General features: G+C 32.9%; 2 protein-coding genes and 1 long non-coding RNA gene across 10 annotated transcripts in view; 2 read left to right on the forward strand and 1 right to left on the reverse strand.

Annotated features, from left to right (window-relative positions):
* Window positions 1-2,973: 2,973 nt before the first annotated feature.
* Window positions 2,974-46,167, reverse strand: LOC105342097 (sex peptide receptor). 5 transcript variants are annotated; one of them, XM_034472836.2, is made up of 3 exons: window positions 45,664-46,167; window positions 7,453-7,508; window positions 2,974-6,587 (listed from the first exon to the last, which is right to left on the reverse strand). In XM_034472836.2, exon 3 carries the CDS (start codon window positions 6,464-6,466, stop codon window positions 5,261-5,263), a length of 1,206 nt encoding a protein of 401 aa, XP_034328727.2. In that variant the 5' UTR covers window positions 6,467-6,587; window positions 7,453-7,508; window positions 45,664-46,167; the 3' UTR covers window positions 2,974-5,260. The 5 variants fall into 5 exon arrangements, with proteins under 5 accessions (XP_034328727.2, XP_011447261.3, XP_065924795.1 ...); XM_011448959.4 differs by lacking the exon at window positions 45,664-46,167 and adding an exon at window positions 26,408-26,793; XM_066068723.1 differs by lacking the exon at window positions 45,664-46,167 and adding an exon at window positions 14,566-14,892.
* LOC105342096 (uncharacterized) lies at window positions 24,476-25,512 on the forward strand. The gene is made up of 3 exons (XR_902454.4): window positions 24,476-24,627; window positions 25,019-25,096; window positions 25,220-25,512. It is a non-coding gene; the product is annotated as an uncharacterized lncRNA (long non-coding RNA).
* A 16,136-nt stretch (window positions 46,168-62,303) lies between the features above and the next one.
* Window positions 62,304-72,089, forward strand: part of LOC105342116 (uncharacterized) — a 13,082-nt gene continuing 3,296 nt past the window's right edge. Inside the window, exons 1-6 of one of the 4 annotated variants that reach the window (XR_010708479.1) lie at window positions 62,304-62,483; window positions 62,879-62,991; window positions 67,805-68,108; window positions 68,691-69,296; window positions 69,863-69,934; window positions 71,472-71,634. Coding sequence is in view for 1 of the 4 variants with exons in the window: in XM_066068836.1 (XP_065924908.1) it covers window positions 62,893-62,991; window positions 67,805-68,108; window positions 68,691-69,076 (789 nt within the window). In the remaining 3 variants the exon portion in view is untranslated. Of the gene's footprint in view, window positions 62,484-62,878; window positions 62,992-67,804; window positions 68,109-68,690; window positions 69,379-69,862; window positions 69,935-71,471; window positions 71,635-72,089 lie in introns of those variants that run through there. The other 3 variants (XR_010708481.1, XR_010708480.1, XM_066068836.1) reach the window with 3 other exon arrangements.

Genomic DNA, 72,089 nt, shown 5'->3' on the forward strand with positions numbered 1-72,089 from the left:
GGCTCATAACACAGCTGGTTAATTAATTAATGATCTGCACTTTGAGACAGATCGCTTTCATCAGTGCTGCGTGCGTGGTATTTAGTTATTTCCGGACTTTGTCACGAGGGTGCAGGTACCCTTTGTTCGGGCACTTTCTTATTTAACATTTTTGATGGGATTAATGTCAAAATAATGAGCATGCACTCTGTCAATACCTCCTATCTTGCAGAGAGCTGCAGCTGCAAGAGATCTCTGGGTTAAGAGGCTGAATCTCAACACTTCGAAACATACACGAAGAATCTGGTTCAATATAAGTTCTATAATTATCCAATCGTCCCGCAGTTTGTGGATTTATGATAAATAAATATTGTATTTGAGTACGATCAACTACTTTTAAGAAATTTATACAGAAATATCGGTGTATGCAGTTACTGCGTACTCACTTCTTTTCTTGATCGGTCGGAACCATTCACACTCCCGGTGTGATGCAGCACATTACGAGCCCGATGCAATTATTCTATATTGGCTAACACATTCATGAAAATTTGCTAGAATTATATTTTTGGCATATATTCAACATGCCATGACATTACAATTTTCTTTATATGAGTTTATCAAAATCCCACGCAACTTTAGATTATTTAGATACATTCATGAGCGTATCTTGGAGAAGGGAATATATCTTTGCCACCCCCGCCCCCCCCCTTCTGTAAAAAATAAACAAACAACAACGATCTCAAAACAAAACACAAATGAGTGCGTGTGTGGAAAAATGGATGGAAATTGATAATTATGTCATGTTGTAAATTTTGAATTTACCGGGTGGAAGTAAATACAAAATTTACAACATGGAAAGCTATCACAGTTTTCGAACGTCATTGATGGTTGAATAACCCTAAAACCACGTTTGGATGGAAAACCCTATCCAGAGAACTATACGTTCAATTTAAACTCAGTGACGTTGATAGAATGAGGGCTTTAAAATCATTCAAGTTCCATTATCAAAGTCAGTAAAATAGCAATTCGTGTATTAGTTACAAGCCTTAGAGTGGGGCTCTGAATTGGATGGCTGCTCCTGATGTAAAGATTACCTCGATTATCAATCGTATTTCTTCTCATTTAAGTTGACATCGTGGGTGAAATGAGCAGAAATGGAAAATGTCAACACTGATTTGAACGTAAATGAAGACGAGAGTGACGATCACCACTTTACATGAACCAAATCTCGTTCAATGCGAGAATTCAATTAATTCCCTGCATATAAATGCTCAACTTCATTAACTTGATCAATTGTAAGGGGGTTTTCGGCAATGTAATTAACAATTGTACAGATCTTTATCTACGAAGATAAAAGATTTTTTTTTCGAAAAAGTACGTAAAGTATATTTACATGTACGACTGAAATCAACATAGAACAATTTTAACGAAATTTCTTTTATCACAGCTTAAATAGTATGACCAAAAAATCAAACCAGCAATCTAAAGTTCGTGTATGAATGAAGAAATATAAGTGTCCCATACACGTGGATGTTACTTTACTTGGATTATTGTAAAGCAGAGTAATACATATTGGTCATATTTTTAAACTGATTCCAAACATTATGATAAGATTTGATAAATGAAATAGAATGATGCTGTAGGAAAACGACGAAACATCGTTCCGAACAGGAAGTGAATGTGAAAATGAATTTCGTACACGTACACTGCAGTTCCTTCTCTCTTTCAGTCCTATGTATCTGGTCCCAAGCGGTGTAACTACCACCACTGCATTATTTTCTTGTACATGATCAACATATTTCTAATAATGTACATGTATATGGTTTCGTCACTCATAAGTTTTAACATTCATGTATATATTACAAAAGCATAATTTAAACATGTTGATATCAAACAAACTATATGTATATGATTTTACATCAAATTTACATTTTTTACAGAAACAATTTTACGCCATTATGGTTTTGTCATCATCGAGAAGTGATCATGCAAAGGGATAATATCGTCGTATAAAAATCAATCTGTACGAAGAATTTAGATTGACTCACCAACAGATATGTTTATATTTCGATATGTTTATCTATTAATCTACGTAAAAATAGCCTTTCTAATTAACCCCTGTAAGCAAAGCGTGCTTGAATGTTATCTTCATCTTCAAAAAAAAATTAATTATGAAAAAAACCACCAGTCTTAGATCTTAAATGTGGTGTACCTCGAAAAATAAATGCGATGGAACCACAGACCGCAAACGTCATTAGATAACTGACGTAATTAATTAGCAGTTAGGGTTCGTGGCAACTTGTGTTTGATGTTTTTTCATATTAACTTGTCGGGGGGAACATTTGTTAGACAACATTTGGTGCATACAATCTGTATAAAATGGCGTGAAATTTCAGGCCTTGGTTTTTTTTTTTATAAATACACATGGTGTTTATTTATATCCTCGCGTTTCTGATATCAATTCGCAGTGCAACATTGCCTGTCATGCACTTCTCACATCTTTGTCTGAAGAGCTTTCAAAGATGCATCTGTGAGGACCATAATTTGTGATTCATTCTCTTATATTTTTATTTTTTGGCAGGTTTCATGTACAACTGGAGCATTTATTTTGTTTATTTACACGATTGCAAGCAGATTGGTGTTAGCGGTGTATATCTGTTTATACTCCCAAACAATTGACTCGCACCTCTCGACTTTTAAGTTGTTGTTTTGTAAATATTTCATTGCATATGAGCGGTTTAAATAAAATTACAAAGTTCTTTAAAAATCCCTTGATAAAAAACAACATAATCAAAAGAGAAGAAGAAAATTAAAAAAGAGAAACATCGTGAAATATGAGATACATAATTTGCTATGACCACTAAGATTTTAGAAAAATACTGTAATATCAGTGAGAGTAGCCTATTCTTCTTGTGAAATTATAGTTATACATGTACGAGTAATGCGGGTATTAAGATATATAGTAAACACTATCAAGTATAATAGAAACAAATATTGACGACAATTTTTATTCACAACTCTGTCAATCAGTTATTGCATTCTTTCAATAATCTATAACATGTGTACATACATACAAGTTATAAGGCATTTTAAACACAAATGAACGAGAGTAACAACACGTATCATTCACATGGGGAAAAAAAGATTTAAAAAAGATTTTTAAAAATGTTATTTTTGACACATACGTTTGACCTTTGTCACTTCATTTCGAAACTGTATATCACAATAATCAATACGTTCATATGAAAAAGAATTGCGTAGAATAAATTTTAAAATGGGCTGATATACATACTGGACCAGTTACATCTAATTAATACATAGACATACAGTCAGATAGTCAAAAACTATATGACACATGCAAATACATCAACCTTTGAACTTCAATTTATCTCACTATTCCATATAGCATAATTTATGTTTCTGACAAACATGGACGGATTAACTACAAGTTTTGCAGATTTTAGTACAAATGAATAGATATTTCGACGGAAAATACAAAATTAGTAGAGAGTATTCAAATAAATACATCGCCTCTATTCCGGTATATATACTGCAAATTATAAACTTCAACTCTTATCTTTTGCCAAGGTGGGACCGAGTAGCTAGAAATATGTTTTGGCGGGATAATCTACCTGTAGGTATTGAACATGTGTGTTCATTTATTGTAAAATGTACTTCTTGTTTTTATCTTGGTTTCATGATCGACACCTGCTTCAATATTTTTTATCCAATTCAGCAACATGTTTTTCGTCATACCCTAATTGTCTTGTCTGGTGCTTGTGCTGTAAATGTATACGTACATGTATGATTTGGGTTTGATTTTTTGGCCAAGTCAAACGGACAGACAAGCAGTAGAAAAAAAAACATATTCAACACAGTCCCCTAATGGCATGTACACATTCGGTGTTTTAATAAAAATACATGAATAATACTTGTCACTAAGTCTTATAAATGAAGCATTTATTATACGTGTTTGTGATAGTGAGATTTGAACTCGATTTTGTTCTAACGCAATAGAAACGATTCCCTGATAACGTCACTAAATACAAATTTAACATTAGAATCAACAGTTTGCTCATCGCACCATCTAGCATCATTTCACATAAACTGTACATGTACATACACAAATTATTTACTACTTAAGTGCGGGGGATAACGGATCAATTTCATTATGTACATGTAAATTCATTCAATTAAATCATTAAATAATCTACATATAATCCAAACACAATAAAATACAACGTTATATAAGAAGACAATGTGTAATTATAACACTGAACTTCACACTCTGGCACTGATGATTTATGGCAATTCTGTTCATTTCGCACTGAAAGTGGCATCGGTTAAAATAAATAATTAGCACAACAACAAAAAATAATAAAAAATAATTCACATGAGAGTTTTTTATTGACACTTATGCATGACAATTATACGTTATGCCACATTTTATTTTTTACAATTAACCTAAAACTTTTGGAATTTTAAGAGAATGAACAGAAAACGAGTAATGCTTATTAACAATGTAACATTCTTATCAATTATTGTAAAAAAAAATATGAAAAAAGTTAAGTAACACGCGAATACATTTTGTTTACACAAACAGCTTCAGTCCAACTTTCACCGGATCATTAAAACAATGGGTTTGAAACGTTGAACAATCCATACGACTAGTGCGTTAACGACACATTTTGGCTGAAAGTGATCTTTTAAATGTAACAGATCAATATGGAAATATTTTATGCTTGTTACTCTCCGAAAAATTAACTTGTAGATCGATATTACTAATCAATGGATGTTGTATATAGCTTTAAATCTGAATGGGACACCTTGAAATATCAATATGAAATTATACTCCAAATACACCACCTTATAAAGAAAAAAAAGGGTAAATTCTTGGATTTTTAAGAATACAAAATTATTTTGAAAAGACAATAAAACTTAAATTTCACCCATTTTAACCATCTGATAAATATTTTTAAAAACTTGGAATCTTGCTACTATGATGTAATCTAATTAAATGTAGGATCTAATACATGTAGTATCAGTAACAATGAATTGCGCAGACTTAACTCAACCTGATTCGTCCCAAAACACGGGGAGTGATTGTTGGTCTCCAGATCTGCATCGCTTTTTCGATGTCCTTATTGTGTGCAATCCTGCGATCAATTTAGGTACACAGACCATGGAAATGGTGAAATTACATCGGCGTGATGCGATATGCACGTATCAATTTCTTCTTGTTTTACGTCTGCGTTTTATTTTCGTACATGGCGATCGTGACTCAAACATGTGTTGTAACTGTAGCAAATCCATTCTTCTCCGAACTTACGACGCCCATCTTTCTCCATCCAGGCCTGTTTTCCGGACAACACTTGCAGAATATACTGATAAAGGTGTGCCTGAACTGCCTGCTCATGGTGCAGTAGAGCACAAAGTTGATCGAGTTGTTCAAAAGCGCCATCATGTCCAGTAGGTTCCCCAAGTTCTCGTATATTTCCTGGTGATAAGCTTTATTCAAGCTGCTCATTAGCGTTAACACACCCTGCGGAAACTCTGTAATCAGGAACAAAACTACCACGGTAAACAACATCAGAGTTGTCCGGTTGTGTTCGTTATGTTTGTCCGACTCGTCCTTTTTGCCTTGGTTCTTCAGAGCCATCCTTTTCTTGTACGCTCTGTGCATCGCAACGATCAACAAAACGGTCAGAATCGTCAACATTATGCACGGAATGAGTTTCACAAATATCGCTTGAACCCAGTAGTTCACGTTCTCCAGAACCCTGAATTCTTTCCCAGAACGGTATTCGATTGTGTGAATGGTTTCGTACGTGTTCGTTTTCGGGTCGCAAATTTGCATAGTTCCATTCACATTAATTATGTAGTTGGGAACGAGGCATGCTATTGTTGATACGATGGTGACAGTAATAGCGAGTTTAGCTCGTGCTAGAGAACAATATGTCGCTCCCCTTGTCGGAAACCATATATAGAGAAATCGGAAAATGGCGAGGGCTATTGTTATCCAAATGGCCACGGTGTGGCAAACAATGCTGAAACTGGCGTGAAAAAGTAGGAAACAGATCCATCCAAAGTACCTCGTCGTAAAATAGAACAAATCCGGTTCTTTGAAGATGAAAAAATGCAATGCAAAGGGGAAATAACTTAGCATGGTGAAGAGATCAGCAACCGCTAACCATGTGAGGAGGACATTAGTTGACGAAAGCATGTTTTTACGGGTTAAAACGACTATGTTTACACTGTTTGCAACCATTCCAAAAAGGCACACCATAACACTGAGATAACCATGGACTCCGGCGTATGCTTCGTTGAATTTACCCAGGCCTGTCAGTTCCGTTGCATTCACAGCAATTGGTTCTGGACTGCACACTACAGAGTTGAAGGAGATTTCAGAATCATTGTTTAAAATGAAGTCGTATGCTGTCGTATTAAGCAGATCGCCGTAAATAGTGGTTGTATTGAGCGATTCCATGCTTTCGGTACGCAGTTAAAAATCTTCTGCAAGGAGTACACGAAGATGGCTAGCTTCCGATAGCCTTATCACTCTGCGTCTGCTCAGAAATCGCTTGTCATCATCTTAATGGATGTCGAACCTAAAATAATAGCATTCATTTGTTAAAACGTTATATCTATTGAATTACTTAGCAAATCCTACAACAGGTTTTTTTGAAGCCAGATAAGAAAATGCACTCGGTTGTCTAGGGGGCTAGGTTGAAAAAGCTCTTTATGAGTTAATAACAGAATCGGAGTCTAGAGATCTTGAGAAAAACGGTTCCCCAATCTTGAGAATCGGAATCCTCCCCCTTAACATGCAGTATAAAAATATCACCCCGTAAATTGCTTCACACTCGAAACATGCAAATATTTACTCTATTCTGTTATTAAGATTTCCTACGATGCCCTTTTGAACTTTAATCTGTAATCAAGTGTATCTATCTACCTAGTTCTGAAAAGGTTAATACCAAGGCTTTGTTCTTTCTCTTGAGGTGCGGCGTGCGGCGTATTTTAAGCTTAAAATTTAGAGAGAATTATTAATGAAATAAAGTCAAAAGAAGAAAATCATTCTATTGTTCATTTCATTTCACAAAGTGTCCTTTTATTTTCATTTACTATAAGGACTTACAAGTGGCTGTAATACGAAAATACATGTACAAGTAAACAGAACAGGTATTCAACGATCCAGATGTAAACAAAGTAGATAAATAATTGTTTCATATCCTTAAGTAAAATCATCCAAAAATAACGATTTTCAAATTTGACGGAAGATCAACATGTTTGATAGGAGTAAATCAAGCAACCCAAACACAACATGGATCTAATCATTATGTATTCATTAGAGGCTTTCAATGATTGAACGATCACAATGCTTTAGAACATACCCCACGTTTCCTTACGACTGAATAAACATATTTCATCTACTACACAAATTACCATGATATGTATATGTTTTTTACATACCTTTTCAAATGCATTTTTTGTGTTCCATATGGTGATGATATTTTCCGATAATGGTCCTGAAATAAAGGAACAGAATTCACAGAAAGTTATTCGGTAGATCAGGTTTCAAAGTGCAGCATGGCTTACGCTTGGTATCAGCTTGCACACAAATTTGAATATTACATTAATGGCAGTTTTCTGTATATATAAAGAACAACAGGAGCACGTGCTGATTATTACGCTGCTGTTAATACCTGTGCTCTTTCTTAAGATCACAAAAATGATTTGACAACAACGGAGGAAAAAAATGATTCAATGAGGCAAATTTTTATCGATTATGAATATTAAAAACGTAGATGAACTGACAATCTTAAAAAGTTCGTAAAAAGGCTCTCACGTATTGACTTAATGATCGATCCTTAGTATAAAATGTCATTAGTACATGTACATTTACCGTGGTCCACGTGGTCTCGGTTAACCAATGCAAAAACTATTCGTCATTTTACTTTTCCTTGAAGACATTGCATGTCTTTTGAAGTACGTATGAAGGTAGCCAGAATCTTGATATACCCTTAAAATAGCAAATATTGACACCCATTCTGTCACTATCTTGAAGCACATCTCCAACCAAACACAAAAAAGTAATAACCCTTCCGATGCTTACACACGAACTGTTATATAAAACCACGGACGAAAAAATATACAAAAAGGAAAGTCAAAACGTTTTAACCTCGATTCTCTGATAACACGGCAAGGTTCCATGCCCATGATAACACTTATGATACGGCCGTCTTTGAATCTAAAAGCTTGCTATCTCCAAAAAATATAAACATTTGTTGGAAGAATTCACTGCTGTATTTTTAAACCAGGCAGTTTTGACATGATATCAAGAGATTAGAATCTCATAGTGAATATATTCTCCTCTCGGTAAGAAATGCTGCGCGGACTGTAAAATTCTAATAAAGAGGTGCGAAATGAACGTAGGTGCTAATGCGGGGCGAAGATAACGCTAAGAGCTATGTGTAGTTCCAGTAAAACTTTGAAATCTTTCAAATCCATTAGTAAAAGACCATGTTATCTTTATTTTTGGCTAATTCTGTGTAGTTTTAACATATCAACGAATGTTACAGCTTCGACCCTCATCCTGACGTCCATGTACAGATTATGCCATTTCCTCCCTCAAACAACTGATCGTTGAAAATGTTTTCAAAGGAAACCAAAAACATTCTTGGATTTTTTCAATCCTGATATCGGAAAATACAAAAAAAAATTGAAGTTCCATTAGCAAGTTACCAGTTTTTAGACCACACATTATGGACCTTCTTCGGAACTCGATAAAAATAACCGATAATTTTGTCATTAGCATGTTTTATCAAGAGCGGATTTAAAATTTCGTGTTACGAAAACATTGTATAAGGCTGCTTAAGTTTTTGCAAACTCTATAATTACTTGAAACAAATTTTGAAGATGTATTTTTATCGATTTTTGGGTCCCCTATCGCTAGTTTCTTTTAATTCCTAAATGTCTATCAGCTTTGTTTTTGTTTTGCTTGAACCATTACAGTTTTCCCACCAGAGACCCTGGAACGAGATCATTCCTGCTATAGTAACTGTACATGCAGTTTCTTTGATAAAAACTCACAAGAAGTGATTTTTTAATCTACTATTTAAAGATTTTTAGAACTTTGTGGATTTTCGCGGTTAAATTATTTGTTTGATAACTATTATCAAACCCTATAAATGTTTTATTGTGTAAGTAATTATACATATTTTACAATATACGTCCCTGATACGTAAAAGTAAGACGACTAGTATCTGTAATCTTATATTCCATTTTTATTATCTATAAATGAGTAACGAAGTTGTATGCTAAATGTTCTTGGAAATTATTGAAAGCAAGGTAATATTTAATTACGCATTGCATAGGAATATCGATTGACAACCCGCCTGTTACAAGAAAACATGTTCTTATAATCCCATTAATTATTTTATGGTTACCGTAGCAACATATTGAATCGAACTTCACAAAACCTTTCTTTGTGTATGACCGCTCAGTTTCTTAATGATATACATATTATATTGAACACCAATAATATATTACCTCTTTTACGATAATAGCTGTCAACGATTGTAAGAGCAAACAAAGAATGTTTACCAACATTCATGCATTATTCTATTAGCAATCTGCCACTCAATGTACACTTGTCAATTTATCTTTTATTTATTGCAAACATAAAATAGGTTTAAAATTGCCATATCAGTAACATATGCTATCGGTATTTGAAAAAAAAAGTGTTGAAAGATACATGTACTTTATTTATTTTCGACGAAACATGATACACATAAGAATAAATTATACTTCATAGAATATGGCCAGTCTTTCAACGGGAAATGACATATACATGAAATTGGTTTAACATGAGCATGTGTTTGATTCTATGCGTTTGAAATGTTGTTTAATATCTTTTTGTTTGTTTATGTGTTTGTTTGTTTGGGTTTTTTTTAGTGTTTTTCTGGTAAGAGAAAGATTGTTCTACTTTTGTTGGTGTACAACTTGCATGCTATTCAGTTTAATGAAATGATAGCTGATAAAGAAATACATCATATGGTATTCAGCTAAACTTATTAATCATAGCCCGAAAATTCTACAAGGTTAATAAGAATCGATATTATACGACTCTTTTTTCCTACACCCTCCTTTTTTCCCTCTTGACCGATAAGTGAGAAAAAGTTGAGTCTCACGCTTGATTAGCATCCTGATTGATACATCGTATGAAACAGCGGATCAGGAACAGAGAGCACAAAATTCTGAACCCGCCAAAAAAAAGGCGATCCGGAATGATTGATGAATATGAAGATACAGTAGCCTTTACCGACACCATTATGTTGTTAAGTTGCCCGGTATTTTTTATATCAAGGCCTTTACACTGGGGAATTCAACAAGATGTCTGAACTTCTTAGGTCTGGCGAAGAGTTTGGAATCGGCATATTTTCCGTGGAATCTTTAATACAGTATATTTGTTAGAAGATTTATGGTAGATTAGATGCAACTGAAGGAAAGTTCTAAAGGCCAATTTGTTTTAAAATTTTACAAACAAAGCAAAGAAATGCGCACCCTTTTCAACATCAAAACAATGAATAGTACAGTTGAATAAAAATTCGATATTTTTTTCGATATTGAACAGATAAAACCTACATCCGACGACTAAATATTTTAACAACATTTCAAGAAATATAGATATTTACTATGGGCAAATTTGATCGGTATTAGAATGAGAACAATGGTTTGTAAACATGAACTAACACATAACCTTTATAAATGAAGCAATTTTGAGAGCGGTTAAGAAACGCTGGGAAGTCATCACTAGTGATTTTAAATGTAAAAAAAAAATGCTTGGAATTTTATACATATACATCTGATGATATAAGAAATGCTAATGTATGAAGATTTGACAGTGATAGCAGTTCTATGTAGACATTCTTATCCACATTTATCGCTGAAATGTGATACAGGAATGCCATTTGATACTTGATTATTTTTGAATTCTCACCAAAAGAAATAGAATAAGATAGAAATGTGATATCGTTTTTGATAAAATGCACTTTTGGGAGATGAAAAGAAAAATATCACAGTAACGTTGACGTTTTAAATCAAATGAGAAAGATCTGTGAATCCTATTGCGTTCATATCTACATAACTACAATTCTCAAAATACTTTGAAATATTTACCCAGCGTATTAAGCATATTATAGACAATTTTCTGTGTAATACATGTATTAATACTTGAAAAATTCAACCCGCAACATTTACAAAATGTGTTAAAAGATAAGAATCTCATCACATAATCTTGCATTCAAAAGTGATCGACACGCAAATGTAACAAAAGAAATCGTCTTTGTAAATTTTGTTTTTCAGATATTGAGGAAGAGTTCCACTTTGACGTGTAGGTCCACAGTGTAAAGAAACCCGAGTTAAATATAACAAGCATTCTGAGAGTATTGCATAAGCAATACACGTCCCCTACCAGTTTGTAGAAATTTGTGAAAACAATGCACTATTATGCAGAATATCATTTCTTACCGTCTTCTGTAACCCGATTGTAATTATACAAAAAACACTGTCGATTAAATTTACAACACAATGCTTGACACTATTTTACAGAACTTATTTGTTTGTTAGAAACAATAAAAGGAATGGTTCAAGTAATGCACGATATTATTACTGACTACATATTTTCGTCGTTTATTCAATACACACCGAACCCGATAATGAACCCGAACATTAAAAAATTGGAATATAAAAAATTAATTTTCTCAAAAATATGTCAACCAGACGCTACAAAAGTGTAAACTTGATCTGTAGTTTAACATTTTGAAGCTGTTCAGCAAATTTCATATTATTCCCGAAACGCATAAAATAAAAAAGTGTGGAAAACTGAAGTGGAACAGACAGACGGACGGACAGATGGACAGACAGACGGACGGACCGACGTACGGACGGACGAATTGACGGACGCAGAGGAAAGCTATAGTCCCCTCCGGTGAAAACCGGTAGGGGACTAATAAGAGGCATACAGCTGGAAGAAACCCTTTGTTTATATGAAGTGTTTAAACTTTTAAAGAATTGTGCAATCTGGGGAAATACCCTCAGTTAGTTTTAATTTTATGTTATACTTTTGTTTCTTTACATCCTATCTTGTACCAAACCATAGATATATCTACTTGTAAATATTATTTTTCAAAGCCAAAAGCCAATGTTGAGCAAAAAACAATTAAGACTTAATTCAAATTAGAAAGTATATGCCCAAAATTAACTGATTTACATGTGTATGCTAATGTTCTCCACTAGTGCACCAAGTAAACAGTTGCTTCAGTGTAAGAACAGAGTTTTTGTAGAACAACGAGACTTTGTGCCAGACTAAACCTTAAAAGTAACTTAGAATATGTAAATATTTTAAGTTATATCAATTTAAAAAAAAACAAAAAAACCCATCTTTTGTGAATAATTATACCCGGCATTCATGGCAATCACTAAAACCAGGTGCACCTCTTAATTAACAAAGAGAAACTGTGAATTTTACTCTAGACGGAAAAACGTTACTGTAGCGCTAGATATTACGCTACCACGGCGCGAGGCAAGGGTAACTGTGGTGTTTGTACATTGTAAGGCTTGATTTGAACCCGGTATATTAACAGTAAATTAGAGTGGTATATTGATTTTCAGTTAACTTTGTAAAAGGTTTGTATTATATAATATTGATCAACGAAACATTCCAGAAATCGATTTCTACATGTAGGTGTTCCCCACGTTTGATATCTGGCTCAGGATTTTGGGTTAGTTAATTCAATACTTCTGATCAATGGTATACACCATGAAATAAATTAAAAACACGTTACATAATTATGTCACCTATCTCAATGAGACATGACAACTAGATGCACCTGAATTTTACTTTTAAACTTTCTTTCTTACCCACACATTAGCATTGTTTTATCGGAGACTTTCCGTAAATAAAATAACTAATTTGACCCATGGGGTCTCTCAATTTAACCTCCATTTAGTCATATTTACAATCTTAGAGACAAGCAAGGGTCAATGCTTGGAACATAAAATCGATTTCGTCGCCAAGATAATGAGAGTATTAGCATTTCCAATCTCAAAAACAGGAAACATATACAAATCGTCTAATGATATACAAATTATTCAGGTTTGTTCCCAAAGACCTTATTTATGGCATTGGCAAAAACTTATGTAATGCCTTTCCTCGGCGTTCTCCACGACATATAATATGCCTCTCGCTGAAGAGTTATAATGACCTCAAGCTCACATCTTCTCATGTGGACAATTAACGATCGACAAGCCTCCAGAAGATAGAAAGGACGAGGTTGAAAGAAAAACAGCATCTTCAACAAGGTTTCGTTTTCTTTTTGAAATAAACAGAGTCTTTGTATGCAGTTCTTTTAACAAACTATTGAATGAGATTATTGCGGGCACCTCAGTATATGCCTTTTTATAAAACATAATGATAATTAAGGATGTGTTGCATTTTCTTTTTCAGAGTTATTATCCTGTTTTAAGCGATGTTGTTATGTTATTTATCAAAAGATCAAACTTCCTGTTCGTTGAGGTCTCGATTTATGAAGTACGTAAATGTTCAACCAAACATGTCGTGACAAATTACATTTATTTACATTAATCGTATTTTGTGCATTTTATTGAAAGATTTAAACATAAAAACGTGAGAAGAAAAATATTTATATAGATTAAAGAAACAACTTGCAAAACATATAAAGTTTTTTGTAAGATAGAGATTTTTTCGGCTTGCACACACGGTTTATGTATTCAAAAGAAAAAATTAAATGAAAACAGGGTATCTAATCTTGTAATCATAAGAAAAAATGCGTATTTTCTACTAAAACAATGTATTTTGCTAAGACGAACGTCATTTATTGGGTGATTAGATTTTAATGAATGACTTAAAAGTTTTTTTTTTAATTTCAATAGAAAATTCACGGAACAGTGAACCAATATTTTTGTTAACCTGAAATAATTTCTGCAAGTCAATTATAAAAACTCACAAGAGAGTCAATGCTTTTGTACAAATACATTACCATAAAAAAAAGTTCGACTAATTTATTCATAAGTCATAAAGTCGAAGCATCTCCAAGGATTTTACAGATATCTATATAACTAAAGGTCAACCACCAACTTTTTTGAACCAGAATATGCATCGCTTTCCTATCAAGATGTAACAGGTCACGTACTCTGTGAAATGAGCCTTTTTAGTCAGTTGATTTTCATCAGTTTAATGCATGTACCAGCTTCCTTATATACACAAAATTTTATCTAAAAATTTCACTGCTTCATTTCGAATTTTTTTTAATCAACTTATACCATCTGACCTTTGCGTATATCAAAGGAAAGAGATGCCATAAGCTTTGCCTGCTGCACAATTCTATCTACTTTTTAATGCAATTTAAAAATGACATCAATCATTAGAGTTTAAGCAATAGTTCTTGGTTAGATTTTAAGTAAAATTTTTTTAACACTGAGTTTTCGTATTTATCAGCAGTCCAGATATTATGATCGAATAGTAATTTAACCAACAAGCCTACCTTCGTTTAGTTAACACACCTTCTCCGATGAATCCGTGACTGTGTGGCTATACGTGTACGCATAACTCTACATTCTGTTATACAGTAACGATCGAACTCGCTGCGGAGCGGTTGTAAGGAAAAAAACTATCCTCCGACTCCGTATAAATCTGTAGTAAATCTTTGATCTCGATTATACAGCCCCGATAACGGCGATTTGGAATAGGAGAGCGGGACGCGGGAAACACTCGTCTGCTTTGTCAACATTGTTAAAATATAATCATTGTTTCCCCCTACAACTAATAATCATCTGTAAATAATTGATAGAGATAAAGAGCTTCAAAGTATCCCAAAAACAATATTGGTCCCCGCATTTCAACAAAGCTAAATCTTTTACGCTACTTCGTTTTGGGAATTTTTTTTTCAATAATCGTAAAAAGTGTTCGGTTCCGCTCCTAGAAATTACTTCGTTTTGTTGCATTGTTTAATGCTTTATTTGCCTTCATTGATTGCTTGAGTTGAAACAATTACATGTCAATATTTCGTTATTTACACGTTACACATATACGATAAGCATCGCTGTATCCCACGCCAGCAAAAGCTTGGCAAGAAAACCTTCTACAGTATTTCTTTATCTCTTGAACTGTTCGCAAAATCAAGATTTCCTTCTTCCCCCTAAATGGAATCTTGATTCGCCCCCATCCATTAACACTCTGTCACGAATATATATTTTTATCAATTCCTACAATATGGTACCTGTCCATAGATTTAAACATCAATATGTTACTTTATTGCGGCGGTGACACGTATTCATTGTTAATTCCGCACGAATAAATCGGAGGTGTTATCAAATATTTGTACTCCCCCCGTATAATAATTTAACGGTTTGTCAATGTATTGAGACATTTGCCAATATAAGCAGGGTCCGTATCCACGAGGTCTAGTTAGGAGCGAAGAGAGTGATACTTTTTATTTTGATGAATCATGTATAAATTTAATGTGCACTGTTACCTATCTCTGAATGAAGGAGGCTGTACATCTGTGACCATTTTACAGTATTTATAGTATAAAGAAGTTGAACCATTTCCTGATTTATGTGCATGTTTCTTATTTTAATTGTATCAAAATATCACACATCCTCCAATAAGTAAATTAAGTAAGTTTGAAGACGATGGTATGGAATAAATGCTTTTTAAAGAGATGTAATATGACTTTATTTTAAAGTGGAATAGAGTTTAGGCATAAACAATCATCTACAGAAAATGCAAATTTTAAGACTGTAATCTACATACTTCGAAATACTAGTAAATAAATAAATATTCTATAATTCCATTAAAAATGAGAAATCGTTCTAATTTTGAGCTAATGTACACTGATAAATAAAATTGCGAATGGTACAGAGTTTTTGCAGTATCATTACAATATTTGCATGTGTTTTATTAATCAGAGACCCACATTCGTATTTCATACGAAACAGAACATAAAACCATGACCTATTTTCTCTCGCATGGAGTCTTGTCTAAAAGCTATAAATTATATTGTAGTATTGTTTACTTTCCAAATAACTTTTCAATAATTCAGAAATGCCAGCGCTATTTGTTCCAGGAAAATACGAAGGCCGACATTTGTGTACCTGCAATTTGCCTAGGTATATTTATAATTTCACAATAGAGCAGTATTCTCCTGGGTGTTTTCACATTTTAATTCAATTCAGAATGTAACATTTCCGGGTGCATGGTTATTTTACGATATTTTTTCGACGACCGAACAAGATAAATCACAAAACTAGGTGCTCGATGGTATCTACATTTTGACAAGTTGACAGTGATATGATGACGTCACATCCTTGTGATTCTGCATTTCTAAAGTAGGTCAATGTCCGTCATTTGGGATTTTTCTTTTTTACAGAGAACTTGGCGTTTAAAAGTTTTACTGTGGTGCCTTGTATTGCTGTATTATTTTCTTTATAAAAATAATAATAATAATAATAAAAGATTTTCCATGTTTATAACTGAAAAATAAACACTTGTCAAGCATTTTCTTGAAAATCATATGATATTAAAAGTTGGTTGATAGAGGATATATTATTCTAAACACCGTTTTAATAAACGCCACTTTTTATCATGTAATTAAATATTTTTTTAAGGTAGCTCCATACTCGTAAAATTCTCTGAGGAAAGTTGAAAAACCGAACTGATTTCGACTTAATAGACTTAAATGTCATCAATTGTTAGAAAAAATATACATGTCATCACACTTTTTGAGATGCCAGATAAACATAAACTAAAGCATATTTTAGCATTAGAAAAATGTATTTTTTTTCTGTTAAAAGTAAAATCTTGTAGGCAAAAATTTGTTTTTCTTGTTTAATTTTAATGTCAACTTTATCAGAAAACTAAAATTACAAAAATATTTTAAAATTAATCGTTGGAATAAGAAAAACTATAGCATTTAGACATACAACTGAGAGAAAAGTCAGAAAAAGAGTTATTTCCCCTTTGCATAGATAAAATATATAAAAATTTGGAAATTTAGTATAAAATTAAGTGCGAAAATATCTTTAACCTACCAATACTTCTAATTACATCCATGTGATTATATTCACATAAAATAAATAAAACTATCTTGCACAATTTTTAAAGAATTCAAAGTTTTACAAAAAAGTGTGACGTCACAGAACACTGGATCTACTTTAAGTGTATCAATGCTGAAGAAAACCATAGAACTATATTGGTAATTCTGTGCAGCTAATGTAATAGTCTTGCATGTAATATTTTCACATCGCTCGATGGTGTATTTAAGTAAATGTGTATAAAATAATTAAATCAATTCAACTTAATAAATGTATATTTTATGAGGATAGTAAAAACGGTCGGTGTAAAATCATTATACTGGTATATTCCAACGGATGAAAAAAGGTTTTCTCTCATAATATCTATCAATGGCAATATCGCAATTGATCAACATGACGCTTATACATGAAGCACTTACACAGGCATTCCCTATGTGCATAAAATATACATGTACAACAGTCTAGAAATGTTACATTTTATATTCATGTATCATCTATCTATACGATGGCGGTGTGACACGCAACATGGAACTCAATATAGTTCTATTATAAACACTGATACCCGATTCCGATACACCTTTCTTTTAAAAGGACAGTATTGTGTTTATTCCTAGAGTTACAAGTGTACGTGATTTTAAAGGCAGAACTCGAGTATCTGAAATATTAGATGAAAAAGGTCTCAACGAACTCGATCACTGGTGAGAGATGGGGCAAATTGCTTTTCCATGTTGGGCTTTTAGGCCAAATATAAAAACGGACGCAATGTATAATTGGATATAGGGATTGGACCTGTTTGAACTTTGTAACAGAAAACCGTGCCAGCAAATTGAACCAAACACTTCAATGCTGGATGGTTTTGGTCATCTTTGGGCTATTTAAATAAATCTCAGGGCACCAAGCTCCTTAAATAAAATGATATACGTGTATAAGAAAAACAAATTGTGGATATTTTGTAAATGAAAATAACTAATTTGAAAACATCTTGAAAACATGGCTTATTTGGCAATTATTCTCACACAAATTCATTATTTGCATTGCAATATTTTCTAAGATTATATTTTATCCACACCAAGCTCTTATTGTTAGGTTCCTTCATCAATACTAATGTATATATTGGAATTGTGGTCCAAAGCTAACGAAATGATGGAATTTTCTCTCTTTCGATGCAATGCAGCTGTTGTTTATGACGATTGATTATGCATTGCTCACAGAGTCTATTAACTTCCCTATTAAGTATGAGTACCATTCGCACATTTCATTAAACAGTTACTGAACTATAGTAACGCTCAAAAACCAGTAGGATTGTAAACTATTTCTCTTGCCTGAATATTCATAATCTAAATGTACTGTTTTTAATTAGTTTGATTGAATTATATAAATGCATGTACAATACTAAGAAATATGTTATCTAGGTAAAAAAAAAGTAAAGAAAACAATGTTTTTGAAGGATGGTTCTTTTTTGGTGAAACTTGTATACAAATATCTTCTTATTTGCGTTAGACAGGAATCGAACCCGGATTTCTCTGTTCATGTAATTTATAACTGAACACAGAAACAAACAAATCCGTAAAAAAAAAATCTGCCTGACTGATATCCAACATTTACCTATGCAACTATCGTTTATAATGCACTATAAATGCATGTTCAAATCAAGACAATTGCTAAATTTTAAGATAAACAATAAACAATCGTTGTGTTTTCTTTTTCAACATTAGTAACCTTCTAATTTGTGCTTTACATCTTATGCATTTTCAATTACGCGATTCGATCAACAACAAAAAATCCGTCGGAATTAATGCGGCTGAGCGTTACCAGAATAACAAAAACTTAGAACTGAGAATTGAATAATATGGATCTTTTCTGCACAATTGAATTAATAATTAATATTTTCTTGGAAAATTTTGGGACTAATCGAATACGCGATTTTAGCGTTAATAAAAAACACACACAAAGCAAAAGCTTATTCTTTCTATAGAAAATTAATAAAACTAGATCCCATTTCCAGAAGACGGAGTTTCCAAAAAAAAAAATTTAATTGCAAGGAGACAGATGTGCAGTAATGGAACCTGGTTGCATGACAGACCTACTTTATTCTTTGTTCTTCCTAATTCTGGATGCATTTATGTCCAAATAAAATGAAATCACCGAGCTTTGATTATCTGTGTCACGTCTTGTGTAAGAAATACGTTTCCAAAGACTACACTTCTACTAAATTTCAATGCTTTTTATCTAAAGTTACTGAATATACACTGTTAACATGAGCCAAGGCGTAACAAAGATATTCCTATTAGTAAGTAAGTAAGTAAGTAAGTAAGAAGGTAAATATTTTATTATAGTGACATGTGTATGTCATGAGTATAGTACAATACAATATTATACATTATCGAATTACACCCGGCCCATTGGACCTATATATCACTTTGAAATCTTATAATATACAAATATACATTTCTGAGCGCTAAGTTTACTCTGATTTGTACAGATAACCTATTATATGCACTGATTTTTTCTAATTTGGTATACGAATATGAAAACACAAAATAATTAAAATCAGTCTAACAATTAAAAAATTATAGTTAAGGTGTCAAGAGAATGCGTTATCAAGTAAAAAGCACCAGATACATTAAATTTTCTTAGTTTTCAATCCTTCTTATTTTTCATTTAATCAAATAATGAAGATAAAATGTGTATTATGCAGTTTTAATACAAAAAGCAGAATTGCTAATATGGGCTTTGTTGTCTTTCAAGAGAGTCGAATTCTTGAAATACTAGTACTACTATACGAAAGAAAATTTTATTAATTTTATTAACTAATAGCTTATTTACATTTCTAATATTTTCGCAATTACTAATAACAAGACTTAGTATCCGATTTCATGGTTCTAATAAACAGGTAAACAGTAGACAAGTGTCTTTATATTTATTCTAATATTTTGGTTTGTGGTTTTCTATATATGGTTTTGGATTTTTTGTTTTCAATTTTTTTTTTGCAACTTGACCGTTATTAATATTTTACGTCATTCAAATGTCAAAGCTGAAACTGATTTTTAGATGGAATTCGAAACTTGGCAAACGCCATGGTAATTTTGTATATCATGATTCCACTTAATTGATTTCCATTACAGCAACGTTAAATATTCATTAATAAGGTGGTTTTTTTCTTTATCCGTGCGTGTTCGTAAGTGCACCAGTGCTGAGATTGGAAAGGGGGGGGGGTGAGTGGGTGGTAGGCGTGCAATTAATCAGCAGGTCAAGGATGTCCTCTGGATTTTTGTTCCGTTATATACATGTATATATCGTTGCAAAACAATTACTAAAGTTCAACGCATGATTAGATTAACAGTATTTCGTGTACTGAGATCATTTTCTCTTAATGCAATACTCTTCTCAAATAATTGGTGCCATCTTTGGTCATGTAAAGTTGAATGAAAAGATTGTAAAAATGATATTATAAATGAATTGATGCTGTGTGGGAGTAAATTCATTTTACACAATTTAGTAATCTCTTCCGAATGAACTTAGATAGTGATAAGAAAAAGTAGTAATTGATTTGTTAAAAGCTGTGCAACTTTCTTAGTAATCAGTAAAACCATAAGTCAATTTGATTACACATCTTAATGTTGGTACACGCCTTGAACATAATTATGATTTTCATATGTTTTACAAACAACATTGTCAAATATCTAATGGCATATGTTGTTTTGTCTTTTTTAGTTCAGAATTATAAATCGCATTTCGTTGATAAAATCAATTGGGATTTTCTCTCCGAAAATTACCGAGTAATCAAGAAGAAAGATCTAGGAAAAAGGTTTAGGAAATTGACATATAAAAGATATAACAGTTGTTTATAGTTATGTGGCTTTGCCCAAGCAATTGTTAAAACGGCTATAAAATTACGTGGCGATCCGATATTGTGCATAAATCGCATCAATTCCTAAGAACAGATGTATTAAGAGAAAGCAAGCATCGTGTATATAAAAAATAGATAGTCCTTTTATGTTTGATCGTTATCTTTGCTTTGTCATAAAAAAGGGCTAACGATAATTCTGTGTTATTTATAGCATTTCTTGTTAGTCTTCTTAAAGAAATACCACGCCATTAAATATCCTAGATATTATGTAGGATATTAAGGCAGAATAGATATTCTAGTGTGATATTGGACGATATAATTTTTCTTTATTGTTATTAGGACGAAATTCGGTTATGCACTCATTGCAAAGATGATCTTTTTATGGATACTGTGATGATTAACCAGCAAATATATGTTACGACAAAAAGGAGAGCGATTTCCAACCTCAACAGTGTAATACCTATGGTCTATCTTAGCAATTGGTATAAATTTTGTTATGCAATGAATATGTTTTTGGAACTGCTTTTGCTGTTTTGGCATAATTATATTCTACGATACGATAATCTGCTCTTTGCAGCTTATAATGGTTTAAGAGTCATCTATACACAATTGAAAAATGGTTCGTGGATTCTGAAGATGATGCAAAAAGTTTTTTACATATATGAAAATACATGTATAGTGTTTAACAATTTTGTTTAAATTTTTCAAGAGTTACTTTACTACAAATGCATAAAAACTAAAAATAAGTTGAGAAGGTTAATGCACTTACGCTTGAGTTTAGAAAACAGAGTTTTGTATTCTATACCCGATCTCCTACTTAAAACACAATTTGTGTATTCACCCTCTCAATTGCAACTGCTCAAAAATTTGACCTTAAACGTTTGTTATATATTATCTGACAAAATATATTTAAATCAATTAAAAGGGCAATCGAAGAGAAAAAAAAATGACCATAAAACTGCGAATTAAAACAGTTGAAAGTGCTCGCTTCATGCACTCCTAAGGGTTAATACTTTCTTTTGTTTCTATAAATCACCTTGTCAAAGAATACCGCAATCTGTCTGTTATCATCTTAACCTGAAGCCAGAAAATGAAGACATTTCAAGGATATCAGCCGGAAAGCTCGACAACTTAAGTATACAGCTGTTAAAAATCGATAACTCAACTTTCACTTAAGAAATGAAAAAAACATTTATGTCAAATTTAATCAAGAATGGTTCGGTTTTAGGTAGTTTTTATATATACCTTACGCTTTTAGACGAAAACATTTGTACATTTTTTAGATAATAGTCGCTCGTACATGTATAATTTTAAAAAGATTAATCTTTTCATGGGATTGCTCATCGGAATAATAACCTAATTTTTATGATTCTTGTCCAACTAGAATCCGCCACACAAGGCGTCATCATCTTGTTTTAATTTCCCCACAAAATTGCTGGATTTCTTGGGCATTAACACAAAATCTGTTTAACTATATACACTGACGTTTCATTTGTAACGCTAAATTGAGGCATTCAAAGAAAGAAAAGTTTTTTCTCTCTAGTGGATAATATAATTTTTGTAAGTTTTAAATAAAGAATTATCTGTTTATCTTTAATCTTTATTCAAATAGGAAACGCAGTTGGCATGTAATTTCTGATTTACATCTCTAGACTTTTGGGTGGTCGGGTAGCAAGTATCCACCTAATTGCTTACTCAGTTAATAAAACTGGAATCTTAAGATAATCGACACCTTTTCTGGCAGTAGCTTTTCATACAAAACCTGTTAAGTTTGTTCTAATCTTAAGTCAATTAATTTTCTTCGATATCTTCGTTTGTCCCTGTTGGGAATTAATGAACGGTTGCTTTTGAAATATCCTTTGATTTTACTGAGACTATGTCTGTTGATGGAATGATATCGAACCACGGTTGGGGAGAAACATGAAAAGGCGGATTTTGTGTTCTTTATTCTTGGTCTGAATCGTTATTTCGGAGGAACAATGAAGAAACTGTACCAATTAAGCTACAGTCAGACCCTTCAATACAATTCAATCAGCTGCCCACTCGTCGTTATTGCAGTAAGAGAAACCCATTTTCTCCTTAGCATATATTTACGTATTTCAATATGGCGTTTGCCGTAATTATTTTCACTTTGAATTGAAATTTCGTTAACAACGTGTCTTTCGTCCATAAGCAAGGTTATCTTCGGAATCAATCGGATGTTTTTGTATAATATCATCGTTTCCGTGGGGCAATTATTCGAAACGTGTTGGTGGAAAAATTGCAAAAATGAGTCTTAATACTTCCTAATACTTCTTTGATTTATTTCAATAGGAAATATTTTATCGATAGCTCTATTACAAACATTACTGAAACATTTCCCGCCGCAAATTCTCTTATAATAAAACCTAATCGGAAGTAGAATTTCATTAGGAAGAATAAAAACTCATTTGATTCCCTTTTTGATCCCATTTTGCACGATCGCTATGATTATCCACTTGCTTATTTGTCCGGTGACCTAATATCACGACAAAAGAAAATGTGGATATTTTGTACATTGATAGCGGCGTTGCTAGGAAATCTATAACGAGGCGGAAGTGCTCCTACACACGGGCATGCATCGTGGCTTCCGGTTACCGCTGACTGGCGATTGCCTACCACGATAAGACACGAATAGGTTTTAAAAGACGCAATGGATCGTTCAAGCCATAGTTTGAAGTTTGAATACAACAACTCTCTGTAGTAAAAACTGTGCAATTTTAATCATTCATTTGGTATGTATTCAATTGGTTTTCTGCAATTAAAAACTTTTACAAAACACATTTACATCATGTGTTGCACTTCAATATTTTTAAATTTTTAGTTCCATTATTACAATCATCACAATTTTTTAAGGGAGCACGTTTTTAACAAAATCAGCAGTTGCAACATTGAATTAAAAAAAGTACTTTTAAATTATTTAACACCAACAAGGTTTTTTTAGTTTTTAAGTTAGTTTTACGTTAACTAAGAAGAATTCTAATCGTACAAAAATAGGTTTAAATCAAACGAGGATCAATTTATACATACATAAACACTGCATGGTGATATTTTATTGAATCCTCATGATTTGCAAAAAAAAAAAAAAAATAGGTTATGGCAGTTGCTCATAGCTCTTTTCTCAAATGTTTATGATAAAAGCTCAGTTTTGACTATCGATTACATTATTGCTTTAAGGTAATAGTGATTTTTTCCTGGTGTCATTTTGACTCTCATTTACTATGTGATGCAAATTAATCTAACGTCTACATCCTTGTTGCTACAACCAGTTTTTCTTTAGCCACAAATCCTAAAATCGCAAACGATGCCGAATATAAAGAGAAATATAATGAAGTTAATTTGCTTCTTCACAAGACCTTTGTTTCTAAATCCTATGTTAATGGTTCCGTAACATAAAATGGCTGTCGAAAGAACAAGAAACAAAATCCACAGACATAAACGTTGCGTAATAAATAATGACACGAAAACTGTTTTACCCATCCGGGCTTTTTTAAAGACGCTACAAAATTCCCCATCATCATCATTATCTGCTCTTGAATCATGTCAATTTTCAGGGGATTAAATACAAAGACCTTGCTAACTGTTATATTAATGTGGTGCGTTCGTAATGAGACTGCTACAATTAACAATCTCTTTTGGATATCCGGCCTTGGAAAGTTGAAGTAAGTACACTGTGTGCTCTGTAGGCTGCCTAAACAACAAAGACAGTGTTCCAGACAGATTTTTTTAATGTTGAACTATATTAAGAATATTTAACAAGATCTACCGTTTTGTCAAATATAACAAAGCTTATTATATAATATACTATGTACAAAATGTATCTGGAAAGAATGGGTTATCTTAAGTCTTAGTCTTGCAGTTCGTTTCGTAGCGTTTTTCTTATACTAGTATTTATTTTACTTTTTGGCTTTAATGTTCATTGTGTTGAATCTGTAAATCAAAACCACCACTATAAATCTATTTACTAATCTTGATCGTATCAATGTTTTGGTTCTTAAGTATTCTAACGGAATGTTTTATTATTCTAACATTGTAAATGATTCTTCTTTCAAGGATTAGGTTAACCATTCAAGACAAACAGAAACATTGCAACATAAACAGTCGATTATCACACATTAATGAGTTTAAGTTGTAAGTGTAAATATTTATTATCAACATAATTGGTTTCTTTCCTAACTTTATTTTGTATCGTTTATAAATGTTTATAATAAACCCGATTGCTCTTAATTGCTTTTCCTTCATTTTATTTCGCAGGGGTTGGATTGATATTTTCGTATGTAGGACACATTGCGAGTGCCATCCTTGATACGTTCACGTATCCTCTTATTACGTTTCCATCAAAATGCAGAAATATCGTACAATATTCTAGCAAGAGACAGATACATCTTGATTTGGTGTCAATATGAACAATTTGCCGCAAGTTATTGCATCAAATATTGCATCAAAATGGAGCTATCTTATATTCAATATTACAAGCAGATTTATATGACATCTGAACTTTTATTAATCTTCACTTTCGATGTTCTTACTGCGATCTAAAGCCAAATTAAAGCACAACTCTTTGAAGAGTATTCTCTGTTTTTTTTATCGGAAGGACGGTCTATAGCCATGATGCTATCGAGTAGTATTAAGCAGAGCTAAGCCTATAATCTGAACAATATTGAAGGAATAAATACATGATATATAACACTGTAACTAGTTTGACCTCAACGAAAAACATAGAGAGACTGTATTTTGATTAGTCTGAACCAATGACATGAGAGAGAGAGAAAGAGAGAGAGAGTGTGTTTTATAAAAGAATATCTTCCAGATTTCCGCCCATTAACTAACGTTGTCCAACCTCCTCGTGCTATCAACAGTGGCTGAGAACACGACGGATAAGCCATCCAGCTGCTTAGCACAAAAAACACTCACAATTGATAGGGCACGCCAAATCGTAACCTTACATAAATCAAACAAAATACTGAAAGGAATGCAGCGCTTTCTAATCGTTTTATTTGCAAAATAAGTAAAGACTTCTATATACTTTGTTTTTAGCAAAGAAAGCTGTTCAAAGGACAATTTACAAAGTAAGTACAAAAAAACCTAAATAACATAAGGAGATCGAATAACATAGATGCGTTTTAAATTATATGAACTAGAGAGAGAGAGAGAGAGAGAGAGAGTCAATGAATTAATCATTTTTCGGACAATTTTGTTTCTCACATGTCCCTGAAATAGGCCAGGTGAAGCGTTTACACGAAATATCGTGCATAAAAGTTTGCACACAGATTATTCATAAATTCCGTCTTCATATATATTTAAATAAAAATCTTTCTATGCTAATAAATATGAAAAATATGTGATTCTTTATACATTTACGTAAGATGTCTTGGGTAACATTATAATTTTACCATTATTTATTGTTCGGGTATTGAATGTATCCAAATAAAAAGAACTTACCAGTATGTCTCACTGCTTCCCTCTTCCCTATCCTCCCTAATATCTCCACTCAATGAGTGCGATGCAACACTAATGAAACTTTGAGTCAATTTTCTCTCCCTCATAAACTACTTTCTGTCAATCACTTCCCCCACTTTCGACGGTACAACAGCTAAATAAATCTTGTCGAGTGTCTTCAAACTCGTGACAAATTATATTATAACGTTCTATAAGCAATAGAAAACAGTGAATTGTAAATACATACAGACGAAAGCAATGAAGAAGGTTGAAGTGGGAGCCATTGACAGAACTGTTTAATTAAACCCCCTTTTGTAACGCTGTAAGCCTTTAAATGTGTTTACAAGCAGTTATAAGTGATTGGAATATTGATTGGCCGACCTGCTTGATTCAACGGTAGCGGGGATGAGAATCCGCCAAGATCCTTTCGTTTTATAGATCAACCCTTTTCTTGTCCACGTGGTTTGCGGTTGAATTGCATTGTTTAACTTTGATCAGATAGGGAACGGTGCAAGAGCTTTAGTAAAATAAATACACACATACACGGCCAATCAATCGGGCCCTGTGGCGATTAATTGACAAAGGATCAAAACTCACACAGATTTCCGTATCGAACGCTCTCCGGAGGGAGGACACAAGAGATGAAACGTTTGCCTATTATATTTTTTTCAAGATCAATTAATGAAAAATACCTTCATAAAACGGACAGAAATCGACATCATCAATAGAATTTCCCCTGTAATCAATTTTTATGACACAGTTTACTTTCTCAAAATTTTCAATTCAAAGAGAGTTTTGATTCTTCATTAGACGTTAGCAGACTCTACCCGAGGACGTCGTTTTTCACGGGGATTTATTTTAATCACAGTTAATAGAAATAAGGAAACACGGAATAAAGGGAACACTAGCTCCGTTAAATCACGCACTCAGCGGCGATGCGGCAAATTTTTGCGCTGAAATTACGGCAATTTCTTTGATTTGGTTATTATTCACGTTATTTTTAGCGACATGTCTCAGGATGCTATAATTGAATTTTGCCGTGTTAGCGAAATATTCCATTTCAAGTAGCAAGTGCTCAGTTCCACCTTGCCTTAAAAAGATTTATTGATCATGTGTATCATTTTTCACATTTATAAATAAATATTCATTCAAAATGTTTTAAAGATAACGTAACATGAGAAACCCTTCCCCTTGAGTATATGCCATTTCTAAATATTCTATGAGGTTTAAAAAAGGATGAACGAACAACTTAAATGCCTCCAAAACACTATTAAAAACATTAATAGGTTTGAAAAAAATTTAAACAGCGAATCATGTTTCTAGTTTCCTTTTTTCCCTTGAGATTTTTTTATTTCATTTTTCATACCACTTATCACAAACTATTATACAATCAAAGTTATTTTATTTCAAATAATTTGTATACAGTATCTCGTTGACTTGCTTTAAAGTGAAAAAAACAAATAAAAATTCCGGGTTGAATCAAGGTTGAGACAAATTGTGTTCTTTGTTTAAAAAAATACAACAAATATTTGCTGACAAACTGGTATCCCAATTGCATGAATCTGAATCGGCCGACGCGGGACTTCCTTTTTTCCCAATCACACAAGATAAATTCCCGATAAAAGCAAATACATGTTGCATCTCTCATTTTCCCCCTTAACACCAACCATGGAGCTTCAAGATTACCATGGTCCGACATCGATAGTATGTGCGCCACTTCCTAGTGCTCGCCGAACAAAGTCTCTATTCGCTAATTTTGTCAACTGTAATGGAACACTAAAGGCCTATATTGCCTTTCATGATGAGTCAACAAATAGTTATTCTTAAACAATACGGAAAAGATTGAATCAAAATATATGTAACCTTAACATCTACAGCGTTATCGATGCAGTTGCCAAATAAAAAAGCAAAAAAAAAAAATAAATTTGCTTTTTCATCGATGTAAGTGAAAAGACAAAGAAGCATTTTTAGAGCGGGACAATAGATAGGGAGCAATATTGATTACTTTGAATATATTTATTCAATATTAAATCACAAATGATAAATATTCATTAATTGTTTATTTGTCGTCCCTTTGGTGTTTTCAGCCATTCTGACCTCATATGTTATTCATGACGTTTTCTTAGAAATCAAAGTATAACCACTTTTTTCTTGGGGGAGGAGGTGGGGGCGGGGGTTGTCTCTTGGTGTGACGAAATGATACCCAGTTTGGTCATGAGAATTTACAGGTTATGCGGATGACCGGTATCTCCAGTATCAAAGCAAGCACCAGCAAGATAAAACAAGTCCGTCACTACCACTACAAGCAAAGAGCAACGGTTTGACGCGTTGTATAGACACTCGACGGATGAAAACAACCAAACAATCAATCAAATATTACAAAGACTAGTTTTTGATATAAAATATACATGATATCTTATCAATTCATAATTATATTAAGATATACATCCACCACGCGTACCAAAGTAATTCAACATGAATCAAGAAACTCCATTTATGCATGTGATTCTGAATGCGATTCATAAAATATTCCGGTTATTTGTTTATTTTGAATTCTTACATTTCAAAACGTACAATGTAGATATACACTTCATTTAGATTATAATAATGTTCATGCAATTTACTACACCCTACTGAACTAGACAATACTGTGTACTTTATATAGACTTTAAGAGTAAAGGGTTATTTTCCTCATGCCCTTTTAAAAATATCTATGACATTCATCATTGATCCGGGTTATCTCGTTTAAGTTTACAATGCTTCCTACAGTCATACTCGTATGAACCACAAAAGAATGTTAGGAATTACTGCTGATGCATAGGTGATAATTTTCAGGAAAGAATAAAAAGGTTTACTGACGGTTACAAAATGGTAACATTTCAACCTCACAGAAAATGTAGCCAGTACAACTAATTTTTGACATCAGATAGTTTGATTCCTTTTATTGAAGTAGTAATTGTTTGATGTTTGGTGGAAATGAAATTAAGGAATACAGTATGGTTCACTTTGAAAGTTCACTAAATCGAGCATCCGAAGCTTTTAATGGTGCTTTCATGTGAAACATCATGTAAGATTAAAGACGAAATACGAGCCTTTTACACGCTAGGAATTTTTTCTCTCCAAGTTTTGATGTTCAAGGTTGTCCCTGCTCATTTTTCAAAAGTCGAATATTTCCGGATCAATGATGAATGTCATCCAACTTCTGCTACGATCGCCCATACCCCCCCCCCCCAATCTTCCGTGTAAAACACTATAGAAACTATTTTGTTATTATAAGTTTCTGCATCGTCGGATACCCACGGGTGATCGCGTCTTTTACCTTTCTTCTGGAACCTTCTACGTGTACTTTTGAATGCATTTTTCGGCCCTTTTTTTCAAATCACAGGTGTCAGATCACATACTGGTGTCCTCACAGATGTTAATGATGCAGCGCTTGCAGTCTTAAGTGATCTTGTGTGGGTTATATCAAGGACTTCAAATCAAATAAATAAATAAAGTAACAGGAAGATAAATAACACAAGAATATGTTTTATATTTAAGTCTGCCATCTTAAGTGCGGAAAGTTTAAATAACACAGATATATCATGATAATTTATCGAGTTCTCATCCTTTTTCCACACATATCAAGCATTGCACAAGAAATGTATAGTTTTGGCAGAAATATTTATAGATCATTCATTCTGTAAAAAAATAATAATATATAATTTCTAGTTTAAACGAGCAGTCAAAGAAATAAAAATGAGATGGTGTATCTGATAGCTTTATATATAAAATGAAAAAATAGGCATTGACCATGTGCATAAGATGGCTGGATATTACATGTAACTTCTGGAAACGATATACTCTCTGACTTATTTAGATGAGCTTTGAAAACATTTTTATCACAATTTATTATCCTCTCGCGCAACTTGTTGCGAAGGGGATATAGCATCGCTGCTGTGCGCGCGCGCGTGTGTGTGTGTGTTCAGCTTGGAAGCAAGTTTAAAAGAAAACCCTTGCACGGATATTAACAAACTTCGCACACTTATTTGACATAGTAAAAGGACAGACCCTGTTATTTTCCAAGTCAATTAGTTGAGTACTTTTTAATATATCGTTAAAATTACACAGGTTTAAACAGAAATTTTATGTACGACTTGACAATAACCACTTCCGCTTCACTTCTGTGAAACCAAAGTGAAAGTAAGCAGTTCAAATCAACAACTTGATATTTTTTGGATTTAGATTTAGTACAGGTAAAGAAAAAGTAGTTTTTGTTGTAATGGAGGGTAAGTAGAATGTTGTCTCATCATTTACATTTAACATTAACTATAAATTCCTTAAAAATGCATCCCTTACACAATAATTCATGTCGCGAGGGGATGCTCCTCCTAGCGATGACCTAAGGCTTGTTTAATTTCATTTAAAACATTTGTACAACTACTTTAGGAAAATCATTTAAAACTAAACAGCAGATAGAATAAAGGTGATGATATGTTGTCCTACTAGTAGCTGATGGCGCGTCGGGAAAAATTGCTACATCACACACACCGCCGTCTCGTTCAGTCGCTGTTATAACATGCTTTTTCTGTTAAACAACACGTCTTTGCGCTCAGTGGTCCGTTGCGCTAATGCACCGACCCTCAACAAGCCATCACGTTACGAAAACAAGATCGTGACAGCATGACGGCGTTTTGGTGTGACATTATTTTCATTTGAGAAGTGGGCAGGCCTAGCCTATGCCTATCCGCTCCTCAGAAGAGAATAGTGTGGCATCTGAAAATATTAGCGTTACGTACGGCGTATCGTTCAAAAGGGCATGATCACGATTTTGGTTAAATATTTGGATTTTTAATTTTTTTTATTATAATGCTCTTGTAATGTATTTCTGACTAATGATCAACCCAATTTTTAGTGTCATTCGTAGAGTTATAAGCAAGATACTAAGCTCGTGATTCTTTGTTATGTAAACAAGGCTCGTGCCATGTTTTTGGTTACTATTGGTTTAATATAAATTCCATTCAATGTTTGACCGAAATCGTGAACATGCCCCTTTAATGTTGTGTTAGCACGATAGGTTTTTAGCGTGTTGTACGTTGGTAGATTTTTCTCAAAGCGCTGTTTAATGTTTGCAATACACAATCTGAACAACAGTTTTTTAATAAATCAATTAATTACTTGATGTTTGTTTAGATAAATCCGGACCTTTACTCTATTTGCACTCAATAACGAAACCACTCCCAATCTTAATAGTCCCAAGTGTCAAATAAAGAGCGCAGGCGCAAACACCAGCCATGTTTCGGCAGTGAAACGAAACAAAGCTATACTTTGAATAGAAACTTTGTCTCATACCAGAACTGGATTTGAGATTTGGTGATCGTTGACAAATCTATTGAAGAATCAGTAAGTATATATGATGAAATAAACAACAAAAGAACGGACAAATAATTTTTTTTACATAAAATGATAATTCTTGGATTTTCTTATTCTTCTCCAGATCCATTTACATGAAGATGTAAATATCTATCGTCAACATATATCTCTTTTAAATCGCTGGGATTTTGAGAGACATGTGCCAGCTGATAGATATTCAAAGAGTGTACATGTAAGATAAATATGTCATCTATTCTTGGGAGCAAAAGACTGTGGAAAAGAAATACTCACTCAGTTGAATCAGATAACAGATTTTACCCACGCATCTGCGATGACAGCCAAGCTTTATATATGAATTTTATCGTTAATGTGCAAGTTTTTGTATCCACACCTACACATGCCATTGCTTCTGTTCTTATAAATTTAACCTTCACAAATTTAAAGTCATTCAATTAAAGAGTTTACTACTTTTTTTTTAGTTCTTATTTTTTCATTAGAATTTAAGTTTACAAAATAAGAACATTTGGTGTTTGGCCATGCTCGGTGTAGTTATCAAATAGTGTTAAACTCTTTACTTATAATTAAACGACACAGCATACAATTATATGATGTACTTGTCATACAAACCTATTATATACTTGTCATACAATACATCTTCAAAGTAGTGAAACATATTATTACAAGGTACATGTGTTACGAAAATTAAGCATGAAAAACCAAGGCAATGGAAATTACAAAGAAGTTTTAAAATATGACATAGAAAATAGTTTGAAAAATTGATATGCATCTTTTGTTTTTGTAATGCATGTTCATCCAAAAACATGACATAAAATCAAATTATAATATCTCTTTAACGGATTTCTGGATGAACACATCTTATCAATTTAAGTCTAAATTATTCAAAAGATATTTTAAGGCTGTTTTTTTTATTGCTAGCGATTGATTCTGCTTTATTTGCTGATCGCATGATTAGTACCCATAACAAAACAATGAACTGAGTAGTAAAAGTCTCCACTCAGTTATTCATAAAACGAGCAGATGAAAACACGAGCCAAAGAAGTTCAGACTTTTAGTGCCGACAAAGGCATCTTGTCAGTTTGATAATTTTTAGCACACTGGCATTCCATTGCTTATATGCGATTTTGTATTTTATAATACGGTCGGGCTGATTTAGTTTAAGAAATTTAACACGACACATTCTCCAAACGTATTCATAATGTAGAAAAAAATTGAAAAAGATGATATTCAACAACAGTACTTCAGAACAATGCAAATCTAAATTCAAAATGCAATTCAGTTATCCAAATTCAAAATTCAGAAAGGAAACAGACTTCAAGTTGGCAGCTCATCATTTCCAATAAATACAATTCAATTCGACATTTTGAAAAAGCAAAGAAACTAAAATTGGCAGCTTATCATTTCCAATAAATAATTATCATAACCGTATTATCAATACGCTAGATTTAAATACAGTAGACAGTTGATTGTGTGCTGAAGCCATTTTAAAGGATATCAAAAGTAAAATTTTGAGAAATTATCCGTTTATTAGTGTGTCACATTTTGCCACAAAAAATAATTAACACTATTCAGGGTCAACATTTTTAAACATGATAACCCCTTTTGAAGATAAGTTTTGAATACATCGTTAGGTTTGTCAGTAGTCGAGTTGACCACACGTTGCATGAATACTAATACCCAGATGAGAATTACCCTTTATACATGTACATGTATAGACTTCACGAACAGTTCAGCCAATACGATTGCATGATATGGTGGATGGCAAAGGTCCGGAATAATGATGTGAAAAATCGCCCATCCAATACCTAGATGAAGGAGTCATTTCCTTTATTTAGCTATACTGATATTTCATGCTGTCCCGAGTTAAAGAAACAACCAGTTTAGTCGTTTCCACAACCAATGTACGGGTATTTATCAGATGTTTTTAATTCTGCTATCAATTATATAAATATGTAACATTGTGTTACATCATTGAGAACAAGTTTCTTGGTCTTACCAAATATACACAGCTTGTTACTGCTGGGTTAGTATACATAACAGTTCTATTCCATCACTGATAACCCAGAAAATGTGGCTTGTATGCATCGTAAAAGCTGTTGAGGTTAGACTACCGTAGAGATACAGTCAACTGCTACACATTTGACATTAATCGTTATTAATTGAGATGAAAAGAAACATCAATTTGATGTTATTTGCCAGGCTGTCGGATTTTATAACCTTGCAAGGAGTTCGATTGTTTCGTGATCATGGTAAGACGTCCAGAAGTTACATGCATACAAAAAATTGTTACATTGCATACCTAATTTGAAGGAGTTGACCCTTTTCTAAAAATGACATGAAATGCAACAATAAAATAGTATCTTATATTGTTTATGCTTCATATGTCTCTGTATATGTTTTCATAATTTTGCGTCATTGTTGAGAATGTTTCATATACAGATAGCCACATCCGTGAGACAACCTATGGTCAGAAGGTACTAAAACAACAAATTTTCTGAATTTTGATGACTGCACTTTCACTCTGCACTTTCATTGTTAAAAGCAAAATTGGAGGGGAAAATATTAACAGATGGCTTTAAACAAAAATTGCTTTTTATTATACCAACTCTAAGCACGAAACACTATAGAGAAATCTAGAGATCTCAAGTTACATATTGCAAAGTAATGACCATTTTGTATCTACACAGCGGTCTTAATTGGCGGTCAATAGCATTGATTACATCCCCTCACTTAATACTTTTCACGGTAAAATACACTAAAACGGACGTTAAAGCGTACCTTACAATTTTTCGCTATTGTTTATCAGAAAGTCTTCATTGATAGTTGTTCAAACAAACGCAAAGCATCAGTTGCATGCTTCGTTCCATAAAATCGGACAAGGTTTCATGCAATCATACTCTAGCATACCTATAAACGAAATTAGCTATTTTCATTGCACTGTGTGTCACGAAAATATTTACGTTCATTTCTTCAGTGTTTGATACCATATCCATTGAGGTTCTAGAGCAAATAAATGCATGCAAACAATAAATAACGGATCTTCCAGTTGGATAATGCATGAACAAAGAACGAAAGGAATAAATCAATAAAAATAGAAAACTAAATTGATTATTAGATTGATTATCACAATGAAATGATTGTATTAAAGTTAAAATATTAGTCAAATGTAGGATGCATGCATAAAACTTCATTAGGCAGAAAACCTTGGATGGCTTCCTATATTTAAATTGAATTTGCTCTGACAGAATTTTGAATTATCTTTGTTTCTCTCTGTAATTCATAAACTCCTTTGGTTATATTAAACGCATGATTGTACATGTATCTATTCCAGTCTAATGAGATTTGTTGTGCAAACTTAATGCCAGTTGTCATAAACCAGTACTGGAGACCAATCTGTGATGGAAGGGGTTTTATTGAAGGCATCAACAAATTCAATTTTTCCAAAGACCTATGCTGAATAGGAACCAAACCAGCTATCATCATGCAGACAAAAAACCGTTTGAAGCCCGATCTTGTTAAGGAGTGAGTCTCTAAAAGAGAAAAAAATTCCGACTGTGTCGTCATCACCGTCAGGAAATGCCGATGGATTTTGCGACATAATCCTCCCAGCCCCAGAGACCGATTATTTATTGAGTTGTGCTCAGATAATGATAGTGTTTAAAGCCCCTTGCCTATCATGGTCGAGGACAGATTAGGAGAACTAACCATTCAACCTGATAAACGATTCATTCTGTTGTTGTACAGTTTGATATAGATCGAGATGCTGTAATCACAACATACATATTCAATTTTTGGCTAATCAGAGTTTCTAGAATTTCAGCCAAAATTGCATTCTTAATATACATTGAGGGTTTTTTTTTAAATTATTTTACTGAGAGTACTTGATTTTGTAGATTTAGATTTACAGTATTTTAATCATGATTTTAAAAAAGATTACATAAGACTCTGATTAAACTTTTACCTAACGTCGAGTTCTCTTTGCCAACACTGTGATGCTTTTGCTTTCATCATAGTACCCTTGTGCATCAAGTTATTGCAATCAACTTTACCTAGCTCTCTAAAACGCCGATCAATTATAGTTGCACAGCACAACAATTAAAGAAAGATAAGGTATGAATAAATAGTACGTCAGCATTCTTTGAGAAAGACCTGTTTATGTGTATTTTCTGATTTTGTAGTTATAGAAGTCCCATCGTTTGTCCAATTAATGGAGTTGGAAAGCACTTGTCATTCATTGACTGATAAACAGGAACATGTATCTCTTCAGTCAGAGAATAAAATGATAGTGTTATGCAATCAGTAATTTGACATAGACAAAAAAAGAACTTAATTTAAAGCACAAAGATACATTGTTTTCAATTCCTAGGCAGAATGTCTTCTGAAATCTAATACTTTTAATGAAATATGGAAATTGAAGGCATTTCTAGATCCTAGAAACATTCCCATTGGCGTCCCTGGGCGTAAAACTTTCGAACGGCATGCATTAAATACAATATCAAATTTTATGAGACGTTCGCAAAACATTCCCCGATGTTAAACACGAAAATTGCAACATAAATCGGAAACATTTTGTCTTCTATTGCTGGTTTCTGTAATTATATTCATGTCATGCAGTGCTATGTAATTCGTCCAAAAATGTCAAAACTCAGCGAATGGATGGAAAGGGAAAGTTATTCCTTTTTCGCTATGGGTGTAATCATTCAAAATTACGAACAGCTTTTATTTCATAAATTATTTATTAGAAACAAAATCCTACCCACCAGCAAAGCTTTGATATTGAAACATTCTGAATATGGGCCCGGAAGTCTGATAGAATTACTAATACTCGAACCTTTATCGATTGAAATAAAAGTCGTGTTTTATGTTTGATGTGTCGTATCATCAATGAAATATAATCATTTTGTACCCCAATTTTACTGGTTCAGCCCTTCATTACTTTCTCATAAGGCTGGATAAATCGTTTACTTATTCACATGCACGATGGATAGGGTCTCTGTTAGTCCTTTAACAGACTTTGAAACTACATGTACACCCAACACGTGCAGTTTTAATGTAAAACCGATATACAATAAGGTTTGGTGAGCAAAAGGCAGCTGGCATGTAATATTGCATACTCTGTCAAAAACTCTCTTGAAAGTCATTCAGTAATTTGTATATTTTTTTAATTTGATACATATTCATTAACTTCATGTAATTTGATTTTTTATTAACTTGAATTTACTACTGTACATGTACGGTGCTATCAGATCTACTAATATGACCACCACAAAAACTTGACCAATAAATGAAATTGTAGTAATTTCATTTGCTGTCCTAAAAAATTATTATATTGATTTAAAAAAATTATTAAATGTAATTTATGAGATCTTATATATTTAGAAAAAAAATCTCAAAAGCCTGGATCTACAGAAAATTCATTAAAACAAACTGGAATTTGTTTTCGATGGAGGTGAATCAAAACAAACGGACGCCTGATGTGTTATACATGTAAATAAAGATTATCTAATTGCAGGTTGAAACTCAAAGGCTAGTTGTATCAAATCTAAGCAGACCACACAGGTTAAAGTGTGAAAAGCCGATGATGTTTATCCTCCGAGTTCTTTGTTAATTATTCCCCCTAAATTTAAAGAGAATATAGATATGAAATGCCAAAAAGCCGCCATCAGAGATACACTCAAACCAGATTTACGATCGTCAGAAGCCGTATGCCTTTCTCTATAAATCTCCAGGAACTATTCACGGAGAGTTATAAATAAGACGCAAGAAATGTAAAGGGCGGAACGGGCCCCGCGCAACAGTTATATAGCACAGTAGGTAGAATAGTTCTAATTTGAGTGATTTATTAAGTAGAGGTAAAGGCACACATTACTGAACCCTAAAGAATAACACTGACAGATCGTTAATACTCTAAGACTTAGCGATGTTTGAGAAAGGTTGGTGCTTCTTATCTTTCCCATTTAATACAATGTACTAAAATTCATAGTCTAAAAAAATTAAGACTTGCTAATATTACATGAATATATGCGACAACCTGTCGCCACAAGACATTATTTGAATACATGTATCTAACACGTGGTTTGTTGGACCAACCAATCATAGCGCTCGATTAACTTAATGTCAGATATTGTATCATATTCCGCTTATCAAAAACCAAATACAGATAATCTTTACAACTTGTCATTTTTGAAAGATATTAATTGCTAAGGATCTGATACTCTGATGCAATAGGTTATGCCAATATGGCCTCCTGCCACCCGAGCCCTGAAGATAAATCAGAAATCTGAGAATCAGTTGTGATAGGAATTTTACTTGGTTCAGCAAACTTTTAAATTATGTAGGCTTCCGTGTTGTCAGTGTTTTTAAACAATCTTGCTTCAATCGAAAACATATCTTGATTAAATATTCCCAGACGAAAAAACACCGATGTTTATGAACAAACACATTCTTGGATTCTTTTTTAAGAAAGATTTAAGCAGTTCAAAATCAAATTGATTCATCATTTTATTTTAAAAAATAAATTTAATGTTATAGTTAAATGATGCATTGCTCCATAATTACGATTGTATATTGATGTACATAACCAACATTATACAATTCAATAAAATTTTTGTAAAATCCACCATCACATCAAAATTAAAAACACTGATAGATGTTTGAATAACAGAAGTAGTTTTTGTAATTTTTTAAAGGATGTTATTGTGTGCTTTAAATTGACGATTTTTCTCTACAGAAAAATTCCGCCTTTTCTCTTTTATAACTATGATAGCTTAAATTTATACTACAGTGTATTTTGCCGTTAAATATTTTTTATATAAACCAAAATGCAAATCTAAGCATTCAATTTTTTTTTTAAATCATTGGAAGGAATATTACTCTGAACCAAAATCTGATTTGAACTTTTAAAATATCGTCTCCTGTTACCAGTTCTATTTTTATATATCTGAACATTATATCGCTGAAGCAACAAATCATCAGAGGTATGATTATATTTAACAATCTATCAATATTTTTATGATATCCTCTTTGCTTGTTTAATGATTAAGCCTTCAATTATTAGTTATGCATGTGTTTTCTGAAATAAAAAAAAATGTGTTTACCGAAACACAACAAATGCACTTATCGGGATGCCTTTTGTTCCAATGCTGACATTGCAATAATTTTACAAAATAGTCTTCAATCAATTTTGCAAGAAAGTTAGTATTTTCTAACTTTCTTTTAGTTAAACTGTAAGACCTTACTGTTTCTGCTGATTTCTATTTCTATTTTCTTACAAACCTATATATCGGACTTTTTCTTTGGACTCATCACAATAAAGGCCGTGATATCAGCAACTTTGTTTTTAAATAAAACTGAGGCTTTTTTAAAAATAAAACTGAGGCTTTTTAGGATGTTCGAATAATTTTACCACTCTCGTATAGCACCAATACTTATGTTCCGTCGACTATAGCTTGGTAATGTGTTTTATTCACATATAATTTAGATTCAAACTTGTTTATGTCCTATATTTCTTATTAGCCTAAGAACAAACTTTCAACAAATGACTTAAAACATTCACGGTTCCCAATAATTACGGTATGCTAGTGCTAATGTTGCATTTTTGCACCCGTCTAAGGTGCAGTTTCCAACATTATATGTCATATGAAAGACTACTACCTAAAGTTATATTACCACCTTTGTTTTTACCTGACAGGTGAGAGTCCACTTGCAGCGTTTGATTCAAAGAAATACATACTACATAATATACTTTTAACGTTGGTGTAATGCAACTATCCATTGAATGAATTTCTTATTCCAGGGAATCCGCATTTCGTTTTAAAAGCATTGTAATTTATTTTTTTTAAAAGTAAAGAATAAATTCAAAGTGAAACACAAACCTCAGCTGAGATATCTCATGTTTAAATTCATAGCGCTATACAGCGACTAAAAGAAAATTATTATAATTAAAGCTGCACATTCTATAAAATAACAGCAATTTATAGATTGTTTCTTCGTATCAAAGCGACGACTTTTCGTTGGTGTATCATTCTATTAGTCATTTTATCGGCCATTTATTAGCCGTGAACACCGATTGCATAAGCAAATACGCGTAATAGAATTATCCGACATTGTTTCGAAGTGTTCCAATGTTTATCACAGTATCTGACAATTTTCTATGCGTTGTTCAAAAGTGCGGGGTGTTTCAATGTAGAATAAAAGCCATTTCGATGAAAAGTCATTGAACTGTATACATGTTTGTGACACTTTTTATGCTATTGCAGTCATTTACAAATATTTGGATCTCTCTGCACTCCGTGTTTGGCAAGAGGTGCAATTTTCCACCAATAAATATGCATCTTTTATTTACTGTTGATCATGAATTTTACTTCGACGACACGAAATACGTGTACCCTGACTGAAGTGTTAATGATATCCTGTCTGACTTACCATTTTCAAAGTTCATTACCATTAATGTTATCGAATTCTTGTAAGCAAAACCTACCAGTCGAGGATAAAGTCGGGCAGGTTAAAAGCCGTGCAGACAAAACTATATTTTGTAAAAGGACATTATGGGATCATTTTTAATTAATTGATAAGACAGGCAACTGATGACAAAGATAAGACGGCGTTTACCTGCATCCATTTAAAGTCTACTGACTCATAGGTTCTCGGCATACACGTACTGACTATTTTTATGGTATACAATAAGTTCTTTACGTTATAAATAATACAATACATACAATATATATTTCTACTATTTACTTAATGTAAATATGGCATGTAAGTCATGGTTTTTTTTTTCAAAAGACAAATATTTTATCAAACCAACCTGTTTAATTGAAAGTACTATCGACACATCACATTTATGAATTTTTAAAACGCAATCGATCGGCAACGTTGGTTTGAAAAGACCATCAAGAAATAGCAAAACATTGAAGACTCAAATTCCATCAACCCATTTGTGCTGCCTTTTTACTCGTCATGCAAGATGCATTATAAGTACCATAAAAGAAATGGAAATTGTGCCATTTCTCAGATATCCGATTAATTGTCTCTTTTTTTTGCCATCCTTGATGGTGAAAAAACAAAATTAGCATGCAAATGGGGCTTCTTACGAACACAGTATCTTGACAAGGATGGTTTATTTGTGGCGCCAACAGTGGCCTACATATATTAGTCATAAACAGTGAACATTTACTAAACTTGTTTCTTTTTAAATCTGTTTTTTTCTTCTTGTCGATATGAAGGTTTTGGTATTCCATTATGGAATGCCAATATCTTTATATCAACAAGAAAAAAACCCCATATGGACCATAACATACATCGTCATTATTTAGTTGGTTATGTCTGTTAATGTACTCTCCGACTTGATTAATACTTATCTGCAGGTTATTTTACAAGACCTGATGTTTAATATAAATCCAAAAAGAAAGGACGGCACAAAGGAGTTAAGATGCCTTGAAACATATCTTTCTTTAACAGTTTTGCATATTTGAACATTGGGGACATTGCAGTTTTGTCCTGTCCTTCAATCTCACAGTAAAAAAGCATTAATTTATTCTGCTATAATTTATAAAAATAAACAGTAGCAGGTCAACTTTTTAGGTCTGGAATGCAAATTTAAATGTAAATCAGATTATTAGACTCAAAACCGCTTTCCCAGCGCTTTGAAAGTTTTCAACGTAAATAACAACAAACGTGTACATAATCATCGCGAGGACCGATAAATAAACTTTAAACATAGCTATATATATTGTTGTTAGCCATATACTGATAAAATGGAAGGGAACCATAGAGTCTTTATAGTTGTTCTTTTTTTAAACGACTCGTTTTTTAATACTTATCAGGTTTGTCCTTAAATATAAATCTTCTACCGATTTTTTCGAAACTTATTTAGCGCATAAAACGTCAATTGGGGATGCCGGTAGGGGACATATAATGGGTATGCAATACTCTCTGAATGCTTGTTGTCGATAGCCTCTTTTATCTTTTTAACTTAAACAGATCGCTAGTGTGTAGAATTTTTTTGTACCAAAAAAGGAAGAAAAACTCGAAAAAGATAAATAATGCATTGTTTTTTTTTTTAGTTATTCACCAATCTTCTTTAAACAACATATTTGACGATAAAATATAAAATGGGATAGCATTTTCTTCTAGTTGATTCTGTTTCAGAAATTTAATCATTTTATTACATTGTAGTATGACCATGTCACATAATGCAATTATCTCATGATACATCGATATACATTCATTTAATTGACATGTAAAAGATAAATAGGTTCAATACTAAAAAGAGGAACATTATTGGATAGACAATGTCTTCCAGTTCTTTCTCAAACCGATATGCAGATATAATTATAATCCTCTAGCCAGATGGGTATCGCTATGGGGACATGAGACAAGTAGCTAGTAATCCAAATTCAAAAAAGCTGCCAAGATCAAAATTCAAACGGACTTTGTAATTGCAGACATCAGCGAGATCAAACAATATGTAGTTAAACCACGATCAGGGAAAATATATAGAATGTCAAAACAAACTTCAAAAGTTACGTCTCTTAGAGGATATCACGTTTTGTTCTTAGATACTCTAGCTTTAAAGCCATAGTTTCGAGTTTAATTGCCTTTAAAAACAAAGGTTTTCCCCGTTTTAAGATCATTTTGCCATAAGGTCTCATTTATTGTTAATCAGAACTTCCTTGTATGATGAAACCTAGCTCCCTTTACCAAGCCAGCAAATTGAACTAATTGCTTTAATGCATGTATAAAGTCTCTTTTAGCATCTTCGTCTTAAATTAACAAAGACAAGGAATTTCCAAGTTTATGTCACTCTAATGATAACATTGTACTGTCCTTTTCAACCGTCTTCCGTTAACAAGAAATTTGTTAAGTCATCACAATTTTACAACTTTTTCGTGTTTAGTAAGTTTAAATTTCTGTTTACTTTTGTTAAATGTAGTGTAATTATACAAGATCCATGTACAGAATGATATGTTTAGTTTCCGTTCTGAACGTTGTACCAAAAAAACCCGAAAAGCAAGTGTGTAATGTTTACACCTCTAATCTGTTCTATTTTGTGAGGTACACACTTAAAGAGTATCAACAACTTTTATTCAAAGTATTCAAAAAAATATAAGATATGGAATCTAGTTTCTTCATATCTAAATTCTTCGTTTGGCCTCGGATAGAAACATCAAAAATTAAAATATTTCGGTTTATAAAATTAATGTATAAAGCGCTCTGAATCAGTGCTACTCATTCATTTAGTTTGCATGTTGTCTTGTTATAGAATAAAATTATTTAAAGAAGACATAAAACATTCTATCAAAACATGGATATTTTGAATAAAAATAAACGCATATTTCACTAAACGATTAATGTCGTGTAAACAAATGTATTAATATGCAATCCTGATGATTCGCCAAAGCGTTACTTAAGATGAATCGAAGTCCTCAAAGTATTGAGAGTACTAAAAGTCAATTTTCATTTAATGCAATTGTACACTTTTTGACACAAAAAATAACAAATTCACATTTTTATTTATGATCCTAATAATAGTAGTTCTTTTTTAAAATGCAAGCATTTAATGAGTTTTTGCCCAATTTTTATTTAATCAAACATACCATTATTACAACAAGAGGAAAATATTTGCTAGTCATACCGTCAAATGTTGGTTTTTTTTTCAGTATATGCAATTTAAATGCAAATACACGACGCATTACAAACAAGCTTTCTTACCGCTTTCCAGTACTATCAGTACTTTGATTTCTTATGCTGCAATGATTATAAGGTACCTCACTACACCTATACTTTAACGTTATAAGACACATCACAAGATGGCGATTAAAATATTTCGCTAAATTGTTTGTATCAATCGATTTGTTTGTATATCTACACATGCAGTTCAATGGGTAAGTACCGGGCTTGTGAACAGCAGATCATGAGTTCCGGGATCCAATCTTAACATCTTATCAATCCTACTTTCTATCATATACAAGCAATCTTCTGCTGATCAGAGAAACTGTTTGAAGGTGTAGTAAGCCATCTTAAATAAAACCACCTTGAAAATTTCCGCGTTTTCATTCTTGAATTATAGTTCAGAGGCTTATTGATAATGTTCTTGGCATCAAAATGATACTAGCAACATCAACGTTTTTGGGATTGCTTTACGCAACGTTTGAATACTAGAAAATCATAATTGTTTTTCGCAATATTTGAGCAAATCATTATTTTTTAGGTGCCATGTTGGAATAAACGTTTCGCAATTAAATTTTGTAAGGTTGTTTGATAAATATGAATTCTTGATTTCAATTTTTAAAATCAAAATAATAAAGGAAAAACGTTGACATAGAGGTGATATTTTCACGTCAGTTCAATCAATCTCTCTCTCTCTCTCTCTCTCTCTCTCTCTCTCTCTCTCTCTCTCTCTGTTTTCGTAAGCAAAATGTGGCAGTCCACAATGACCTCGAATGTTTTTAAGTATCGTAATACGTAATATTTGTTTGCAATTCACATTTCAAATCTATCTAAAAATGTCAAATTAAATTGTCGGTATTAATTGAAATTGTATTGATTAAAGGCAAAAAATGTGTTATTAAGTAACCATGAATTTCATTTCTGTCTCATTTCCCATGACAATTCCTCAAGCTTAATTCACATTGTGCTAAATTGATTGTGAAACGCGCATAAACATTTTGACACAAAAAACTTCTTTTTTTCAAACTACCAACGGAATGTGAAATTAACGTTATCTCTGTTAAGTAACACAAAATTATAAAACATGATGTCTAGGATGAGAACCTTTTATGTCGTTAAAAATCTTACTTACAAATATAACATGTTGGTATATTATATGCATGTGTACAACAAAATCAACAGTTTAGTTTTCAGGGGCGGATCCAGGGTTTGAAGTTAGAGGGGACGCAAGTTTTAGGCAGGGGGTCTGGAGGCCGCGTTGAATCCCCTAGTCGGTCCAGGGCAAAGCCTTGGTGGGGGTCCAGGGGGCAAAACCACCGAAAACATCTGGGTTCCAGAGATTTTGTAGGGTAAAAATGATGTTTTCAAATTAAGACTTTTTAAATATTCTTTCTCGTGATTGTAGCTAATATAGTGCATTGTATAACCTCAAAGGTGGCCGACTGGTCGCATTTGAACCCAAGGAAAGCGGAACTATGACGTACGTTACAATACTGCACCCACGGGTTTTCTTCATTCTACACCGTTGAAATCAGTTTAATGAAGAAACATCCCATGAGTTTCCAAAAAGTTGATAAAATACTCGCAAGTTGTACATTTTTTTTTGCCAGAGGGAGTATGATTTAACTTTAAATTGACAATTTTAAGGGGGAGGTGGGTATGATTTTGTGCAATTGCTTTATAACTGTACAGTTGCTTTTTTCAAACTGATTAATGTACAAGAATACATCAGATAATAGGATCGTCATATACTGTGGAATCATTGAATTTCATGGTGGCTAAATTTTTGTGGATTTCGTGGATACCTCTCATCCACGAATTAACAATCTCCACGAATGAATAAATTTGGGTTTTAAAATCATACATGTACTTCCTTTTGTAAGTATAAGAGGATACTCGAAATTACGTCTTCACGAACCTGTGAATTTTAAGCAATCCACGAAAATTGGTCACAACGAATTCTTACGATTCCACAGCAATGTTTAAACTTCTGCTCAGTGTTCAATTACATGCAAAAAATAGGTATATGGTGGTTTTGTGTTTTGATACGAACAAAGGGATTTTATTTGGAAACTATCAACCAGAGCAGACTACTGTTTTAATTACATAATAATGACCAAACGGCGATAAACAGACCTCTGCATGTTAATTTTGTACTGTGTTGTATAGAGTAATGTATGTACATAATGCTTAAAAACCGTAAAAAGACTTAGACTTACCCTTTCAAATGCTGTCCCAAAATATACACTTTTAGCATGAGATCAGCTTTGAACATACATGTAATTCGCACGGAGGCGTGACTATATAGAGCGTTGTTTTGTTTTTGTTTTTTGTTTGCTTTTTCCTATCTGCGGATACACCACTTTACTAACGGATGTACCGGACCACTGGAGAAAACTCGTTTCTCAATCTGACGCAATCTTAAAGGCGGGAAATGCAGCTGCTGTGTATATCTACTTTCCATGGAGACATCGCACTGTGATTCAGTGATGGTCAAAGTAGCTAATTGTCCCCGCCACATCCGCTCTCTCTTTTCTGGCTTTGAAATTCGTACTTTTCCTTGTTATTTAACAGCTTCAGTTCTTTCAAACCACAAAACAATCAAAGACTTTGATCATCAAAGACTTTCACGAACACAGAGTTTTATGTTTATCCAAAATGGTCCTATCCCAACTTTCAGAATTTCAGTGTTCCTCCGAAAAGAACAGTCATTTCAAATGTATCGATATTATTCGGTTCTTGTAGCTATCACAATCGCGAGGAATCTAATTTATATTCAAAAGAGTATGCGGAAATGTCTGATTAATCTCCTATATAACCCTTTAGTTCACCGTTTTTCGGAATCGAGCGAAAAGAAAATAAAGAAATCATGAATATTTGGCACTGTTGCTATATAATAGCCCCTACGCACGGGACAAAGAGTAACAAAAATTACACACACTAATGTTTCACTTTGAGATGACTTCTGGAGTTTGTGAGCATTCTCGCTGATTTTTTGTCATCAGCTTCTATGTTTTTCCGCTATTTCGATTTCCCACAGGTCCCAAACCCCGAACATTCCCATACGTTTTGCTAATGTAATTCATCATTTGAATGATCTGTGAAGGACTTTCATTCAATGCTTGTAGTGTCTGGCCTTCAGAGATTCGCATGATTTGATTTTCATGTCTCATAAACTGCAAGTACTTGTTGAATATCAATTTAAATATCATGATATTCTCTAAATATGTCATTTTTATTGACTTGTCAATATCATGCAGCATTGACTTACGATGTTAATGGATCTCCGAAAAAAAACCCAGCTTATCAGGGGAACATTACAATGAAACGCAAACATTTACAATGGGCCCTTGAAAATGCTGGCAACTTTTATATTAATTTTATCTAACAGAATAATTCATCAGTATAAAATATTGATATGATGCTTAGACCCGCACAATAAATTTTGATCAATTGTTTTGCAGGAAAGAGAAAACAATTAAATGAAGCTGTAACTGAGAAGTAGTTGACAATGTATTGAAATCAGATGACTTTCGAACACATATAAATGAAAAAGTTAAAAACCAACCAGACACGTGCACGCCTACGTTATGTTAAGAATCATTTTGCTAGATTGCAGTTCTTTCTTGAAGTGATATCAGATGCTAATGTGAATACATCTACATACATGTAACTGTGAAAGTCCAGATGCAAATTAAGTCTCTCTCTCTCTCTCTCTCTCTCTCTCTCTCTCTCTCTCTCTCTCTCTCTCTCTCTTAAGAATTACAACTGTTCCCCAACATTCTAAGTGACCAATTATTATTATTATAATATCTCTTGGATCTCTTAGATCAACAGACAGTTGAGCTACTCATATTTCGTACCTAAAAATCGTTTAATCCATAGATATATCAACATCATATAAAAGCATATGAGCCTCGCCCTTCGAGCTCGGTCCATTTACCATTCTGTGAAGGCTATATTTCTGTGGGTCGACCTCATAAAAGGGCTATATCAATATAATTACATTCAACAGTTTTTGGTTAAATAAAATACAGATTTTTTTTTTACTTTTCTTTTATATATTATATGAAAAAGGTTCCAATGAAAGTATTTTGAATATTTCAATAAGGAAGCTCTATTTCGATTTTTTTTTTGTTACATGTACCGCCACTAATAATTTAAAAGGTGTTTTTTTTTAATTAGCATTCATGAATGTACATGTATTTGTTGCTTCAGCATGTTGCATTTTTGTGTTTTCATAAGGATTTATTCTTACTGTTATTACAGTAAAACACGCTTATAACGAAGTGTCAGGGACGGACGATTTTACTTCGTTATAAGCGGTATTCGTATATCCGTCAAGTTTACAACATGTAATATAGTCAAGGGGAATGAAAATCTCTTCGCTGTAAGCGTGTTCGCTATAACCTTGTTTTATTGTTCATATTACCGGTATATATGTTTTACTTTTTATTCGATTATCGTTTCAAAATCATGTTAACGTTTAGTTTGAATATTTTAAGACCAGGAATATTACGAGATTTCGTATTCAACAAACAAGGATAAAAAATTTTGTGCATGACGTCATGCATTTTCCGTCATACTTGGTACATTTTGCATATAAACCAAGTGAAAAACTTATTCATTGTAGTTAGGAAATAACTTAAGTTGTTGGATAGTCACGTAAACTACACCCTTTCAAACTTGTTCTTTTAAATCTACATCACAAAGACACGTGTTTCAGTATGTTTCTTTACTCGTTCTACATCATCATGTGTTTCACTGTAGGTGAAAAAACATATTATTTGAAGTTATTAAATGTCAAATAAGGCCTACTGAATAAATTTCAAACATATTCATGTAACAAGTTCAATGTTTGCGTGCAGAAAGATTTTTCATCAAAATTTATGATTTTATGATTTTTCTCCAGAAAAAAACTTCCGTTGAAAAAATAATCCCGGAAAAACACTTCTGTTTAACCAACAGTGAATTTTCTTCATAAATGTTGTGTAAGAAAAATGATGATCAGTCTGTGCAAAAAATACTTGGTACATTAATACTCTTTTTAAAGGTTATGATCATGCGGGCAGTAAAAATGACGAGTGAGAACTTTAAGGTATCACACCGGTAATCGGCCAATCAAAATGAACTTAGTCAATTGTAGTTCCATATATACTTCAGAATTATTTTTTTCCTTGACTGCATTTTACATTTTCCTTTACTCAGTTTTAAATTTTTTTGTACCACTGAGTAGGATATTTCATGTACTTTGTTAGGTGATGATCTTTTTTCACAGGGACTACTTCTTTCAGGGCACATGCAGCAGCTTCCTGGGGAGTGTGCAGTCTGTTTACATACAAATGGAAAACACGTGGTTTTGAGGGTAGACCTGTTTGGAGCTAGATATTTTGAGAAAATGCAGTATCGCTTGCCCTTTTTATGGTGTTAGCTGATGAGATAGGTAACAAATAACATTTCCTCCGAATATTTTGTCATGAGGAATACAAACTGATTTTTAAGAATTTTTTCCCCTCTATAGTGCTATATAGTGAAAACAATTACCGGTGTGATACCTTAACGAGAGCATATGCTCGAAGAATACTTCCGCAATTTAACTTTAACATATTGTACATGTAGTGTATCAAGCTACGTGCAATAGAATTGCTTAATCATTTATTATTGCGTTAAAATTGACAAATTAAAATACTCAATACAACATACTTTTTGAATTTTTTTCTTTATCTCTTTCATTTAACTTTTTTAGCTGAGTTTGACAAAATCGCAACTCTGAAATCTGTCCTATTTTCTTGGGCGTGTAGCCTAGCGTAAAAGGATACTAATTACGTCAATTTATTTGTTAGTGGGGCTGTATTGATCAGTTGGCATACTATATTACAAGCTTCGGTGATCTCACCCCTTCATCGATACAATCTCCCCTCAACCCATTGTCTCTAATACCGCGAAAAGTTCACTTTATCTTCAGCCCGTATGAGTTTTGTTAGTCGGGATTAGCTTGGCATAATAAGTAGTGAATGGATGATATAATTGCAAAATATGTTTTTTATGATGTATAAATGTCTTTTTTCTTCCGTAAATTAAGATAAGGCTTTTGAAAATAAGATACCACTACCCAGCGCCTGATATTGGTTTTATTTTGGTCGAGATATATCGATATTTCTGTTGTTTGCGTTTGAATGCTTTTGCTATCAGAGCGAGATGTTTTGATAAGTTTCAGAAAAATATAATAAAAGATATCTCCTTTCGCTTTTTTCTAAATCCCTACTTAAAATATTGAATTCTATCTAACAGTCAGGAACCCGTGTACCGGAACTTCCATCTTAATAAAAAGCTCATCGTGATAATGGTATAGAAGTACACCTACCTTAAAAATGCGCAGTAGGTCTCTCTCTCTCTCTCTCTCTCTCTCTCTCTCTCTCTCTCTCTCTCTCTCTCTCTCTCTCTCTCTCTCTCTCTTAATCATCTAAATATTCCATTAATTCTGTACTTACTTCCTATGATGGAGTTTTCTATATATATAGTGACACAAATAGGGACATTACTCCAGCAGAATGGGTACTGACTTTCCCATCTTTGAGCCTCTATGCATAGCATTCTTCTTCACCACTGTCCTGATTTCATCTAGCGCCATGCATATAAATCTGATACAAAATGAAAAAGAAACCCACAGCCTTGAAAACCCATGGGACCCCAAACTGATCAGATTAGTAAAACATGTTTTATTAAGCCTGGTTCAGATTTAATAACAATACATATCTGCACTCTTAAAGAATTTTTGCGGAGGTATATCTCTGTATTCCTCTATCGAGATTACATTTTTCATTATTAAGAAAAACCGATTGCAAGATAATTATCGATCAGCTTAGCTTTTAATAATTAGGACGCATGTAAAATTCTAATTATGAATCTTTCTATAAGAAAAATATTGTAATCAGCTCTTCATAATTAATCTTATATCAAAATTCTACGTTACATTTTGTTTGGTCTTTCAATTTTTTTATAATTAAAATCCGTCACTAATATTTTTTTCGTTATAGAACACAATTTTTTAAAATTGTGCATATGATCCTCTTTTCAAAATTTAATCAAGAATAGCAACTAGGTAAGATCACTTTTTTCTGATTAAAAAAGTAAAGTAAAGCGCATTTACTATGCGATATGGCTTAAATATTATAAAATTAATCAATTACAAAAATGATTTTTTCGAAAAAAAAAATCCTGATATTAATTATCTTTGGCTCCTCAAACTCACAAATTGAACATTTCATTTTTTTTGGTGAGTGGTTTGAATGGTTTTGTGTATATAACATAAAGAACTCATGAAATATAAAGATTTTGTATTGGTAAATTAGGATATTGCTGCATAAGCATTTAGAAAAATGCAAAGTTAAAGAAATTGAACCACCTTAAAACAAGAACTAGAGAATATGTTAAGTGAAGTAGATATCGTACTATGTTAATGTACAAACTTTTTTTGTTTAAGGTTGGCTTCGTATTAAAAATTCATATTCAAATATATGACCCTATTTTCCTGATTGAAAGGTATCCTTTAAAGTGAAATGGAAGTCGCGCCATTGCTGTGTTGTGCGTGGTGTAGTGGTTTAAGCTAACTGTTTTTGCTTTAAGGTCCCGGGTTCAATTCCTAGTCATTTTACATGTATGATTATTTTTCCCTCTCTCTATCTATGAAGTATAAGTATTGTAAATGCAATATATTTTCAAACTCAATGGAAAAAGTGGACCAAGAGAGAAATTTTATTTCAAAGCTTGAAGTGCGTTGTATGCGATAAGGGTTTTAAATTAGCCCAAGGCGGAAAAATATCTGTAAAACAACTTGAGTTTTGAAGCAAAAACAACAAACATAACAATACTGACAAAAAATGGGACAATCTGCAACGCGAAGGTGTAAAATATAGATTGAACTATCTACAAGCAGACCGATCGCTAGCCAACCACTGTCGCCGAGTTCACGGAAGAACAGAATAGAATTATCTACACGCAGACTGGTCGCTTGCCAACCACTGTCGCCGGGTTCACAGAAGAACGGAATACATGTGATGCTCACAATGACTTTGACGAACTTTACTATTCCAATGATGTCTGTCAGCAAGTCACATAATGTTTGTGCAATATGTAGAGCAAACATCAACCCTCTTGTTTGTATAGGGGACGATTAAGGGTATTTATTAACCAAGGTGTATTACTGAGAGAAGGGGGGAGGTGTTGCAAAAGATGTTTAAACGGAAAACAGTTAGAGCTTAGTTCTATCATAGACAAATCAAAGCTTCGTACCAAACACACAACAATAACCTGTACAGCTGCTAGAAAATCTAAGAATGTTAGCACCTACATATATGTCATCAACAAGGCGCCTCAACTTTGACTTTATGTATGTTATCATCAAGGCGCCTCAACTTTGACTTTATGTATGTTATCATCAAGGCGCCTCAACTTTGACTTTATGTATGTCATCATCAAGGCGCCTCAACTTTGACTTTATGTATGTTATCATCAAGGCGCCTCAACTTTGACTTTATGTATGTCATCATCAAGGCGCCTCAACTTTGACTTTATGTATGTCATCATCAAGGCGCCTCAACTTTGACTTTATGTATGTTATCATCAAGGCGCCTCAACTTTGACTTTATGTATGTCATCATCAAGGCGCCTCAACTTTGACTTTATGTATGTTATCATCAAGGCGCCTCAACTTTGACTTTATGTATGTCATCATCAAGGCGCCTCAACTTTGACTTTATGTATGTCATCTTCAATGCCCCTCAACTTTGACTTTATGTATGTCATCAACAAGGCGTATTATCTTTGACTTTATGTATGTCATCAACAAGGCGTCTTATCTTTGACTTTATGTATGTCATCAACAAGGCGCCTCAACTTTGACTTTATGTATGTCATCACCAAGGCGCCTCAACTTTGACTTTATGTATGTCATCATCAAGGCGCCTCAACTTTGACTTTTTGTATGTCATCAACAAGGCGCCTTATCTTTGACTTTTTGTATGTCATCAACAAGGTGCCTTGTCTTTGACTTTTTGTATGTCATCAACAAGGCGCCTTATCTTTGACTTTATGTATGTCATTAACAAGGCGCCTCAACTTTGACTTTTTGTTTGTCATCATCAAGGCGCCTCAACTTTGACTTTTTATATGTCATCATCAAGGCGCCTTAACTTTGACGATCTGGATACTTATACAGACAATGACCTTCTAAAACAGGGCTAACATAACAGCAGTTTACGGAATTGGTCGAAATGCATGGTGTCATCTCTCAAGAAGTCGAAGTTAAGGTCACTCAGATTCGCTATTGGGGTGCCAATGGTGAAACTAAAAACTTGGCTTTCTCAAAGGTACATTGGTTAAAAGAATAAATAAAAAGGACCACTTATATTTTTCTGTTGCTATCATCTGCATGGAATAGTGAAAATGAATAGATTACATTTCATAACACAATAAAAAAAACCCACAGTAAAGCCATTTTGAACACATATGCAAAAGATAAGTATATGCACACATTAATTGCTAGTTTCAATAGGAAAAAGTAATAGAGAACAAATAGAAACTAAGAAACCTTGGTCATATTCAAACAGATGTTCCTATCCTAATATATTGTTTATTTTTATTGTAGATTTGTTGGAACTCTTTTTGGTAAGAAGCAAAGACAGATAAACTTCAACGCTTCATGTAGTTCTATTCATAGAAAAAGGTACTTTTCATTTAAAAACCAAAGGCGGCGAAAACATGGGAAGGGCGCTATACCTCTTTACTTTTAGTCAATTATTTTGTTGCATTTAATTGAAAAAAAAGAAACGCTTTGTTTTTCTCCACATTGCCTGCTAAGCTCTAAGGGTGTAAAGGTGTTGAATATGGCATTGCCTAATACTATTGGATACTTATATAGTATGTATGTGTTAAAAGACGATAGTTACAATTTGATATATATTTTATTCTGCGTTTACTTTGAAAATCAAATTTAAAAAAGGATGAATTGTTGAAACGGAGGAATTTGACTATTACAAAGGAAACTTTTTGTATGCTGTTCTACTCGGAGAGCAGTTTTTTAAATATAAATTAAGAATTATGACGAGCATGGACAATTGAAGTTATCAATATGATCAGCAGACAAAAGAGAATCGTTAATTAAAACGAAACGACCTTACCCCTTTAATTTTTCATGTCATGTAGGAGAATATAAACCTTGATATGTATTCTATCTAAGATCACGAGGGTTAATGCAAGAAACACATTTAGAATAATTCATTCGATTTTCTATTTTACATTAATCTGAAAGAAATGAAATATCAATAGTGATGGGAAAATTATTCCATTTAGAGCGGAAATGGAGCTTTTGGAACTGTCGGTTTTACTTTTAAAGGGCAAAAATTGTAATCGGCTTAGAATTCAAAGAAAAATTGGAGAGATTGGAAATTTTTACAACAATATCGAAAACAATCTTTGTAACGCAAAGGTAAAATAAATGTAAATTTTATTGGAAACTTTTGAAAAACGATCTTCAATCCAAAGCTAGGGCTAAAATACCACCTCTCTAATATGTTAACCTAATAGAAGATTTTTCGTGTACATTAATTTCGCGTATGAATCATTTTAACTAAAATGATACCATGTGTTCTTTCTGTTGTTCTGATCATGTGGCTGATAAGGTAAGGCCCTAGGAGTATTGCGGAAAAAAAATGTGAATGTTTTTCTGCAATGGTTGCTATCTTCACAGCCCGTATAAAACACCAAAGAAAGCATTTGATCGTTTGTTGATATGAAATACGTCCTGTTTTGAAAATGACGATAATAATCGTGCATCATTGTATAAAATGATATGATAGGAGGCTGGTTGGTCAGCTAACTACCCCCCCCCAAAAAAAAAATCAGATCTGCTTTAAATTTTAAAATGCGATTATTTTGGCCAAAAACTATTATCATTCAGTAAAGAAAAGGTCCAGGCAATTTGGAATGATAATTGAACATTTTACTGCATCATTAAACAGAGATTATCGTTTGATTTTCCAAATTTTCAAAAAGGTTTAAATTATGGGGTTTTTTTTAATCATTGGATTTTAAAAGAAATTTATTGATTTTACCAACAAAACAATGCAAGAAATATTGTATTTTTAGATCTGGTAAATAAATGCTAAACTACCTATTGAGACAGGTAGGTGATTTAATATTCCTATAGATATCAGAATTTGTAATTCGTGTGCTTGTAATGAATTTAGGGATGAGTTTCACTATCTTTACAAATGTACTAATGTATATGTATATCAAATTCAAGGGTTGTGCATTTACCAAAATATTTCATATCAAATTAAATCTATTAAAATGTTGTAAAATTTGAAACACTGTTCAATCTCACAAACAAAATCAACTCATCAATATTTGTAAACTGTTACTTCAGTTATGAGAATAACGTTTATTGTCATTTAACTTAAAACCCCTTTTTTTACCCATCAAGGCAACATTGTAGCTCGTTTGTTTACATTTAATCGTCAACGTAAATAAAGACAGTAACACCTCGTGATAGCTAAATTATTGTCATTTATTTAAAATGAAGCAAAAATCATAGAACATATAAACATATACAAAAGTGGCTGGAAGATCCACAAACATTTGACTAGAAAACAAATTTGAGAGTATATAGAACAAAAAGGGATCTCCCAGCCACAAAAAACTAGTACACAAGCTAAAAAACTACAAAAATGAAATAGAATGGAAACATTGTCATTAAAAGGAGGTTTATATTATAGCCTTAAAATGGCCACATCCGCCCAGCTATCTTGAGACTTTGAGGACGAGACTTTACTCCGCCACCTACATGTATTATACCATGACAGACTTTCTTATTCAAAGCAGTTTTTTAGATATAAAAACTTTGTGTCCTACATTTGATTAAAAACATCTTAAAAATATAAATTTTCAAAATAGCAATGATAGACAAATATAGGTTAATAAATTTGTCTGTAATAATACGGAAAAATCTAGCTTAGTCTGCAAATAGAACCATTTTAACAAGAGTTTGGACTTTTAGTAGTTGTGTCAAACAGCAATGTGACGTAGGACTGTAATACATTGCTGGCCACTCAGCCATCATGATGGATCTGTGAAATCAACAAGACTTATCTGGCTTTTGAGCTAAGACTAGCAATCTGATGCATATTTTACTTGAAACCATGCCATTTTCAACTTGTTTTGACCAGGAAATAGATAGATTCATCCTAACAAAAGTCCAAGGTCTTTTTAAAATGGTTCTAAAATTACAGGTTAGAAAACGTTGTATAAATGATTCTTTTTAAACGTAATGTTTATTTGCTATTTTGGTATTAATACAAAACTATATTTAATCCATACAATACACAAACGTTTACGGTGAACCTAGCGTTCTAAACTGCTATACAGTAATTACTGAGCAACATTTCCAGTGACGTGCTATGGAACACTAAATATAAATATCAAATTATCCAATGAGTAATAAAACGCTTCTTCAATTACTGCATGCAGTCCGGTGAATTATGCCATGATTAATAATTTCATTTATCACTCATTTCTCAATGCATAAAATAGTTAAACCAACATTCACCCTGTGATGTCACAGATTATCGATCGGAGGACTTTGCCTCTGTTTTATGTTATGGTTAACTCTATTCCAGAAGACCAAAAGCTTATATTAGACGTTCTTGTTGCATAATTAGAAAGGAAGTACAGTGCATTTGCCTGTCTCACTAATGAGCAAACGCTTCTATTTTCAGCGCACCAATCCCGTCCTCAATTAGACGGTTCTAGACCTTTAGAGCAGAATTCAATAGAATGGTATGTAGACGTTTATAAATTTGCTTAGAACGGAAGTTATGAGGAATAAATATAATATTCGTCTCAAAAATGTTTTCTTATACATGGTATATTAGTCCATATACATCACGCTATTCCAGTCCTGATAACCTTTTCGAACTTAGTATATGTCCCAATGGGGACAAAAACAGTTGTATGCTTATCATCTCCAAACACTCTTGCCCACACTTGGTCTGACTGATATTCCTTCCATCACGCAAGCAGCACGCATGTACCGCGGTACCGTCGCCGTGGTGTGCCTAAGAACGATTGAATGATTCATTCAACAACCACAACAGCTCGTTGTGACCGAATTTGACGTCACGTGAATTGTTTTACAGGTGACTACTAACAAGTCCGTAAAGTTAATGACACGACAAGTACATGTATTGCTATTTTTTTAACTTGCCTATAAACAACAATATCAACATTAGATATAATAGCGAATGATAAATCTAGCGTTAATCTTCATACAATGTGGCACATTTCAAAAAAATACATTTGGTTTGTTTAAAGTGTCCATGCTTTTGAGAAGTCGAAAAAATAAAAAAAACATCACATGCTAGTTACTTGATTATCTTAGGGAAAAAGATATCTTAATTAGGTCGTAGTATTTTGAAAAAAAAAACAACAACCAAAAAACAGAGGGAATACTTCTACATTTCTGCCTCTATTGTTTAACAGATATTAGTGTCATGTAAAACTCAGAAAAATTGTGTTTGCATATAATATCAAAAGAAAATGAACAAATATTTTCAATAGACAATAAAGATATTGCTTTCAACAAGTTTTACTGAAAAAATAAAGCGTCCATTTTATTCAAAGCAATATTTTTTTCTAAAACATTTTTCGTTTTCTCTTTTTGGGGGTTGATTTTAATCAACTCTCCTATGCAGTTACTCTGGCAAACCGAAAGTGAAACAGTGTTTGGACCTAAGCATAAATCATCACCGCTCACAAGACTTAGTTCTTGAAAATAATAGAAAAATTCAAAGTAATGTATGCTGAAGCATTGTTTTTCAAGGAAACTTATCAATAAACACTTTGAAAATAGTCAGATTTTATATAATACGAACAACTAAGAAATTTTTATAGTCTCATGTATTCTTACGCCAGAGTTTAATAAAGCCTCGTTAAACCAAACGCTCTGCTGTCTCCGTAAATCTTCGATAAGCAGAAAGGCTCTCTTGCTTGTCGGAGATTAACGGAGACAGCCGAGCCTCAGGTTGAACAAGTCTAGAGTTCGATATCAATAGTGCTTGGATCTATAAAACTTTTAGAATTGCTTCGATTACTTATACATAGTTTGAAATCTATCTTTAAATATCACACAACATGATTCAATACATATGGGGTTTCTCGAAATTCTTGTCGGAAAAGTCTAAAATCCATATAATAAAAAAGTGCGTAATTCAAATACAGACTAGAAACTAATTGCCATGCAAGATAAGTTGATTTTAAGATAAATGATAATCGATAAAATCAACTCCCGTCAGTACTTCAGTACTTTGATTTTTTTATGGTGATCGAAAATCTTGGACAATTGTTAAGTCGTTCGTAAATTAGATCTCCCTTGCGCCGAACAGCATTTCAACAACGAAGTAAATAAAAATTTAAACACCATGCATTTTCTTCCAATCACACAAAAAAAATAAAGGCACAACCCGAAGATTACAAATTATATACAGTCAGCTTTGGAGAACAGTAATTATTTGGCTATTTGCGAACAGTTATTGTTATTAGCTTGACCCAAATACATGTATGTGTACAATATAATAAGAATGGTATAAAGCGACTTAACAACGCCTATTATTGTATGAAGATAAAACAATAAATTATTGAAAAGTAGAAACTCGAGGGTTATATATATTAACTTAAATTGGAGTATTTCTATGTTTTTGGTAAACAGCAACTTACATTACTCTTCGATTCATGTGATTGTATATCAAACGCGACTTTAATGTCCAAAACAGGCTTGGTACTAAAATGCACATACATGTATATGAGGTGATATGGAGATTTTAAAACTAGAATCACAATACATATTTACTATAAAATGCAAAATATAATTGAAATAATTCACTACCTCTGAATCAAAATACAAGTAACTAGTAAAGGGCATTTGAAACAAGTTTTTATTATAAATGTAAGATTTAGATTTATAAGTTTTACCATTATAGTGAAAGCTATGAAAATATACTTTTTTTAAGTTAGCATTAAATATATGAAATTTAGGTGATTTGAAATTCAGACAGCAGGATCTACAAGAAGATGAGGGGGTGGGGGTGGGGGCAGGTTTCTCCAAATCTTTTTGGGAAAAAAACTTTTATTTCTTTTATTCATGTAAAGATAAAATAAAATAAATTGGTCCCCTAAAGATTAAAGTAAATATAAGTTTGTACTGTAAGCAGAATTGATGGGCTCTCACTCGCCCCCCCCCCCCCAATTCCCGTTGATATTTCAAAGTTTAATATATTTTTTTTGCTACTCAAGATATTGAGGGGGGGGGGGGTCAAAAGTACGTGCTAGCCTGCAACTGTATAGGAAGAGAAATAACTCGTGAATTAGTTCTACCTAATGAAGAGTCTCTTGCACATATGCAACTAATTAATTATGCATTATTCATTTTTTTTTTTTTTTTTTTTTTTTTTTTATTTCACACATTCTGCAGACATACAATGCATGATTATGATGCTTTAAATATAATAATTCAGAAGTGCAAAAAAATTTTTTGGAGAGAGAAAGAGAAAGAGAGAGAGAGAAAGAGAAAGAGAGAGATAGAGAGAGAGAGAAAATTCAAGTAAAAATTGGATTCCAGATGTTCCAATGAGTATCAAAAATCTCATTTTCACCATTTTTATAAGAAATAAATTTCTGTGTTTCATAAAAGAGCTTTAAAGACGACATTGCATAAGAAACACTCAACTGTTTCTCGGTACACCTTGCTGTGTAAATATAGTACTTTAACCAAAGAAAAATGATATTAAGGATATCTTTGTTTTTACCAAGGATGCCTAGAATGAAAGTTTTCTTGGTAAATGTAACCTGAAAATTGATTTTTTCTTCTAAATAATGTTTAAAATGTTCTAAAAAAGATTGAACACATTCACAATCCCACAGTATATGTTCTATAGTTTCCTCTTCTCTGTGACAAAAGGTACACATTTTAGAGTTTATTTTTTTAATTTTGAATAAAAAAGAGTTTGTTGCTAAAATTTTGTTAATTATTCTGTATTGGAACCATTGAAGTTTACAGTTTTTTGTTATTATGAAAGGTAGTTTATGGATTAATTTCCATTCCATGTCCTCTATATCTAATAATTCATTCCACCTTCTTTTACCTGTTGTCACAGAGGTATTATTGTTTAAAATATCATAAAAAAACTTTGACTTTTTACATTTCATAACTTTATGTATGTTTTCTCTAATAAGCGGGTTTGCTAATTTTCTTAAAGTTTGGTTTTCACCCAATTTTCTGATGTATGTCTTTACAGCATGGATTATACTTGCATATTCTAAAAAGTTGACCTTTACATTCGTATACATATCACAAAACTTATCAAAACTAAGAAAAGTACTACCTTCCTCAATGATATCATTGATGTATCTAATATTATTATCAAATAGTTGTTTATTAAAAAAAGATTTCCCTCCAATATGGATCAAAGGGTTATAAAATAAAGGTGAGTCTGCAGTTGCACCAGACTCTAATATATTATGCAGGTCAACCCATGCCTTAAACACATCTATCCAGAACTTGTTTTTTAATGATTTCAAAAGTATATTAATGTATTCAATACCACATGATGTAAATTTATTTTGATTAAAATTAAGTATGAATTGACTCAACTCCCTGTTTGTAACAATAAGCTGTCTCACCCAGAATAATTTCATGGAGGATATAAATGCTTTGATATTTATCATCTTAAGACCACCTTCTTCATATTTTTGAACAAGAACATCCCTCTTTATTCTGTGAGTTGAGCCATTCCATATAAATGAAAAAATTAGCTTTTCTAATTCTTTACAATAAAAGACAGATGGGTTTGGGATAGACATTAGTATATGATTCAACAAAGGCAGCACTAATGTCTTAATAACTGTAATCTTGCCAATGGGAGTTAAATGTCTTTTCTCCCACTGTTTAAGGATAGACTTAATTTTAACCAGTTTTGGATCATAGTTAATACTAGGCATATTTAGCAAATCAACATCAAAATTTATTCCAAGCAAGGTGAATTTAGTAGATCCCCAATTCAACTTGCTATTAGGAATAAGTATATCATTACTATATTTTTTGGAACCTATCCATACAGTATGAGTTTTTGAATAATTTATACACAAGCCGGACATTTCCGAGAATCTATGTAATGTAGAAATGGTTTCTAATAAACTTTCTTCACTTCCATCCAGGATAATCGAGGTGTCATCTGCAAGTTGTGAAATCTTTTTTTCTATATTACCAACTGTTATACCTTTAATTTTTTCATTTTTTCTAATTTGTATCGCCAAAATTTCTGCACAAATCAGGAATATATAAGGGGATAATGGATCTCCTTGTCTACACCCCCTCAGAATATTAAAAGTTTCAGAGAGATTGCCACCTTGATTAACCGCAGATGTTATGTTTGTATAAAAAATCTTAACCCACTGTCTAATAGTGGGACCAAAGTTAAAAAAAATCTAAAGTTTGTTGTATAAAATTCCAAGATAAGGTATCAAAAGCCTTTTCAAAGTCGATAAGCAATAAAAGACCGGGAATTTCTTCATCTTCAGTATATTGCATTATGTCATATATTAACCTTGTATTTTCTCCAATATATCTATTAGACATAAATCCAGTTTGATCTGGATTTATAATTTTATGTAAATATTTTTTTAATCTAGCAGCAATACACCCAGATGCAATTTTGTACACAGTATTTAATAAAGTTATAGGACGCCAGTTCTTAATATAGTGTCTAGCTTTGTCACCTTTAGGTAGCAAAGTAATTACACCATGTCTTTGTGTGACTGATAATATATTATTTTTATATCCATAATTTATAGATCTAACAACAAAAACACCAATGTATTTCCAAAAAACCTTAAAAAATTCTGAAGAAAAACCATCAGATCCAGGTGATTTATTAGCTTTCATACTAGAAAGTGTTTTTGAAGCCTCACTAAAAGTAATTTCACCCTCTAAAGAATCTGATTCCGTTTCGGACAATTTAGGAATGTCAGCATATATTAATTCATTATTTAAACCAAAGTTGACATTATCTAACTTGTTTTCATATAATTTTGTATAAAAGCTTTTAGTTTCAGTCAGGATTTTTGTCTGGTCATATATTACCTCCCCTGAATCCAACTCCAATTTTGGTATAATCTTACTAATAAAATTCCTGGACTCCAGTTTACAAAAATAACTTGATGGTTTTTCTCCTTCTTCAATCCATTTTGCTCTACTTCTAATATAATTGCCCTGTAATTTATGTTTTCTAAGCTTTTCTAATTCCTGATTTTTGTTATATAGTAAATCTACATTGCTTTCAGAAATATTCTTTTCAATGTCTTTAATTTCTTTCACCAATTCTTTTTCCTGTTTATCTTTTTTCTTTTTAATATATGATGAATAAGAAATAGTTTTACCTCGTATTTCCATTAACAATGTTTCAAGGAATAACTGATCATTAATGGTGAAAAGAATATTTTCATCTGGCAACTGATGTAAATTGTTTATATTATAAACTGGTAAAGCATATTGTTTCTTAACTTGAAGTATAAAATCTCTAATACACTCTAAATAATCATTATCATACAGTAAGGAGTTATTAAATTTCCACAGCCCTCTTCCTTTCTTAAAATCATTAAAGACAAGTGATATGCTTATGGCCGAATGATCTGACCTGTAACTGGATTCTATTGTACATGTTTCTAAACTAGACAACAATGATTCAGATATCAAAAAAATCTAATCTGCTTTGCTTAAGAGGGGATCGTTTCCTCCATGTATATCTACGTATTATTCATTGTCATTTGTCAACCAGTGTGTTTTCGCCTAGGGGGGATGACGACGGACTAGATAATCTATTCGGGTCATTCACAAAACAATTTTAAAGGTAACACGCAATGTAGACTTCAAGGAATGTGTCAAAGTGCGTTGTAACAGTGCACGTTAGAAAAGAAATTCACTAATCTATAGGTAAGATTTCTGATTGTCGAATATTAGATTACCTATCAATTAACTGATTGCTAATGATATTAAATGGTTATCATACAAATGTATACATGTATAAGAATGAAGCGCTCATATTTATCATTGGGGAGTGTGGTTTATTTGTAGTTCTTGGTGAAATTACTCAATAGGTCTACTTTCGGTTTAGAGTTCAAATTGTTTACAAGCACGGGCATAGACCCTTCTCTCTCTCTCTCTCTCTCTCTCTCTCTCTCTGTTGTGCGAGAGACTTAATTATCTTGATTCACAATCTAAAGAAGACAAAGGCCAATTTCAGCGCACCCCACCCCCTTCCATGAAACTGCAAAAAGAGAGACAAAAGGCAAATCAATTTCCAGCTGTTCCTTTATTTTCTTTTTCAGGAAAAAAAATCCTCATGGCAGAAGAACCTAGTGAGAATCCAGAACATTTATCATTTAAGGAAAAACTTAAAAGATTCCAATATAAAGAAGCCACTCCGTCGGGCTCAGTGAAGGTAATTACGGTTTTCAATATATGCCTCGACCTCAAGCAGGTGTCGTGCTTTGTAATTAAGGTCTTCCGTTTCCAACGGAAGACCTTGTACTGATTCTGATGGTTCTTCTTCATTATAATTTTTCTTCTTCTAGACGTTTTTAAATCCTCAATAACTTATTTGTTTATCATTCGATTTTGTTAAAATTTTCACGATATACTGTAAATTAAATAAGGTTGCTATAGCACAAAAAGAATTGCAATCGCAATTTCCGGTTTTGAGTTATTTCCCTTTTTCTAAAATTTTAGGGTCATTAGTTTCCAGACAAAGGCTCCGAAATGGTCCGTAGCAAATAATTCATAGTTAAAAATCTTTATTATTGACACTTTGAATATTGTCCTCTGATTTTTGTATTTTAGTTTTTCCAATTATTCCACTCGAATTAATTAATCGAAATCTATGTTCTAAAAATAGCAAAAATTTTCTCATGTTTTAGCTTCGTAACTTTTTAGTTTGAAATATTTCCTAAATACATATAGAACAAAAGTTGTGCAGAATGTTAAGGGCTTTCATTTGACACCAATAAAAAAGGGCTGGCCCCTAAAATTAAGGGCCAGTAGCCCTTAAAAGATTTTGCTGAATAACTAAAAAACGGTTAGGATTTCGATATGGCTGTCGCTGGAAAAGTTGTTTGTTGGGATCTTATAAAGGTCGTTACAATGTTATTTTGTAAGTGATTTGTGTAGTATGAGTGTAATAAGCTTTACATGTTATTAACATCTGTTTTCATTTGGCAACTTAACGAAAGTCTTTGTGCTTAAAACTTGCATAAAGTGACCACAGAAAGTATGCTGGTTTATACAGGAGGCTTTAATTCATGAGAAAAAAAATTCGAACACAAGCTGTTTTTTATTTTATTTTTTTAAAGAATTCCGAAGTTTAAGTCCTTGCTGCTTATTTCTTATGGTGCACAGTCCTTAAAGACAAGAATCGGAAAACAAAACATTCTTTTTCTTCTCTAGTAAAACACAAAATACGTATTGGAAAAAATTCTATGCATTACATTTTAGTTATCATACTGCATGCATTTAAAATCCACCTTGAATCAGAGCTGTGTGCGTATTATTATGTAAGCTATCCCTCGCCCGCGGCCGAGAAAATCGGTCACCATGGTCGCGGCTGGACTACCTAGCGGTCAGCGGTTATCCAATACACGAGCGTTGCGTCTCTCATATATGAGTTAATTTAGCTTCGAACTGAAGAAGAATTCTTTCAGTTTTGATTACGTACACATCAAGGTTTATTCTTCAATTGGATTAAACGATAGGGTGTCAATTATAAAACCGTTCAGTTAATTAATGAAAGCAATGCCATTCTCAATCTAATGCAATATCAGACATATAGATCAATTGTAGGTTTAAAGTAAAAAAAAAAGTTTCTATTTGATAGATTTTAGTCATTAAATTGCAAACTTTTCAAATCTTCATAGGTTCTGAGCTGCGTTCAATCGATCTTTACGTAATCTATCGTTCGCCCGCGGCCGAGGAAATCATCCGCGGCTACACTACCTAGCGGTAAACGGTTATCTAATTAAATACACAAGATTCGCACCCGCACACTTACATGAATATGAACTTGTTTGAGTTTATATAGCCGTAAATACACTGTACACTGTTTTAATTATATGTTATAAAAGTTTGTTCATTTTGTATCTGTTTAAAATAAACATTGGAATGTAAATTAAAAAGTCGTTCTGAAAATCAATAAAAGCGATATTACTCCAAATCGGAAATACTCGTCAGACATATTTGAATGGTTGGTTTGAAAGTCTTAAATGTTTTAAAAACTGTACAAATAATGTTTTCAATCAACAACAACATAACAAAAACAAAAACACACAAATATTAAAACCTTTAAATAATGATCATCCCTCGCACATGGCCGAGGAGATCCCGCGCAAGTGACATCTTCTACATTTACCTTATCACGCGTGCATGTTTGGTATTTTCTATGAACGCAACTATTTTTATTATGTTTTCAACTATTATATTGGTTTAAGGTAAACAGATGAATTTATGTTACTCGTACAGTTGATTTAGCATTGATTTATACGACAGCGTACAAGGTAATTTAAAAATCAAATCAAACTATGATCAAAGTTCCATGTTACATGTTTGCAGTAGGTGCTGGCACGATAAAAGAATGCCCTAAATTGAGGCATTCGGTGATTATTTTAAAGAATATTCACTTGAGTTTTGAAACAAGTTTTGTTTAGATTCTATCGGTCACATATAAATAACTTCTGTAGTGTTTCTACATGGTCGTTAATTCGATCATTTCATTGTGAACACGAACTTATTTCTGTGTTGCCCTCCCACCGCCCCAGATCTGTCGAAAATCATTTGATAGTGACTTCTTCTTCTGTGTAACATTTTCGCCTGAGCGTGTTTCTCTTTCCAACCCGTTTTTTTATTCGGTCAGTCTTTGTAAATTTCAACTTTCTTTATTGCGTAAATTCAATCGCCACGTGCTACCGAAAACCTTGTGTCGCTTCAGCGCACACAGCTCAGAACATATATAGCCCCAGGTTATTTATGGCTGCAAATCATCAATTGTTATGTAATAAATCAACAGTTCGCAGGGTGCTTTCTTCAAAGTGGTCAATTATCAAACAATAAGACTTTCATTTTCACATTAAAGGTGCGAGTTCCTAATCTGAGAATGTGGCTATAATAAATTGACCTGTTGAACACGCTAAACTTCTATTATATTTAGTTATGAACAGAATTATATATATTATAATAACAAGTTTTAAGTCAAAGGTAATTTGTTCTTTGGATTAGATGTTATGAAATACGACTACATTATGCTATGCAGGCGGTCGCCTTAGAAATCATCAAAGTATTGCAAGTGTGGACAGATTAGTTCACTTGACTTACAGACTATAATATAGTGACATACATGTATCTGCCTCCAAAAAATATATGCGCTTCTCAAGGTTACACTTCGGTGAGATGGACATGTGTTCTTGGGGATTTTCTTTATCGCTAATTATATGAAAATTGATTCAAATTATATGAAAATTGATTTTTAAAAAAAGTTCTATCGACGTTGTGTGGTATGAGGTTGTAATGCAACTTAATTTACTTACAAGGTTAGCTACAGCCAGTGGAATACTAATTTTAGGTCATCAATGAATACACAATCTATTAAAATACCAGAGAAATAGAGAAGGCAAATATATTGCTTGTGACGTACGTAATTTTATATATTTATCTTTATGATAAAACAGAGAAAAGCAAAAAACAAAAACAAACAAAAAACCCACAAAAAACAAACAGGGAACTTGCATCAAATTTACTTCATGTACATGTTACCCCAAAATTCCGACCGAATATGCCCCTTTGTCACATTTAATTTAAGTGACTTAAAATAAAAACCGTAACACCTAAATTTTTCGCTTATTTTTTTTTTTTTATTGAAGTTTACCGGGTTTTTTTTTTCAAAATACATACGTAAACTTTCTCCGAGAGAATTACTTATGATCCGATAAAGGAGAAAAAACTGACTTAAAAATAGGTATTTTGCATATTATTGCATCGTCGAGAGAAGTAATATTCATTTCTGTAAATAATGTCATTTAATTTTAAGTTACATAACGGTGTCTCTATATCAGTTGTAAAATTTAGACGCTCACTTATGCATAAATTCTCCTGATGATCTTTCATAGCTGATCATTATTTTAAATGTTCAAGTCTACTCGTATTATCAAATAATATCAGCCCTGAACAAATTTTCAGAGATGCCATCAATTTTGGCTAATTACCAAATTTTGACAGCACGCAACAATTTCAATCTTGCACTTAGTCTTCAAAAAATAAGAAAGATTTAATTACAGAAGTTACGTGTTTTTTATGCACGTTTTTGCGTGCATTTCATGAATACATGTATATATAACAATCCTTGCTACTCTTAAAAATTTCACTCGCCTTTAAACTTCTCATTGTTTAAACCCCTGTCACACTGGAGCTGCGTCCACACGGCAATCCCGCTGCGTCATTGAATAATGTAAAACGCCATGGTAAACGAACTAGAGTCTCCTACAGCGCCGTTACAATGCAACGGCATCTTCGTTCGCCGCGGTGGGATATCCTAGAACATATTAGAACGCCGTGACAGCGCATGTGCACGCAGAGCACGCTGTGGACGTGTGGTAAAAACTCCTAGCACGTCATGAGCACTCGGCGGATACCCAGCGAGAGCGCAGTCAATCGCCAAGTAGAACTCTGTGGAAACGTAGTTGGGAGCTCTGTAAGGACGCCTCAGTCGCCATCAGGATGCCGTGACATTTTCAATTTTAAATTTTCCTTGCGATCTACGAATTCCATGAATTTTACAACGCCGTGAACACGCCCTGGGAACGCAACTTGGTGTGACAGGGCTTTAAAGAGTTTTCAAAACAATTACACAAACTGTGTTCGACAAATAGTTTTCCTAAAACATTTTCTTCCTGTCTTTATACAGGCTTTCAATCACAACACGTTTTTATAACAAAAGCAGAAGTGAAATTTTAGTAATTAGTCATAATAATCGTTTGACACCAAATCATATAAATTTTCAACTCGCAGCAACAACGGAAGACCTACTCGTGGCTTTGCCACGAGCTCTGCTCTAGTTTTTCTCATATCATTCTTATTCTTTGTTTTTTTCTATAAATTAAATTGTATCTCTGACATATTCCAAAAATTATAACCCTAATACAGTCGTATCTTGTGTACCGTCATATATCTAATAAAATGAATTGAATTGTATTCTAAATAATAATGGTTTACAGGATAATGGAAGACCAAACGGAAAGGAAATAATGGTTAAAGTTTTTCCAAACGCGAAGAGTCTACAAGCGAGAAGGGATCAAGCAATTCTTAAAGACGATTTCTCTTCTGGCGGGTCGCGACGAACTCTAAAAAAGCAAGACAGCTGTGAAGTGTCATCGGACTACTTGGGTGATATCGGGGATGAAATCAAGGATTCGGATTTTGTCGACGATGTCTGTGATTCAAAACGCTCTCCTGTTTCGGAGGAAATCTTGACCAGCAGCGATTCATGCTCGAACATTGAGGATTCAAGTAATAGGAACGGTAAATAATAGTTCATTTTGCAAATCACTATTTCTTTAATTCCATGTAATATCTCAAGCAACTGACTTGCAATGAAAAAAGAAATCTGAAAAATTATCAAAATAATATCCGGACTTATATGCTTACCAAACATTTTTATCTTCGACTTTACAATATATGTATCATATTTTTTTAACGATAGATTTACATAATAATGTAAATCAATATGAACATACAAAAACAAATAGAATTGATGGGCGTGTAGATTTATTTTAATTGATCCAGGATCCAATGAACTAGTTTAATTTCAATCGTCATCCTTTATATAATTCCCCTTTTTACCTAATGTTTCTGATTAGAATCATAAGTGACAATTACATGTATATTCAAATTTTAATCAACTCTCTTTTTGACCTTATAACTGAGGGCAAACAATGACGAAAGGTTCACATTATTGTTAAAAAAGACGTCTTATTTCATTAATACTTTGATTCTATCTACAGACGCAAGCGATTCATATATTTCGATTTAGTACGCTTGTAACTAAACACATATTTTTTTATTTAACAAAGATGGCATTGTAAGTTGCAGTTTATCTTTCAGATATTGCTAAATGTACATGCACCATGGAACACGAGCTTGCCGTGGATAGTGTAACCCCCCACCCGGAATCTGACTGTCCCCGGGATGAGACTGAATTACAGAGAGAAGACAGTTCCGACCAAGCGCCGCTCCAGCCGCCCTACCCTGCTGCCCCCTACCCCCTGGTAGACGTTAAGTCTTTTACCGGTCGATCGATGAGCGTCGGGAGCTGCCCTCCCATTGGTTTTGAGGGCCTCTGTGACCACCGCGCCCTTTCTATAACCTATCCGAGTTTAAGTTCGCATATAGGCGACACAAGCAACTACTCGTCCAATTATATGATTGAACCAAAACTGGTAATGCCTTTACCTGATTTTGGCGGACTTCACTTAAATAAAGACTCATAAAATTACACATGATTTGGGCACTATTATACCCTAGATCGGCCTCATGCTGTTATTCTTCTGAGGAAAAACGTATCATCGGAGTTGGTGCATGAGAAATTTTAATTATGCACCGTTCTTGAAAATCCTCTTTGAGATGAATTATAAATATTTATTGTCAAGTGGATCGAAGAGGAATGGTCAATACTGGCATCACTTCGCAAAAGGATGGTATCTTCTATTGGTATCTTTTTAAACAATCTTGATGTTTACCTATATTTGAAAACTGTTTTTAAAATAAACATGTTCATAATTTGATTATATAAGTTGTTGAAGATCATTTTGTGATGGTCGTTATTTTCAAAGCAGGTGTTGTACAGTACCTTTTTCCCATAATACATGTAGCTTTTCCCCTTGGAAAACTAGCTAAATAGTAGTCTTTCCCCCTGGGGGTAAAGACTACTATCTAGTAGACTTTACCCATAGTAGGGTTTCTCCCCCCGCGTTTTTTGATCAGATTTTAGAAAACAATTTATGGAAAGCCATTCGGGATGAAAATCAATGTTTTGTTCATCACTAGGTTACATAAACCAGCATACATCTGTACACCTAACGTGTGTTTTGTCATTTATTTAATATAGACAAGTTTTAATTTGGATCATATAAAATACAGAAATCTTAGCGAACTGACGTAATAATTTTATGTATTCATAAAGTATAGCATGTAATGCAGTCCCATGCAAAAATATGTTTGTAAATTAAAAATGTCTTTATTCAATTCAAAATATTTTTTTTTTCAAATTAACTAAGCTGTTGTCCTTTTGGTCGTTTGTCTGATCGTGCAATCTCGTTTGGACAATATCACTGCTCTGGAGAATAAATGTGAGTATCTGCGTCATACAAATATTGCCAATGACTTAATCAAGCAGTACTTTCTGTTTTTCGCCCAAATTATGTTTCTTGAGTTTGTGATCCGAGTTATTGTCACACAGTTTTATAGTACTGTATACTTTCATTCATGTATAGAGCACGTTGCCTTCGTCACAAAAGGACGTCTTTGAGACCCGTATTAAAGGGGCAAATGAAATTTGAGAGTCAGTCGTAGAGTTGTAAGCAAAATACAGGGCTCACAATTTTTTTGTCATGTAAACCAGGCTCGTGTCCTGTTTTCTGTTTACATAGTTTCAGTATAACAGTAACACCTTTCTCAAGCTGATTTGTTTATATCCTTATTCATTTTAAGTATGAAACATCTTGCTTCTAAGCTGAAGAAGACGCACACACATACACACGCACAGCAGCGATGCTTTATCCCCTGCGCAACAAGTTGCGCGAGGGGATAATAAACAGTTTATAACGTTTAACACACTCATTTTAGGTCTAAAACTAGATTTTTCACTTCCAACATTCAAAATACATACAAATGCTTTGTTTACACAGCAAAAAAACTGTAAGCTCTGTAACTTGCTTACAACACAACGAATGACACTCAAATTTTAGTTGCCTCTGAAAAATGCCTTACTGAAGCATTGTTAACATTAAAATCGGTAAAATAATTTTCGACCTAAATTGTGACCATGTCCCTTTAAATCCTTTGATATTTGATATTATAAAACGTACAATTTAAAGGGACATGGTCACGATTTTGGTCAAAAATATTTTTTTGATTTTAATGTGTACGATGCTTCAGTAAGGCTTTTTCAATAGGCAACCAAAATTTGAGTGTCATTTGTTGAGTTGTAAGCGAGTTACAGAGCTTACAATTCTTCGCTATGAAAACAAAGCTTTTGTTTTCATTTTGAATGTTGAAGTGAAAATTCCCGTTTTAGACCTACAATGAATGTGTTAATCATAGAAACTATTTATTTATGCTTAAAATGAATAAGAAAATAGACAAATCAGCTTAAAAAGAATTTTTACTGGTATATTGAACCTATGTAAACAAAAACATGACACGGGCCTTGTTTACATTACGAAGAATTGTGAGCCCTGTATGTTGCTTAAAACTCATCGACTGGCACTCAAATTTCATTTGTTCATTAGGAATGCATTTCTAAAGCATTGTAAATAATAAAAACAAAAAAATAAAAGTTGACCAAAATCGTGACCATGTCCCTTTAAAGCCAATTTATTTGCTTACAAACTTTTACATTGTATGACAATGCGTTTTATATATAGTTCGCTTGCAAACATATATGGATCCGCTTAGAGGGATTTATAAATATGCCAATATTTGAAAACATAGTTGAAAATTAGTTTTTATTACATATTCAATAATTATCCTCATTCTCTTAGAAATACCACTCATTGCAGCCAAAATTTCTCAAGTTGCTCGAGATAAAAGCTGGTCATTATTGCATCCAGTCGCCAGATATCTAGAAGTAGAAAGTAAAGCTAAAAATATCATCATTTTTTTCAGGGTTTTACCTCAAATGAAAGGCAATTGGAGGATGGAAGAGGTAATAAATTTTGCAATCTTTAACCCCTTCTTCAAAAGATACACACGAAGTTTAGTCAAGATTTGCCAAGCTCGTTTGAAGAGGAGCTAAGCATTTATCACCCTTCATTATGAGTAATTGCATGTGAGTTGATAAAGTTATTGTAAATCTATCGTCTATCCGTGTTTTCAAGATAGCTTAGCAAAATAATCCACACACCGTAAATAAAAGTTGCAGAGCGTACACATATGTCTCCACATTGTTTGCTAAAACAAAAATACTTAAACAAACCATAAATACCAAAGCCTATACTGACGACTAGATAGAAAACGAAAAAAAAACCCACTACAAAATGAGCACACATCACACTTTGAAATATAAATTCTTCCCCCAGGAGCCAGGCTGCAGCATTTATCTCGCTTTATCCAATTCATGAAGATGTTCGTAAGCCACGTTAGGCCAACATTTATTTCGATTCATTCCTATCCGTCGAATGATGTCCTTAGCTAACTTCAAAACAATGCTTCTTTTCAAAATGTGCGAATAAAGTGGGTTTTAATATCTTTTACTCTAAGTCAAATACATGTAAAATTTCTATA

Source organism: Magallana gigas, chromosome 8 (assembly GCF_963853765.1).
Source record: "Magallana gigas chromosome 8, xbMagGiga1.1, whole genome shotgun sequence".
NCBI classification, from domain to species: domain Eukaryota; kingdom Metazoa; phylum Mollusca; class Bivalvia; order Ostreida; family Ostreidae; genus Magallana; species Magallana gigas.

Bases quoted from the DNA above. Each gene is read 5' to 3' on its own strand.
- LOC105342097 (XM_034472836.2), bottom strand. From the start codon at position 6,466: ATGGAATCGCTCAATACAACCACTATTTACGGCGATCTGCTTAATACG.